This window comes from Ursus arctos, unplaced genomic scaffold, assembly GCF_023065955.2.
Source record: "Ursus arctos isolate Adak ecotype North America unplaced genomic scaffold, UrsArc2.0 scaffold_19, whole genome shotgun sequence".
NCBI classification, from domain to species: domain Eukaryota; kingdom Metazoa; phylum Chordata; class Mammalia; order Carnivora; family Ursidae; genus Ursus; species Ursus arctos.
The window spans coordinates 47,204,363-47,269,676 of NW_026622863.1; the positions used below are offsets into that span (position 1 = coordinate 47,204,363).

The following is a 65,314-nucleotide window of genomic DNA, read 5'->3' on the forward strand; positions in this document are numbered from 1 at the left end:
GCGTGATCCCGGCGTTATGGGATCGAGCCCCACATCAGGCTCCTCTGCTATGAGCCTGCTTCTTTCTCTCCCACTCCCCCTGCTTGTGTTCCCTCTCTCCTTGGCTGTCTCTATCTCTGTCGAATAAATAAATAAAATATTTTTTAAAAAATGTATGATGCAGTTTCTCTGCATCCTTGCCAGCTTTTGACATTGCCACTATTTTTTTTTTCTTTAAATGGGATGCTCTGTTTGGACAAAATTTCCTAGACGAAGAAGCAGTATTTATTACTAATGTGTAGGTGGAAGTGGCACTCTGGGATATAAGATGGCCATAAAATTGTCAGATCTATTATAGGTACAATGGAGCAAAACCTCATTAATTCAGAGAACTCTGATGCAGAATTGGGATGATCATATATAATTCTTATTGAGTTAAAAGTTCAAGTTTAGGGGCGCCTGGGTGGCACAGCGGTTAAGCGTCTGCCTTCGGCTCAGGGCGTGATGCCAGTGTTATGGGATCGAGCCCCACATCAGGCTCTTCCGCTATGAGCCTGCTTCTTTCTCTCCCACTCCCCCTGCTTGTGTTCCCTCTCTCGCTGGCTGTCTCTATCTCTGTCAAATAAATAAATAAAATCTTAAAAAAAAAAAAGTTCAAGTTTAGCAAGATAATTCAAGACTTTTTTGATTTAGGTTTGATGATCTATTATCTATAAATTACATTTGCATATTGAATAAAACTGGCAAAATAAAATAATGTATAGAACAACACTTTGAAAAGTATAAAGTGCCATAAAAATAAAGCTACTGTAATTCACCATTTTTCATTAACTTTTTTTCTGATTTAAAAAATTGAGATGTAATTGACATAACATTATTTTAGTTATAGGTGTACAACATAATGGTTCAATATATGTATATGTGTTAAAGTATCATCATAATAAGTCCAGTTAACATCCATTACTACACATAGTTACAATTTTTTCTGATGACTAGAACTTTTAAGATCTACTCTCTTAGCAACTTTCAAATATACGATACTGTATTATTATCTATGGTCACCATGCTGTACATTACATCTGCATGACTTAATATATAACTTGAGGTTTTACTTTTTGATTACTCCCACCCATTTCAACAATTCCTCATTCCCTGCCTCTGGAAACAAATCTTTTCTGTTTCTATGCATTTGGTTTTTTTGTTTTAGATTCCACATATAAGTGAGAACATATGATATTTTTCTCCTCTGACTGGATAATTTCAAACAACTTGTCTTCAAGTTCACAGATTCTTTGCTCTGCTTGATCAAATTCATTTTGACACTCTCTATTGTGTTTTTTTCCATTTCATTCATTCTTTATTCTTTAGCTCTAGAATGTGTTCAACTCTTTTTAAAAAAAAAAATTCTATTTCTCTGCTCGGCTCCTAGTTATGTTCACATATTGTTTTCCTGATCTAATTGAGTTGTCTGTGTTCTCTGGTAGCTTGCTGAGCTTTCTTTAAAAAATTATATTGAATTCTTTGTTGGGTAATTCTTAGACCTCCTTGCTATGGGATTGGTTACTGGAAAATTATTGTTTTTTTGGTGGTAGTATCATATTTCCTTGATTTTTTTGTGTTTCTTGGAGTCTTGCATTGCTGGTTTTGCATTTAATGAAGACACCATCTTCAGTCTTTACTGACTGGCTTCAGGAGAGAAATAGCTTCACCAGTCAGTTTGGCCAAGAATTTTGAGGATTTCTTAGACCCGTTCTATGGATGTGCCTGCCCATTCTATACCTTTTGTTCCCTCTTGGGGAAAGTTCTTAAAATGTATGCCTTCTCTTGATCCCTCAAAGCCAGGTCGAATGCTGAGAGCTTCCCACTTGTTTTCCCAGGGCATTCTCTGAAATGCTCAAATTCATGAGTTTTCTCCCAATCTCACAGGGTTGGGATGGCTTTCTGCAGGTGCTCACTAGCCATCTGCAAAGGCTTGCACTCACCATCCTGGGGAGCACATATCGGCAGCCAGCCACGTTCAGGGCAGTGAGGTGTGCAGAGCATTGTTGCGGGGGAGGATGTCTGTGAGCCAGTTGGAAAGGAGGTCCACAGATGGCGTGTTCCCAGCAGCTTATGGGCAGGCTTCCTGATGGGTTCTGAAAAGGGGTTCGTGGGATGAACTGCAGAGTGGTTGGTAGCATCCCTTTGATGAGTTCTTAATCCTGGTTTCTGTGCTCCCAGCCTCTCTCAATAGTCCAAATCGCCTAAATGTTGTGGGTGAGGACAGAAAGAAGTGGGCTTTTGGGGCAGCATCCCACACAGCTGGGCGAGACAGGTACTCACTCACATACTTTCACTTTTCCCCATGAGAGAAATAAAGAGGATCTCTCTTGCCACTAAGCTGTGCCACTTTGGGGGAGTAGTGTTGTGGGGTAAAGTGAAACTGTTCTTACCCTTTTCAGTGTGTCTATTTTTGCTTCAAAGGTGTGTTGGTCTCGGTGTTACACGCAACTAAGGAATCTTTGAACACTATATCAAAAACTAATGATGTATAGGGGCGCCTGGGTGGCGCAGTCGTTAAGCGTCTGCCTCCGGCTCAGGGCGTGATCCCGGCGTTCCGGGATCGAGCCCCACATCAGGCTCCTCCACTAGGAGCCTGCTTCTTCCTCTCCCACCCCCCCTGCTTGTGTTCCCTCTCTCGCTGGCTGTCTCTATCAAATAAATAAATAAATAAAATCTTTAAAAAAAAACTAATGATGTATAATATGTTGTCTAATTGAACATAATTTTAAAAATAATAATAAAAAACAACAAAGGTGTGCTGGAACTTTGTTGGACTCCTGGACTTCCAGAAAGGTACTCTTTTTCATGGATGGTTGTCAAAATCAATGCTCTATGGGGTAAAGGGATGATTGTAGAAAACTCCTATTCTACCATGTTGCTGATGTCACTCTCTTTCAGAATTTTATTTACAAAGCTAAATGTTAAAATGGCAAGATCTCCTTTTTAAGGCTGAATAATATTCCACTGTATGTATATACCATATTTTCTGTATCCACTTATCTGTCCATCTGTCAATGGACATGTGGATTGTTTCTTAACTTGGCTACTGGGAGCAGCGCTGCAATGAACATGAGAATGCAGATAAATCATCCTTTCAGTTCTTTGGGGTACATATCCATAAATGGGATTGTATGGTAGTTACATTTTTAATTTTGGGGGGAGATCTCCACTGCTGTTTTCCATATAGGCTGTACCATTTTAATTCCCACAAACAGTGTAGAAGAGTTCCAATTTCCCCACATCCTCAACACTTATTATCTCTTGGGTTGTTGTTGTTTTTAATAATAGCCATCCTACCCGTGTGAATTGATATCTTATTGTGGTTTTGATTTGCATTTCAGTGATTAGTGATGCTGAGCATCTTTTCATAAACCTGTTGGACATTTGTACGTCTTCTTTGGGAAGTGTCTATTCAAGTCCTGCACCCATTTTAAAATCAGGTTGTTGTGTTGGTTTTTGCTATTGTATTTTATACATTAACCCCTTATCAGATATATGTGTTGCATAGATTTTCTCCCATTCCATAGATTGCCTTTTCATTCTTTTGATTATTTCCTTTGCTGTGTGGAAGCTTTTTAGTTTGTTGTCATCCCCTTGTCTACTTTCACTTTTGTCAATTGTGCTTTTGGTGTCATATCCAAGAAATCACTGCCAAGACCAATGTAAAGAAGTTTCACCTGTTTTCTTCTAGGAGTTTTATGGTTTCAGGTTTTATATTTAAGTCTTCAATTCATTTATATTTATTTTTGTGAGTGGTGTAAGATAGGGGTCCAATTTCATTCTTTAGCATGTTGATGACTATATGGTAAGTGAAATAAGCCAGTCACAGGACAGAAATGGCATGATTCTATTTAAATGAAGTACCCAATTAGTCAAATTCATAGGAGCAGAGAATAGAATGGTGATTACCAGAAGCCAGGAGGAGGGGGAAGTGGGGAGCTGTTCAATTGGTACTTCAGTTATACAAGGTAAATTCGTTCTAGAGATCTGCTGTACAGCATAGTGCCTAAAATCAGTAATACCGTATTATACACTTAAAAGTTTGCTAAGAGGTAGATCTCATGTTACCACAAAAAAAAATCCTAATACAAAAACAAAGAGACAGATGAAAACTTTTCGAGGTGATAGATACATTACCTTGATTGTCGTGATGGTTTTACAGGTCTTTGCGCATGTCTAAACTCATTCAATTATAAACATTAAATATCTGCAGTTTTTGTGTATCAATTATACCTCAAGAAAGCTGAGAGAGAGCACTAAATGTCACATGCAAGGGCTTCTCCTGGCCAAACAGGAATACTGTGTGTGGCACCTACACCAAGGCTGAAGATTGATCTCTGTCCTGAGGAAAAGTGGCACCAACCCTGGACCCCAAAAGTCTCTTTCCCTGGTAAATACCAAACCATGATTACCCTGGATTTCACCTCTGACTTAACCTTTTCCCACATTCATATTATCTTATTGATAGCAGATCACCTTATTAAGATGTAACTTTATTCCCTGGGATGGCTCTGTCCACATCAGGTGTAAGAAATCTGTTCACCGAGATCTCCCACACCAGGTTTCTTATGATGTCTTCCAGTTTGCCTATAGATGTTGAGGCCAGTCTTCCAAGCCCTTTATGTCTGCAGCTATCAAGGCTGACAGTCAGCGTATATTTCTTTTATTTTCTCCTTCACCACTGTTGATTTGCCTGAAGCTCATTGTACTCTTTGACCTTAAAACTCCCATTAAAACAGCAATTACAGTTGCCACCTGATCAGTCTGAGTCCAATAAGGGGACTGAAATTACAGTGATTTAAATGGAAATTTAATATACAAATTATTAAACTTTTAAAAAGTAACCATACAATATTTTAAAACTCTATGTGGTACAATACTGAGAGTTTCTGAGGAAAGAACCTTGGAGAAAACATCAGACTCAGACTTTATGAAGAAAATACAGCTGTAGCCTACTGGGTGGCAGAAAAGTTTTCTGTTTTGCCTGAGTCAGAGGTGGTCCCTGGTTTCTGGTCAAGTGGGAAGCAACATTCTAGAGTGTGGTTGGTTTGTAGGCAAGTTGCAACGGGTGTTGGACGCATGGGCATGCAGAATGAGGAAGGGTACAGATGGCAACCATTTGGGGAACAGATGAGCCACAGCCAGTGGCCAGGTACATGGATGTGCAGAGGGAATGGGTGTGCCTATGTGAGTAAAAGGCCTAGAATGTGAAGGGTCCACAACCAGAGGTCCATGGGAATGTGATCAACAGGCTAGAGCTGCAAGATCATCAAGGAACTGTGCATTCTGGGTGTTTGGCTAGTGCAGAGTAGGACCAGATGTCCTCACTTCCACACTGCTGACCGACCATGCAGCTGCTACAGATATCAGGAGATCCCGCCCTCCTGCAATCTCCCTCGGACACCCTCGGCTGAGAAAGTGTAACATTGTGTTTACTGCAAAGGAGAAATGCTCAAAGAAATTTTTTTCATTATCATAGAGTATGTATCAAAGGGTGAATTTGGAACTGGAAGGCAATAACCTGGCACATTGCCCCTAGACTGAACTATAATGATTGCCACTTCCAAAATCCCAGCTACTGGTCTATAAATGTTGGGTTACATAGGAAGACATATAGGATAAGGGTCAGCAAGCCAAGGATTGTAAAACAGAAAAATCAGCACAGAGATGCAAAGGAAGGCCACACAGTGAGAGGACAGCTGGCTTTCCCACAGTCCATTTACAGTTATTACCCATGCAAGGAGCTACACTACGGTAGCCACCCGGTGATAGGGCAAGCCCATTGCCTTCCATCTCTGGAAGCATCTGTCTAAACCAAAACCTCACAAACCAGGACTTGCTTTCTCCAAACAACCTCCCCTCTCCACCATGAGCTCTACTCACAACGCTTTTCAGAAAAACATCATATTAAGGATTGGTGAATGTCTAGTGACAAAACTGTTATCAAAAGCATCTGAACACAGAGAAAGGAAGATAATTTGGGGAAAGCGTTTCCTACATTTTGCATAACCCCACTTGGATTAAACAGTCCAAACAACCCTCGAAACAACGCTGAAAAGTGCAGTGTAGAGTGATGGAGGGGACCATTCCCAGTGCCATTTTGCGCTCTAAAACTTGGGTATTAGTCAGGGGTCATCCTGTAATGATCTTTCACAACGTGATTTTTTCCTCCAAACTATATGTGGAAATTTTTACATCATGTTTAATGGTGATATTTTGTTTCATTATACGGAAGTACCAAAATTAATTCAATCTCTTACGTATCTTCAGGTTGTTTACAATTTTTATTATTGTAAATATTCTTGGAATATGTTCCCTTCTGAAACCATCTTTCCCATTTGTGCAATTACACTGTAAAGATAAATTCTGAGAAGTGGAATTACTAGTTCAAAGATAATGCACATTATACCCTTTGATACATATTGACAAATTCCTCTCCAGAAATGTTGCACCTGTATTTTTCCCCACCAACCACTGGTTTTTCCATTCCCCCTTTTTTTTTTTTAAAGATTTTATTTATTTATTTGACAGAGATAGAGACAGCCAGCGAGAGAGGGGACACAAACAGGGGGAGTGGGAGAGGAAGAAGCAGGCTCACAGCGGAGGAGCCTGATGTGGGGCTCGATCCCGGAACGCCGGGATCACGCCCTGAGCCGAAGGCAGACACTTAACCGCTGTGCCACCCAGGCGCCCCGGTTTTTCCATTCCCTTACTGACACTGAGTTTTATTAATGTTTCACTGTTGCTCACCTGGATCAGTAAGAAAGCAACATTTTAGGGATGGTTTTGATTTTGAATGGCTGTTCCATATATAAACCATAAGTCATAGGAAATTATAATGTAAGAAAAACTAAGAAGAAAACATGATCCAAATGAAGAAACCTATAGATCAACTAAGATACCAACAAAAGACATTAGTTTTGAAGATGAAAAAAGATACCGTGAGTGTATCTCCTCCTCCCAAATCCACCTATAATCCCAAAATAAATCGCAATTGTTGAAGGAACTTGACAAAACAAGCACCTTCTAAAACCCCATTTTTATTAAACAAGACGGTTGAGAAGCGGTGGTGCCAGCTTCCGACAACGGACGCTCTTGGCCTTCCGTAAGTTGTTAGTCACCGCAGTAAATATTAATTTTACTTGATTTACTTTATTAAGGCTATTTGCAGGACACCTAGTCTGGTTAACTTCCTATCGACAAGCTTTTCCCATTAGTGCACCTTACAGAGTTTCTCTACTGTGTGGGATTTCTTATGTCTGCAGATTGCACTTTTGCTAAAGTTTCATCACAAGCACATTACCTGGAGCATTTCTTTTTTATGCACACACCAATGAATGAAGATTCTCACCGAAGAAGTCGTAGCCACACCATTTAAGATAGCTGCACTGCCACATATAGCCTTAACGACTTAAAAGTTTTGAACTCAATTATAAAGTTGCTTTCTTATGTGAACTCCAGTGACCATGAAATACATTGCTGCTAAAGAGCCTGGGCAATACTAGCAACAAATAAACTGCCAAAATGTCATAGTATAACACAATAAATGTTTATTTCTTACTCAAGGAAAACAAGGTACAACACAGGTCAGACAGCCACCTTCTGCCAGTCCAGCCTCCAAGGTCACTATGACAGGAAAGATGGCTGGAGGACATCACAAGATGTTTCTAAGGGCCAGGCCTGGAAGTAACTTATATTACTTTTGCTCGTAGTCTGCTGCTTGGAACTCTATCACATGGACCAGCTCTTAACTGCAAGGGCTTCTGGGAAATGGAGTCTCTACGTGACCAAGAAATGGAACCAGCAAGATGAACACACAGCCATGCCCATAAAATATCACTTCATAGAGCTTCTCCCTGTGTAGAAAATCTAATGGATTTGAAAGCCTGAGAATCGACTAATATTCTTACCACACTAAGAACATAAGCACTCTTTTAAATATCTTTCTAGTGGGTACTCTCTTTAAAAAAAAATCTACAGATTTTGGCTGGCCTGAAGTCCTCACTGTACCCATCTCAATTATAATTTCCTTCCTGGGCATATCCATTCACAGAAATTTGATCTCCAATTATCGTCATTGCCACAAACTGTCCATCTGTCGATTATCACTACTTTGCCCCTGTAGCATGTGACAGTTGGTGGGAGTTTTGCAGAAGTTCTTGAGATCCACAGCAGTTCCCTGGAATGCTCTTATGAACCCTTGCTTCAGAGCTGCAGAATGACATCATGGGTGGCAGCGTCCTTGTCCTCTGCTGCCCCAGCCCTCCCAGTGACTGAGTAAGCCTCCATCACCTGGAATACATGGACTTGCTTGCTTTCCTGATTGGCCCCTTGGACAATTACACTGAGAACGTTTCTGTCCTCTCACACAGTCTTTGATGAGTGAGAAGGTCTGAGCTATAACTAAAGCCACTGCCATGCTCACGACATGTATGTGGCACTGCAGCTGCATGTGCTCTCTGGTGAGCGAGAAGGTATGAGTTACGACTGAAGCCCTTCCCACATTCTTTGCACTTATAGGGCCTCTCTCCTGTGTGGACTCTGAGATGCACATGAAGATCTGAATTCCGACTGAAGCCCTTACCACACTCGTCACATTTATACGGCTTCTCTCTGGTGTGGTCTCTTTGATGTAAGTGAAAATATGAGCTATAACTGAAGCCTTTACCGCACACCTCACATTTGTAAGGCTTTTCTCCCGTATGAACCCTCTGGTGAGTGTGAAGAACTGAACTGTATGCAAAAGCCTTTCCGCACACGTTGCATTTGTAGGGCTTCTCCCCGGTGTGAACTCTCTGGTGAATGTGGAGGTGTGTGCTTTGGCTGAAGCCCTTGCCACACTCGCCGCACCTATAAGGCTTCTCCCCTGTGTGCAGCCTCCGGTGGACTTGAAGAACAGAGCTTGAACTGAAGCATTTGCCACACTCACTGCATTTGTAGGGCTTCTCTCCAGTGTGGACTCTCTGGTGGACAAGAAGATTGGAGCTCTGATCGAAGCCCTTCCCACACTCCTCACATTTATAGGGCTTTTTCCCTGTGTGTACTCCCTGATGAATACAAAGCAGCGACCTAAATCCGAACCCCTTCCCACACACGTCACATCTGTAGGGCATCTCCCCCGTGTGGACCCGGTGATGGTTGTGAAGAGAGGAGTTGCGCCTGAAGACCTTGCCACATTCAAGACATTTATAGGGTTTGTCTTCTGAGGGGCCTTTTTGATATCTGGGAAGGTCTGGGCTCTGGCTGCAGCCCTCTGCCCACTCTTGACATTCGTAAGCTTTGTCATCTGAATGAGTTTTACAGTGAACAACGATATCTGAGCTCTGACTAAAGTCCTTTCCACACTGGTCACATCTACAAGACTTTTCTCCTATGTGAGCGCTGTGATGAACAGGGGGGTCTGCACCATCTCTGAAGCCCACCCCATAGTTCTTACATTTGACAGGCTGTGGAACCACAGGGACCCCGTTATGTTGTTTGACTGCTGATTTCATAGCCAAGTGTTTCCCACAGTCAGTGTATCTATGAGGTTCCTCTTCTTTACATTCTTGGGAATCACCATGATCACGTGATGTCTGACTGGTGCTGTCATCACACTGAGCACATCCACACACTTTCTCTTCCACATGGATTCTCCCACACTGTCCTCGAGAATTCTGAGGCTCCGTCACCATGTTGGCTCCCTTCCAAGATTCCGGGTTAAGGACTTGTGTCAGGCCTTTCCCTGCTGTGCCACCTTGCTTTTCTAAATTAATGGCACTTATTACACAGTTTTCTTCTTCAGAAATCTGAAGAGACGCTCCCGCCCACTCTTCACAGAGGGAAACATCCCCCCCTAAATACTGGGGACAATCTCCCTGAAGATTCATGACATACTCCTGACTCACAGTTAATTCACTGATCCTTTGTTTCCAAATCTGCCAGCAGTAGAGCACTTCTTGGGAGAGATAACTCAACCCTTTGCCCTGAAGATGTGAAATGTTGTTTTTAATCCTGTCTCCTATGAGGAGAAAGAGAATTTGGCTAAGAGAACAAGTAAGTTATCCCTGCAGAGGTTTTGAGAAATGAAGTAGGATGGAGTGGGAAGCTGTCACTGGCTCCTATTGATCTAGGAAACAATCAGAATCACAGGACTTCTAATCCATGGGCTGCCAATTAAAAGTCACATGTTGCAGGGAAATGAAAAGAAATCTTGGGAACAATTTATAAAGAAAGAAATTCACCTCCCTCCTACACGAGCAGCTGATAAAACACCTTTAATCACTTTGCTACAAAAGGAATGGGGAAGGGGTGCCTGGATGGCTCATTCGGTTAAGCATCGGACTCTTGATTTCGGCTCAGGTCACGATCTCAGGGTTGTGAGATTGAGCCTCACACTGGGCTCCATGCTGAGCATGAACCCTGCTTGGGATTCTCCCTCTCCTTCTCTCTCTGCCCCTCCTCCCACTCGCACACTCTCGAAGCAAATAAAAAGGGGGGGAGGGGGAAGACTCCCATACGATTTATGGTGCGTGTGTGTGTGTGTGTGTGTGTACAATACAATAATGGGAGTGCTAGACATGGCGACAGACACAAAGGATCACAAAGACCTTCCAAGACACCATATAAAGTTGCAGAAACAAGCAACAAGTCTTGTCTCCTGCTAATCTCCCTGCCTTCACATTACTGTCACATGAGGTGGGATTATCATGTACGTTTCTGCACAACCTGCCCAACTGTATGTGGTCAGCCTAAAACAGCAATGGGGACTGATATAGGGATAACATTGTCAAATATCGTCCTGGGGTTGATGGGGGAGGCACATGTACACCTTTGAGGCAGGCTTAAAGAGACATCCTTTTCTCTGAGGTTCTCTGGATTCCATGAAGAGATAAAGTCTGCCAAGATCCCGTAATCCATCCAGTGATTTCTTTCTTTCTTTCTTTTTTTAATAAGTAATCTCTACTCCCAATGTGGGGCTTGAGCTCATGATCTTGAGATCAAGAGTCACATGCTCTAAGATCCAGTAATCCATTTCTTTAACATCTCCTCTTTAGATAATCGCAGAATCTCAAATACCCATGACTATGAGAATGGGCAATGTGGAACTGTTAGTAGCCTGGCCCCACGGAAGCAAGATTGTAGCACAGGGCCATAAAACATAGGGAGATGACGCAGAAGAGGGTAGTCACACCCTTGGCACCCCAAAACAGGCTTCAGAATGGCATGAACACTATGGTCAAGACCATCTGGACACTGCTCCTGGTTCAAGGTGGTGGTTTCTGAGTCATCTTATTGAGAGTGACGTTAGTGTGTAAGGTGGTGTCAGAGAAAGGGGTCTTTGAGCTACCCACAAGAGGCCTAAAGGAGCTGTTTTCTAGTTATTTTGACCATATCCATAGTAAGAAAAGCATTTGCACTGTGACCCGGTATGCACAAATAGACACAGACTGTTAACTAAAACAGTTTCACCAGCTGATACTTACCTTACTAGGTGCAACGTACTCTGACAAATTCTTTTGTGTTCTGGTCCATTAACCAATCTTGCTTTTTAAAAACTGATGATTATGATAGAGTAGCTTGATTTCAGACTCACTGACAGTGTTGAATCCTGCAGACTAGCCACACGTCTATAATCTATAGACATAATGGTACTTACTTTCACATGGTTATTTAAAAAGCGCAGGGTCTAGGGTGCCTGGGTGGCTCAGTTGGTTAAGTGTCTGACTCTTGATTTCGGTTCGGGTCATGATCTCAGGGTTGTGAGATTGAGCCCTGCAATGGGCTCCATGCTGAGCCATGGAGCCTGCTTAAGGTTCTCTCCCTCTCTCTCTGCTACCCCCATCTCCACTCACATATGCATGCACACTTTCTCTCTCTCTCTAAAACCAAAACAAAACACCCAGATAAGGAGGGTTTACATCCTACTTCTTACAAGCTATGTAACCATGGGCAAGTTATTTAACTACTCTGTGCCTCAGCTGTTTCCTCTGTAAAAGAAGGAATATCTCATAAACTAAACCAAGGTAATACATATTTGTGTATGAGCCTCTGAGAAATTAAAATTGGATATTTATCAACGAGAAAGCAAATAAGCTGACACTTATACCACATTCACTATACACCAGATCCTGGTTTAGTTCCTTTAACACTAGCTAACCCAAAACACTGGTTTTTCTCCAGAAGCAACCAAGGCCCATGCCAGTGTGTGAATGTTATCAACCTCGCTTTGGGAAACATGAGAGCAGATGACAGCCTAAAACGAGAGGAGGCCAGGGTGGCCTCCTAACTGTATTGGAGGCCCATGGGCCGGGGGGGTAAGATGTGAGTTCCCTCATCAACACCTCACCGGGGGCCAGTCACGCACATTAATCTGTTAAAACTCACTAACTTCAGGGGTCTCCTTGGTATGTGTGTCTCTCGGGTATTCTCACCAGTGGCCAAAGTTTCTCTTTGTGCTCCCCCTGGAATACTGTATGTGGTTTGAAGCTGATTATTTGAGGGAACAGGACCAGTGGTTTGCTGCTTAGTTACAGAGGGCTGTTGTCCTCACCCACTGAGACAAGGTTCCTGAAGTTCTCCAGCATCACGTCCTGGTACAGATTTATCTGGGCCTTGTCCAGTAGCACCAGCTCTTCCTCCGTGAAGACCACAGCCACATCCTTGAAGGTCACGGTTTCCTGAAACATCAAGCACACGCCACATGGGTCATCCACAGATGACCACTGGCAGAAGGGCACAGCTGGAAGCTTCGCGGGTCATTAGGTTGTTGTCTTTCTGCTCCAAACTCTCCAGTTTAAACTATACTTGTAATGCGGGAGCCACGACTCTGCAAATCACACTTTGAATCTGAGAACGGCTCTGCGTGAGGTTCTGCCACTAGGGGGCGCAGGAGGGACTCTGCAAGGTTGGGGGAGAAAGAAGGGACTTGTTCCTGCCGGTTTGCCTCCTGTTCTGGGGTATCACCTCTGTAATGCTAAGTTCCGCTGGTGGCAGCAGTCCCTTTCCCTAGCGATATCTGAAGTCTGGGTCCCTGACCCCTAGGCTTCTTCGCTGAGCTCTAAGACACCAGCCAGCCAGCAACCCCTCTTCACAGTTCTGCATTTCAGCTCCACAAGGCCCCTTCTCTCAGTTTCCAAGTTCCCGTGATTTAATCTCTCCCCTTGGTTCCCTCAGCCAGGTTGGTAGTTACTTCCCACAGTTGGTACTTCCATGATATTGTAGAGTTCTCTCTTTACCCCTCAGTTACCTGGCTCACAACTCCATACCTCGTCAACAATTCCATTAAATTCTTCCTGTTCAAATAGCCAGTGTCCTTTTTTGTGTCCTGAACGGACCCTTACTAGTGCAAAAGAAATGAGAAACATAGAAGAAATTCAAAGTTTTGGGTAGGCCAAGTTTCTCTTCTTTTCTCCACATTGCCTGCGTCCCCGTTAACCATCCACAGTCATACAAAGAATGTTCCAATAAACATCCATGAACATCTGTCTTTGAGTACTTATAAAAGCATTTCTATAAAATAAATTCCTAGACCAAAGACTACTTATTACTTGAGTATGCATATTTTACATTTTGACTGATATTATCCAAATTGTCCACCAAAAAGTTTGTACTGATACCCTAGCCTAGCGGTGGCCAGGTGTTCATTCCCTATCATACATCAAGACTTGATATTTTATTTTCTCTGTCATGGCAGATTAATCTATTTCTATTGGACTAAGCAGACAAGGCAACTAAAAGCACTGGCTGCCATATTAAAAAAAAAAAGTAAAAAGGAAATTATTGGGACAATTGGGAGCACTTTGGGTATCAGTAACTAAGTATTAAAAAACAGTAGAATCAGTAGTGGAATTATTAGCTCACACAGTAGTTCTGTTTTTAATTTTCTGAGGAACCTCCATACTGTTTTCCATAGTGGCTGCACTAATTTTCATTCCCACCAACAGTGCACAAGGGTTCCCTTTTCTCCACATCCTGGTCAACACTTATTTCTTGTGTTGTTGATTTTAGCCATTCTGACAGGTGTAAGGTGGTATCTCATTGTGGTTTTTTTAAAAAGATTTTATTTATTTACTTGAGAGAGAGAGCACGATCAGGAGAAGGGGCAAAGGGGCAGAGGGAGGGGGAGAAGCAGATTTTCCGCTGCGCAGGGAGCCCAACGTGGGCCTCGATCCCAAGACCCTGGGATCATGACCTGAGCTGAAGGCAGATGCTTAACCCACTGAGCCACGCAGGCGCCCATCATTGTGGTTTTGATTTGCATTTTGCTGATGATGAGTGATGTTGAGCATCTTTTCATGTGTTTGTTGGCCATCTGCACGTCTTCTTTGGAAAAATGTCTATTCGTGTACGCTGCTGATTTTTTCATTGCATTATTTGGGATTTTTTTAGTGTTGAGTTGTGTAAGTTTTTTTTTTTTTAAGTTTTTATTTATTTATTTGACAGAGAGAGAGAGACAGCCAGCGAGAGAGGGAACACAAGCAGGGGGAGTGGGAGAGGAAGAAGCAGGCTCCCAGCGGAGGAGCCTGATGCGGGGCTCGATCCCAGGACCCTGGGATCACCCCCTGAGCCAAAGGCAGATGCTTAACGACTGAGCCACCCAGGCGCTCTGTGTAAGTTCTTTATATGTTTTGGATATTAACCCCTTATCGGAGATGGCATCTGCAAATATTTTCTCCCATCCAGTAGGCTGTCTTTTGGTTTTGTTGCTGATTTCCTTCTCTGGGCAAAAGCTTTTTATTTTGGTGTAATCCCGATAGTTTAATTTTGCTTTCGTTTTCCTTCCCAGAGGAGGAGACATACCCAGAAAAATGCTTCTATGGCTAATGTCTAAGAAACAACTGCCTATGTTTTCTTCTAGGAACTTAATGGTTTCAGGCCTCACATTTAGGTATTTAATCCATTTTGAGATTACTTTTATGCATAGCATTTACGCAAAGGAAATGAAAACACTAATTCAGAAAGATATACGTACCCCTATGTTCACTGCAACATTATTTACAATAGTCAAGATACGGAAGCAACCCAAGTGCCCATCGATATAGATGAATGGATAAAGAAGATGTGGTGTACAAAGACAATAGAATATTACTTGGCCATAAAAAGGAATGAAATCTTGCTATGTGCCACCACATGGATGGACCTAGAGGGTATAATGTTAACTGAACTAAGTCACTCAGAGAAAGACAAATACCATATAGTTTCACTCACATGTGGAATTTAAGAAAAAAAAAACCCAAATGATTAAAGGGGAAAAAAGAGACAAACAAAAAAACAAATTAAAAAAAATATTTTTATTTATTTATTTGACAGAGAGAGCACAAGCAGGGGGAGGGGCAGAGGGAGAGGGACAAGCAGGCTCCCTGCTGAGCAAGGAGCCCAATGCGGGACTTGACCCCAGGACCCTGAGATCATGACCTGAGCTGAAGGCAGATGCTTAACCGACTGAGCCATGCAGGTGCCCCAAAAAACACAGATTCTTAAATACAGAGAACAAACTGGGTGGTTGCCAGAGGGGAGGTGGGTACGGATGTGGGGGAAACAGATAAAGAGTAAGAGTACACTTATCACGAGCACTGAGAAATGTATAGAATTGTTGAATCGTTACATTGTACGCCTGAAACTATTATAACACCGTATGTTAATTTTACTTGAATAAAAAAATAAATTTCTTGAGTGTGATGACAGTAATGCGGAAATGTAGGAAAAAGCCCTTATTCGTAGTAGATACAGACTGAAGTATTTAGGGTGAATAATGATGCCTGCAATTTATTCTCAACTGGGTCAGCAAAATGAAATATAGACATTATGTGTGTGTGTATACATATAACTTTTATGTAATTGTTAACAACTTGTGAACCTAGGTGAAGATTACACATTATACTGTTCTTTCCATTTTTCCATAAATTAAAAAATTTCAAAATAAAAAATCGAGGGGAAAAATAATCTCATATTAACAGCCATCCTCTGACCCCCCAAAAATTTTTTTAAAATAAAATACTATCACTGCACTTATTACACCGCCCAGTTACATGGTCACAGATATGTCCTCTCAATAGACTCTGTACCTTGCAAATGCTTCCAACCAAAGTTGTGAGTAGCTACAACGTATTTCACAAAGAATTTATATTAGCTATTGTTCGACCACCAAAACCTGACAATTATTAAAAACAAAAACTGGGGGGGCGCCTGGGTGGCACAGTGGTTGAGCGTCTGCCTTCGGCTCAGGGCGTGATCCCGGCGTTCTGGGATCGAGCCCCACATCAGGCTCCTCCGCTATGAGCCTGCTTCTTCCTCTCCCACTTCCCCTGCTTGTGTTCCCTCTCTCGCTGGCTGTTTCTATCTCTGTCGAATAAATAAATAAAATCTTTAAAAAAACAAAAACAAAAACTGGGGGAGGTGTGATGGACTGCATGTTTGTGTCCCCCCAAAATTCATATGTTGAAATGTTAACCCTCAAGGTGATAGTATTAAAAGGTGGGGGCTTGAGGAGGTGATTAGGTCATGAGAGTGGAGCCTCACGAATGGCATTAGTGCCCTCATAGAAGACGTGCCAGAGAGCTCACCCCTTCTGCCATGTGAGGACACAGCAAGAAGAGGACCACCTATTAATAAGAAAGCAGGACCTCACCAAACACCAAATCTGCCAGCTCCTTGACCTTGGACTTCCTAGTCTCCAGAGCTGTGAAAATAAGTTTCAGTTGTTCCTAAACCACCCGGGATATCCTAGCAGCAATGCTTTCCTCCGTGGGAGGTGACAACATGGAGCGAGTGGGCCAGGAAGTACAGATACCCGACAGCCGATGTGGGACAGACATAGGGAGAAGGGCTTAGGAATGCCAGGCTCACCCAGCCTAACCCCCTTCTCCCTTCTTGGCCTCAACGGTCTGGGAAAACAAAACACCCATCTCCCACCACCCTTGCTGTGATCCTATGCAGAGACTGTCATATGTGCAGGTACAAAGACAGTCCAAAAATATTAATAAACCAAATTTATAAACTAATACAGGTATAATCAAAGATTTTAAAATCTTTTTCTTGGCACACAGCACCACCTATGAAGTCCTCTTGTAAAATCTGGAACCTAAATTTATTCAAGCACAGAGTGCTCCCACTTACAGGAAACATCGTAGCTAGAGGAAACCCACTGAATGACACCGAAAAGAGGCATTTTTAGATAATCAGGGAAAACTGATCATTGCCGAGGCATTAGATGATACCAAAGAATTACGGATAATCTCAGCCATTTTTTGTATTTTCAGTAGAAATACATACTGAAATACGCAGAGGTGTATGGTAAATTAGATTGCTATTCAGCAAAATTCCCTCACGCTCCCCAACTCCACTCAAGGACCGGCGGGTATTTCCTTGCCCCTTGACTTTGGATTTGGCGAAGTGCCTTGATCCAGTTCTGAGCCCGGGCCTCAGGAGGTCTTGCATGTTTCCACTTGCTTCTTGCTCCTCTGCCGGCGCCCAGCACGCCCGTGCTACCAATACAAAAACCGCTACCGTAAGCAGAGCGCTACCAAATAAATCTCCCGCACTGACTTTGGGACCAAGCGGCAACACTTGGGGAAACTGTTAGCAGAGGCTGGAAAAGACGGTAGCCTGGGTGGTACAGTGTGAAACATTTGGTGAAACAGTCGCCGGCAGTAACGTCGAAGATGGAAAATGAACCTAATGGGACTCAGTGTGGACTCGGGCAGGATGGTTTCCAGGCAGAGGAAACGAGTGGGAGCTCATTTCTTTTACCTTGCACACCAGCTACTCTGAGAAAGTAATGAGCTCAGAACAAAACCGATATAAAATGAAATGACATGCTGTCCAGGATCTTCTTTTAAAATGCTTTGGCATGTCCAACTCCTGGCTTCAGCTCAGGTCGTGATCTCGGGGTCACGAGATCAAGCCCCATATCGAACTCCGTGCTCAGGGTGGAGTCTGCTTAAGCCTCTGTCTCTGTCACTCTCTCTCATATAAATAGATAAATCTTAAAATTAAATTAATTCAATAAAATAAACTTCTTTGGGAAAGAAAAAAGGAAAGTGAAAAAGGGGCAGATGAAGCAGGTGTGGCGAAATGTTGGACCTGAACCATGGATACTACACACAGAGATTCACAGTACTATTTTCTCTTTTTGTGTGTTTTCAGAATTAAAACATTTTTCACGGGGCGCCTGGGTGGCACAGCAGTTAAGCGTCTGCCTTCGGCTCAGCGCGTGATCCCAGCGTTATGGGATCGAGCCCCACATCAGGCTCCTCCTCTATGAGCCTGCTTCTTCCTCTCCCACTCCCCCTGCTTGTGTTCCCTCTCTCGCTGGCTGTCTCTATCTGTCGAATAAATAAATAAAATCTTAAAAAAAAAAAAAACATTTTTCGTGACTTAAAAAATCCTTGTTCTACCCTCTGATGGCCTTTTTGATGCATCAACTTGGCTAGACTATGGTCCCATTACAGAAGCAAACGCTAATCTAGGTGTTGCAGTGAAGATATTTTGTAGATGTGATTAAAGTCCGTAATCAGATGACTTGGAGGGAGACTATTTTTAATAATCTGGGTGGGCCTGAGCCAATCAGTTGAAGGGCCTCAAGACCAGAACTGAGGCTTCCCTAAGAGAAGAAATTCTACCTGTAGATAGTAGCATCAGTCCAACCTGCCCTGAGATTTCCGATTTGCCCAGCCCCCAAAGGCACATAAAATAAACCTCTTACAAATCTCAATATATATCTCATGCTGTTCCTGCTTCACTGGTTGAATCCTGAGGGATACATCCACACTCAAATCTTGCTTCTTATGTAGTGGACTGGACCCAGCGCTAACTCCAAGTGGGGTCATGTGCATAGCGACCACGCGCTCGGGCGCCGTGGCAATACCACACTGCTGCAAGAGTTTCTGAATGCAGGGCGCCTGGGTGGCTCAGTGGGTTAGGCGATCACCTCTTGGTTTTGGCTCAGGTCATGATCGCAGGGTCGTGGGATCCAGCCCCATGTCAGGCTCCATGCTGACTCCACTCAGTGGGGAGTCTGGTTCTCCCTCTCCCTCTCCTTTTGCCCCTCCCCCCACCCACACACTCTCTCACTCTCTAGAATAAATAAATAAATCTTTAAAGAAAAAAGAGCTTCTGAACTCTTACTCTTGATTGCCATACTGATCTGTCAGTGATAAGCAGCTCATGGACTGGCACTTGTGTGCAGACCTCACCTGGAGTAGCACCGAATTAGACATCTAGACGTCTCTGAGCCTGCTTCCTGATTTCTGCAAAGGGAGTAATACCACCTGGCTCACACAGCTGTTCCGAGCCAGGCAAAGTGCCTCGCACGGAGCCGTCACTCAAACGTGGGCAACTTCCTTTCGGAGAATAGAGGGGTCTAGCTCCTCAGAAGTGACATGGCCTTTAAGAGAGAAAAAGGAAACCTTAACTCACCTGGAGTTTAATCATACTGTCTTCCTCTTGGAAGGAGCGGGATCCCGAGAAAGCAGAGCTGCAAAGAAAGAATCCATGAGAGCAGGGGTTTGACAGACTGTAAATGAGTCCTGCTTTCTCCTTATCTGTACAATTTTCTTACACATTCTTCTCTCCCGAGATATCTTTACCTCTCTTCTCATTCCCAACAGACTCTGTCCCATCTTCTCAGGCCTTGTCCCCTGCCCCCACTCCACCCAGATTCTCATGTAACTCCTATCTCACTCCCCAACCATTTGGGTCCAAACTGCCACACTTTTTCTTTTTCTCAGACTTGCGAATATATTGGCATCACCTATATCCTAAGTACTCTGGAAAAGAGGCTCCAGAATTTCTGACTTGGACAGGGATCTCAGGATGGACGGGGGACCTCCTTCTGAGTCTACTTTCGCATGCGAGACTTGCTCTAAAGAACTTTCAGTTAGCTCTGATCTTAACTCTTGCCTTCCAGAATGATCTCTCTCCAGCCCCTGTTGGATCTTCTGGGGCCCTGTGACTTTTGCAAATATTTGACGATATACCTATGGCATGAAAGGCATGCTCTCTGCTCTGGAAAAGCTCACAGGCTCCTGAACTAGGAAGTCTCTAGGACCGCAGCTGGACCGCAGCAGGTAGACGGAAGCCATGGGAACTTGTGACTCTGCGTGCACCCAACTCTCTTCTCTGTGCTGCCTGTTATCAGGGAATCCCCTTGCCCTCCAGCTTCTGGTTGAGTTCAGCCAATAGGGAAAGTCAGCAGGAGATCCAGGGAAGGGACAGAAGTGAAATCAGAGTATTTATTCCCCCAGCTCTTCCCTGGGGGTTGCTTTGGACTGGCTGTTTCATGTCCCTTGACCAAAGGTCATAGCACCTGTCAGTGGCCCTCGTCTCAAATCTGTCCCCAGGTCTGGTAACTGTTCCGTCTCTTAGCCCTTCTATCCTAGGGATAGTAAGTTACCCTGCTATGGCGAGGTTTGGGAAATTGCAATATCCTTTCTTGATGACCACACCCTGCCTGCACTTTGGGAAACTGTCCCTTTATTTTAAGCTCTTCTCAAGTTATATTTTTGACCGTGGTGTTTATTTCCTGTCTGATAAACTCTGTAACCATGGTGGCGTTTCAGGAGAAACTTAGTGCATACAATGTCTGCCTTAGGCACTGTGGGACCCTCAAAGATTAAAACACAAAAACCAAAAACCGGGTCTCTGTCCTCTCAGATAATGTTTTCTTAAAACTACCTGTGCTGAAGGATCAGTTTCATATTCTTTTCACGGTTATTTTCAAATCCGTCACCGACTAATATTTTGGTAAAACACGGTTCAAAAGAAATTTCTAGAAAAAGGAAATACAGAGGCATACAAATTACAGGCCTATTTAAAACACTATTAGAGTAATCAATTACCACACGATTACCGAAACTGCTATACCGATATTTAAATGATTCCACTCAATTTCTGAAATTATCTGGTCCTAGAGCAGTAACATTTAGCTCTCCAACTGGCACCAGTCTGCTGGCCACCCCTTGAGTTGCATGTTCTAGCAGCTTACAGAGTGACAGAATCAGGCTAACAGAATATGAAATGACTTTTAGCAAATCTCACTCTTCCCCTCCCCCTTCCCTGTCTTTAGTAGAAAGCCTTAATCACCCTTATTCTGGGCTCCAACAAAGATTTGCTAAACCTCTTAGTATGGGGCCAATCACACAGTTTTTTAATAGTTAAAACCTACCAAGTAACATTTTTCCCTAACCCTGTCCAAAAAAACCTACAAATCCTGAAGACACAACCAAGCCTTTGTCCTTTATCTGCCGCACCAGGTAAAGATCCTGCCGCTTATCAAGCCCTCGGTGTTTCTTGAGATTGACAAACACAGAAATGGAATCAGCTCTGACACTCTAAATGCACGTGCAGCACGTGCAAAGACACAAGCACACCAGGCTCTCCGCTTCCAGAATCTGTTCTCTCCTAAGAGCCAGCAATGGGTCAGCTTGATTATGTGCACACACGTATACCCACGCACCCACACACATGTGGGAGGGAGTTTGGTTTCCCAGATTTCTGGTTTCAAGCCCTCCCTGCCTTTATAACGTCGGGGCCTCGGCAGGAACCAGACGGCACATTGAAATTGGAGGCGAGCAGTTAATAAACAGACTACTCACAGTGGTGTAGGCTGGGCGTAAGGAAGCCATGGGGAGAGGGCACTATGCTGGGGAGTGACAGGCCGTTGCCATTACTACATCTGGGCCTGAAGGGGTATTAGGAGGGTGATTCCGGGGCCTGGAACAGAGTGTGCAAAAGGTCCCTGATGGGAACTGTAACTTTTTGTTGAGAAGTGCAGCCAGCGTAGAGAGAGAGAACTGGGGAGGCCAGATACTCCAACTCATTCTTCCCTCTCTCTCTCCACTCTCCTCTTGTGACTTCCCACTGGCCGAAGACAACCAGGCCAGAGGGCAGTGGCGGGCTCTCGGGGCAGATGGCAGGGTGGACAGGTGAAGTGGATCTGGGGGTGAGGAACCGAGTGGATCTGGGGGTGCGGAACCCCAATTTGCCTTAGGGACATGATGCCCCAAGACCCTTGTTTTTCCCCCACCTGCCCAAGCACACACAGCTCTCTCCCACAGATGCTCACTCGATCCGATCATCACTCTGATCTGAGTCACTGCAGCAGGACAGAGACCAGGTGCCCACAGCAACCTCTTGAGGGGAAGAAGACCCAAGGGGAAAGCAGCAGTTGAATTTGGAACTGCAACTGCCCAGAAACACAATGGGAAATATAAGCCCCACGTTCTCCCCCAAATCCCGCTTCCAGATTCCTGGCTCTTTTTCTCGGAATTTCTAGAGGATTCAGGACTGAGGAGAGACACTAACCTGAACTCTTCCGGATGTACCTAGCAATCGTGTGCAATCATCTGGGGAACAGGATAAAGACCACTTCTTCCGTGTGTGTGTGAGAGAGAGTAAACGTCATGGGATGATGACAAGGGTGTGTATCTGTGATCCGTGAGTATCTGAGCCAAAGGACTCTATGAGATCTAACTTCAGCCCTAAGGGCCTGCGGCAGGACTGCAGGCAGGGCTGTCTCTAGCCCATGCCAATTTGCCTTTGGACTTCCTAGAAAAATGCAGCCCTTCTTCAAGATGCTTTTCTCCCACTCGTTGGAAAATTATTGTAATATACTGCTTTTGTTAGAACAAAGAAAGCACTTTTACCGCTACTTGCTGAAAAACTGTGTGTGTATCCTATGTGAACGGCACAGCTGCAGTGTGGTCTCCTCGTGCAGAACCCAACCTGCACACATGTGCACGGGAGTCAGAACCTAGCTGTTAAAAGGGGGGGCAGGTGGCTCAGTAAGTTGAGCATCTGCCTTTGGCTCAGGTCCTGGGATGGAGCCCCACGTCAGGCTCCCTGCTCAGTGAGGAGCCTGCTTCTCCCTCTGCCCCTGCTCATGCTTTCTCTCTCTCTCTCTCTCACTCTTGCTCTTTATCTCAACTAAATAAACAAAATCTTAAAAAAAAAAAAAAAGCAGACTCTGAACCCAGACTGCCTGGGTCTGAGGCCTGGCTTCATCATCCATTGGCTTGTGTGCCCTGGGGCAAACTATCTCCTGGTGCGTCAGTTCCTTCCCGTGTACAAGACAAGATGTTGAGAGAACCTATTTGTCAGTGTCGTGTGGGAACTCGGTAAGTCATTACATGGGAAGTGCTCAGAGCAGGGCCTAGCGTACAATGACCAGTCGAGACGTGCTGGCTCTCGTGTACAGGGCTGCCTGCTCAGTGCCCCAGGTGTCAAAGTAAAATCCAGTCTCTGATCCAAAGGTAGGCAGACTAGGGGGCAGAGAGGTGAGCAAATAAATTCACCGGAATGTGAGAAGGACTGCAATAGACCTTCCACAAAATCGAACAATGACCCAGGGAACAGGAACCCAGCACAGCCCGGGAGGGGCCCAGGCTCTCAGGGAAGGCTTTCAAGAGATGCTAACTGAGGCCTGAAGAAACAACAGGCGCCTGCCAAACTGACAAGGAAGGAAAAGACTAATGAGCAAGAGTGGCCGTGTGGGTGAAAAGACATGCATGTGGAATGCTGGGGTCCCATCAGAGGCCAGGACGCAGACTAACAGGTCAGGGTGGGTGAGATAATGCTGGGAACATCACCAGGGGCCAAATCCCGGAGAATCTCAGAGTCTGGATGCTGTGTTGCTATTATTATCATTCTTCAAGTCCCAGTTTGGGTGTTACTTCCTCAGGAAGCCCTCCTTGATAACCCCCACTACATTGGGTACCGTCTGCATCCGTTCAAGCTGCTCTAACAGACTACCACAGATGGGGTGGCTTACAAACAACAGAATTTGGGGGCACCTGGGTGGCTCAGTCGGTTAAGCATCTGTCTTCAGCTCAGGTCAGGATCCCAGGGTCCTGGGATCGAGGCCCACGTCGGGCTCCCTGCTTGGTGGGGAGGCTGCTTCTCCCTCTCCCTCTCCCTTTCCCTCTGCTCTCTCTCTCTCTTTCTCTCACTCACTCTTTCTCTCAAGTAAATAAAAAAAAATCTAAAAAAAAAATAAAATAAACAACAAATTTCCTTCTCACAGTTCTGGAGGCTGAAAGTCCAAGGGCGCCAGCACCATGAGGGGAGGGCCATCTTCTGTATCACAGACTTCTTGTTGTATCCTCACATGGCAGAACAGGGAGCGGAGCTCTCTAGATCCTGTTTTATAAGGGCATTGATCTCATTCATGAGGGCTCTGCCCTCATGCCATGATCACGTTCTAAAGCCCTACCTCTTAAGACCATCCCGCTGGGCCTTAGCATTTTGGCATATGAATTTCAGGGGATACAAACATTCAGACCATGGCAGATAACCTACTGTGGCTGGCATTTCTCCTATCATAGCACTATAATACTGTGGTTGCTTAATTATCTTCCACCTTTGGCTATAAGCTCAGGGAGATCAAGGATGGCATTTCCTCGTTCAACACGTATTTATTAAGTGCCTACTGTCTGCCAGGCAGTGATATGGACACTGAAGATATAGCAGTAATAAGGGCTATGAAGAAAAAAATGGGGCAGGGGGATAGGGAGTGAAATGGGAGGTCAGGAGAAGACTCACTGGGGTGATCTGTAGGCAAAGACCTCACGAAGTAAGGGAGTGGACAATACAAACATCTGGACAAAGAGCATCCTAGGCAGAGGGAACAGCAAAAGCATCAGCACCCAGAGGAGGCAGCATGCATGGCATGTGGCTGAAGAGTGAGTGAGGAAACCAGCGATCAGATGAAATCAAAGTAAATGTGGGCCAGATGGTACGCGGTCTTCTCGGCCATTTTAAGGACTGTGGCTGTGACTCTCATTAGATGCAACAACAGGAGAATTCTGAACAGAGGGGTGACATGATCTCACTTAGGTATCAACACAATTCCTCCGGCTGCTGTTAAGAATGGACTAACGGTGGCAAGAGGTGGGGAGCAGGAAGACCAGGTAGGAGGTTATCACGATAATCCCAGCAAGGGATGCTGGGGCCTTGGGTCAGGAAAGTAGAGGTGGAGGCAGTGAGAAGTTGCTGGGGTCTGCATTGATACTGAAGATACAGTCAGTGGGATCTGCTGATCACTTGAATCTGGGGTGGAAAGCAGGGAGTGGAGGCTTTGGCCTCACTGACTGGAAGGATAGAGATGCCATTTACAGAAATGAGCAAGGTTTTATAGGGGCCAGTTCTGTGGAGGATCAAGAGCTCAGTTTTGGAAATATTAGGTTTGAGGTATTGAAAAAACACACCTACATTTGCAGAGATAGAAGATAAAATTATCCCATTCGCAGGAGACAAAAGACATAAAATACCTATGAATCAATTTCATTACAAAAGGAAGAAAACCTCGTAATTTTATTAAATGCCTGAAGCTCTGACCACACCCCTGAGCTCACAGTGACTCCCAGGGCCCAGGGGTCTAGTCTGAGGGGGATTTCACAACATCTGGCCCCCACATACAATATGCAACTAGGAGTAAATTCAACATTCTATGCTTCCTCGGGACACTTCCTAGCTAGTTAACGGGGAAACTGTTTCAAAAATATTTTATCATAAAAACTTCAAAGCCATGCAGAGGTAGAGAGAAGAGTCTAATGAACGCCCAGGTACCAATCATGCAGCTTAAGCAATTATCACCACATGGTCACCCTTGTTTCAGCTATACCTCTACCCCGTCCCCACGTCCTCACATATTATCTGGAAGCATATTCCTGACACCATATTCATCATATTGTTTCATCCAGAAAGACTGCCTTATGTCATGCTAAAAGATATGAAATAGTTTTAAAAGTGCTAATATTACACCTAAAATAACTAACATCAATTCTCTAATTTTATCAAATGTAGGGTCAGTGCTCAAATTTCTAATTTGTTGCCTGCAATTGAACAATTTGCCATTTGTTCTTTGTCTTATAAGCCTCAAAGTTTACATTCCCTGCCTCACGGCATGCAAGGTGAGGATGGGGTAATAATTGGGGGCAGCTCTCTTTAAACTGCATTCAGATTTCTTACTAGAGAGGAGAAAAGTCAAGATGTAAGCAGAAAGAGTTAGGGGTCCTCCAAGAAAGACGAGACATAGCCTCTTGACATACGAAAAGTCATTCTACTCATTCTGGGTCCCAGCCATCTTGAGATCTAAGCCTGACTGGCACTACTTGCCCAAAGCACCTTCCTTGAAGAACTTCCTGGGATGCACTGAAATTGCAGAATACATCTCAGTAGTTAATAATTTTAAGGGAACAAAAGAATGTAAGAATAAAGAGCCACTATCAGGCCAGGAGATAGCCTGATCCTATCAGGGACAATCAATCAATGGTAAAACTCGCAGTGCTGATTCAAAAGTGGAGTGACCGGAAGCACATTCTTGAGCTGTCTTTTTCGGATCTAAACCCCTTTGAGCACCCAGATACCAGACCAACAGGAGCCAGAGAATTGATGAAGCTGACCCTTGCCAGCCCTTATGACTTCGATCAGACCTGGACTCTGTCACCCTAAGATGATATTTGCTCCCAATTCCAGGCTGAATTCCCCATTGCACAAGCCCCTTCATGAATCTGAATGCACCGTTACCTTAAAACTTCCCCAGTTTTGTTATTCCAGAAGACACTGCTTTGGAGAATATCCCCACGTGTTCCCCTTTATTTGTTGTAAGTAAAATCCTTCCTTTTCCTATTTTTTTGGCTTAGTTGTGTCTTTTGGCTCAACACCCACCAAGAAGTGAACCCAGTTTGGGGGAACAAAGATGCCCCCCCCCCCCGCCCCGGAGTTGGAACTGCCAAATCCCAAACACGGCGTTCAGAATCCAAGACTCCAAGAACCTAGGGCTGCTGAGCCCGAATCGCCCCCCTGGAATGAACAGCCTAAGCGGGCCCCCATACTTAGAGATGAACTGCTTGGGCCAATTCCTCTCCGCAGTCAGGCACGCTTGGCCCAAACCATTATCCCCCAAACCTGAGCCAACGCCCTCCTGTCCTCGCCCCGGGCCAGAGATAAGCACATTCCAAGACTGACACCGACCCCGACGCGGGGATGCACAGCCCCTAACCCGAAACCTGCAGCAGCGCTACCGGAGTCAGTCCCCCCAAACCGAGCTCAAGCTCTCCCACCGCTTCCCAGGAATGCCGGGCGAGCCCCTCAACACTCCGCCCCGCCGAGGAGGCTCTTCCATTGGCCACCAGTCCCCACTTCCAACTCCTCCCACCCGTCGATAGGGCCGGGTCGCAGCTACACACACCCACCACCCCCATCGCCCCTGACGCCTCCGAAGGGGGCGCGGTCCGGACCGGACTCACCTCAGCGCCCCAAACAAAGTCGCCCGCAGCGAGCGCCTGGACCCAAAGCGCATGTGCAAGAAGCCTGTGGACTACAACCCCCAGAAGCCCCTGCGCCGCAGAGGCGGCCGTACCCGCGAGAAGCGGACTGGGGATCCGTGTCCCTGCGGGGGCCACCTGCACTCTTGCCATTTATCTGAAACAATAATAGTAACAATCGCAATGGTGATAAAATAACAGTGAAATGTTAACAATAATTAAGACAAAGCACTGTCCACCCGTGATATAAAGGAGGTGCAAGGTTCAACGTCCCACCACGTGGACATGAGCACTTGCAACCATTTTCGTGAAAACCCTTACAGGTTCTTATTCTGCGGACGTACCTTTAATTTTTATAAACACGCAGTTTTTCAATTAAAACTCATTTAAATAACTTTTCCACGGTTTGTTTCTATTGAAGGAGACTCTGAAAAATCTTCCACACTTGTTGACAGGACTGCTCTTTGGAGAAGCAGAATTAACCACCAATGCCTTCTGTTTTGAATCAAGAAATAGCGGGGGGCGGGGGTGTCTTATAAGAGACATATTTCCACAAATCACAAAGACACGGAAAGTTTTCAGATTCTCTTTGAGAAGTCTCCCGCTGGCACTTACCTTTTACATTTTAAGATCACTGTTAAAGAAAGTATCTTTCTTTCGGTGCCGTCATGCGGTAAGAAAACCGTATAAGGATTTCACCGCAGGCCCACAGCTCTGGCCTGGAGGAAAGCACCCAAAAACGGGTGAGAACATACTGCGTCTTTACCAGCTCTAGTCCTAGACCAGATAGATAACTGAAGACCCCCACTTCCAAGCAGTGGGCGGGAGCTGGGAAAATAATACCCAGCTATATAGCTTGGCGTTGCAATTCACGGCACATACAGGGGACAGCGAAATTCTTTTGGCCTAGCTCTGTGTTTTGATATCTTCACATCAGTTTCATCGTGATTTAAAAAAAAAAAAATCTAGTAAGGTCTGCCACAGAGAGGGGAGTGACCCTTAAAAAGATTTACTGGATGGAGAAAGAGGTTTCCTTTAACGAGCCTGATATCTGCGGTAAATATGTCCAAACTCCACCTCTGAGTTCATGTATTCCCTTTTAGCCTCTCCTTTTTGACCTCCTCTTCTACTATTTTCTCACTTGGCCATTCTGGTCCAACCACTATAACGGTTGTATCCCCAGTGCTTAGACACATTGTGCCTACTGATCAGCCAAATGTCAGTCAGAAGGAACAAGTCAGGAGGTTGAATATGATATGCATGTACTCCTGACTGCCTGGGGTCCAAGGCAATGACAGGCTTAGGTGTTTCCAGTGCTTGGAGAGACGCATCTGGATGCAGATCTCCCAAGTGCAAATAAACCAAACGTAATTTCTGACCTACCATCATACCACCTCATTCTAGTGGGCTGGTAGACTGTCTCACCGAGTTGGCATGCTTCATTCTCCATCTCATGATGAAGTAACACTAGGCTGGGTTTTATATACCCGAGATATTTATATTCTGGCTAAGGACTATTCTGAGGAACAGTTACAATTTGTCTGGACCCACAAAAGCTACTTGGAAGTAGATCTCTTGGGGCACCTGGGTGGCTTAGTCGATTAAGTGTCTGCCTTCAGCTCTGGTCATAATCCCAGAGTCCTGGGATCAAGCCCTGCGTCGGGCTCCCTGCTCAGTGGGGAGCCTGCTTCTCCCTCTCCTCCCCTCTCGTGCTCTCTCTTGCTATCTCTGTCTTTCTGGTTCTCTCTCTCTCAAACAAATATTTCTAAAAATTAAAAAAGGAAACATATCTTAAGTCTCTGACTCTGCCTTCTAAAATGATCACATGTCACCTTGTTGGTAGAATACGACCTTACTGTTACGATCAACTTTATATTCTCTACTACTGCCCCACTACAGCTACAGTCAACTTGTTCACCATCATTCTTTACAGACTACCATTCCGTTTCTGACTCTGCCCTGAGGATGGTGCTTTTACTACTCTCCAGACGCCCTGAAACTTGTATTAACCTTCCTACCATGTAACATTCAAAGACTGACAACAGAGAGTGACATCTTACTTCACGTGTTCCTGATTTTGCGGAGAAAGCACTGCACTTTTACCCCCGACACCAACAGATCCCATAGCAGTTACAGCACTCCCCTGGACGCTCTTGTATCCCTTGAGCTACTGAAATAGCAGCAGCCCATTGGCACCTGGGTAAACTTTAGGCAACCCAGCGGGATCTCGAGGACAGCCTCCAGCAGACAGAATGATTAGTACCTATCTACGAAGGTCAATTGTTGGCTCGACCATTCCAACCGAATCATTCTCCCATGATGTTAGTAGGTGTAGTCCTGTAGAGAAGCCAATGTGGTGAGGAACTCAAGCCTTTTCCGACATCCACTGAGGAACCAAGGCCTCCTGTTCAAAGCTCTATGATGCCCAAAGCCATCTTGGAAGCAGATCCTTTAAGCCCTGGTCAAGCACTCAGATGACTAGCTGCAGCCACCATGTGCCAGCTACTTCCAGAACACTGGGGAGATCCTGCCCAGGCCAATTTAAGAACATGTGGTCCTCCCTGTTTTTATCTTATTTTATTTTTCCTTCCTTTCCCCTACATTCATCTGTTTTATTCTTAAATTCCCCATATGAGTGAAATCATATGGTATTTGTCTTTCTCTGGCTTATTTTGCTTGGCGTAATACCCTCTAGTCCCATCCACGTCGTTGCAAATGGCCAGATTTCATAAAAACAGAAAGGGAGGCAAATCCTAGGAGATTCTTCACTCTAGGAAACAAACTGAGGGCTGCTGGAGGGGAGGTGGGTGGGGGGATGGGGTAACTGGGGGACGGACATTAAGGAGGGCATGTGATGTCATGAGCACTGGGTGTTATATGCCACTGATGAATCATTAAATTCTATCCCTGAGGGGCGCCTGGGTGGCACAGCGGTTAAGCGTCTGCCTTCGGCTCAGGGCGTGATCCCGGGGTCCTGGGATCGAGCCCCACATCAGGCTCCTCCGCTATGAGCCTGCTTCTTCCTCTCCCACTCCCCCTGCTTGTGTTCCCTCTCTCGCTGACTGTCTCTGTCTCTGTCGAATAAATAAATAAAAAATCTTTAAAAAGTAAATAAATAAATAAATAAATAAATTCTATCCCTGAAACTAAAAAATAAATAAGTAAATAAATAAATAAATAAAATTAAAATTTTGGAGCTTTTTAAAAAAATAAATAAAACTACAGAAAAAAAAAAAAAAAAAGAATCTGCGGTCCTCCTTTGGAAATCCCTTTACTGAGCTGAACTTTTCAACCACAAACCTTGAGGGTCTGAGGGGCAGGGACGGTGTCTACATTTGTTCTTTGGCTATAAAACCCACCTCATGACTGGAATGATGCAGCTGTTATTAGACAAAAACACTTGAGATTTTTCCAAGCCTCTTCAGAGAGCTAACCATTTCAGCTCCGGATGCTTTGCTTCTGACCCCCAGACATGTTCTGTGAACTATTCATTTAGAGAGAAAGTGACCTTCCCCACCTCCCTGACATGCCTACAACTGCGAGTCTTCATGGAGCGGCCCCAGGCAGCAGAGAAGAGCTCGGTCCAGACAGCGCCCCAGGTGAGGAAGCCAGACTAGAGGGGACATATCCTGGTGCGCTGCCTTCTCGGAAGCCAGGCTTGGGGGCGCACTGGTCCCAGAGGGCCAGAATGCAGAGTGGAGCACCGAAGGTCCTCCCCATCACCCAGACCACCCTCGTTTCCGACCACGCCAACAAAAATTACGCAGCATCTAATTAGGAAAGCAACTAAGTCACCAATTTCTCCGTTCATTTGTATACCTTATATTTGGTACTAGGTGCTAAGTAAACAGTAGAAAAAGCAACAACTACAAAATGATGGAGGTTGTGACATGGATCTTTGACCATAAGGCACTGTTCCACCAGACGAATTTCTTTTAAAAATAGCTTTACTATTGTTATAAAATTGATATATACTCTTTGTTAAAAAGTAAAATACATAAAAGTACACGAATGTATTACACACCCCACATCTCACTTACTAGAGATTAGCAGTTATCATACTAACCTTTCACACATTTTTTTTTGTCTTTCTCTATATATAAACACGATACGCAAAAATGTATTAACAAAATGGGGCCATACTAAAGTGGTTCTCCAATTTTCCTGGTTCACAGAATGGTTTGTGGGCAACCTTCAATGTCAACGTAGGTGTACCTGTATATTTTTAGTGGTTTCCACGCATTTACACGTGCCTTAATTTAGGACATGGAGCGTATTAACCTTTTTTTCTGCCATGGTAAGGAAATGCGAAGAAACTCAGCCATACGCACACATCTTTTTCCACATGTGCAACTATCTCCCAAGTATCAATTACTACACATTTATGGCCACTTCAAAGGTTATACAAATTGAACTTATACACTGACAAATTCTTTCCAAAAAAGACTACTTTTTTTCACCCCCACCAATAAATGCACAGGTGCATGTTTCCATTGATTCCCAGCGATGGTGGTTTGGGTGACTCTATTTTACCAGGGCTATTCCGACAAGTTAAAATGGTATTTCTGATTTTTTAAAATGCTCTAATAGTTGTCTTATCTGTTTCAAAAGACTATGAAATGAAACAGGGCATAAGTATCATATTCATGATAGCAATAAAACAAATGAACCAATAAATTCAATGCAGTGCCAATTGGCTTCTGTTTTTAAAACCTGATAAAATGAGGGGCGCCTGGGTGGCTCAGTCCATGGCGCGGCCGACTCTTGATCTCGGCTTAGGTCTTGATCTCGGCTTAGGTCTTGATCTCGGGGTCATAAGTTCAAGCCCCATGTTGGACTCTGCACTGGACGTAGAGCCTACTTCAAAACAAAACAAAACAAAACAAAACAAAACAACCCTGATGAAATGGCCCCGCAGTTCAGTACAACCTCTCTAGGAGAGTTTAACTCTAGGAGATAAAACACATTCATCAGAACGCGACATAAAAAACGTGATGGAGACACATTATCCAGACCTGCCAAGAGGGGGACCCTCCCTCTCACTGTTCCTGCTCTTCTAAAAGTGACTGGCTTCAACCGATGGTAATGTCATCTTTTGATTCTCGTAAAATCGATCATCTAAAAGGTACACACAAAACTGGTTTTGGTAAAGTGACCATTCTTTCCTACATTTGTCCCATCTGTAGGTATTCCCATCCCACCCCCCACAAGGAATCCATGTCCACGACCCGCTCGTATCATCTATAAAAGCTCCCTCCTGGGCCGACTCTGAGGAGCGTGACGATCTTTACTGAGGCCCCGTCCTACTTCTTTGAGGACAGTCGGCCGTGCGACAGAGTCTTGGAGACGGAAGCGTGCAACTCAAGCGCTCTTCCCGTTTCACAAACTTCCAGGTCTTCCCTTCCTCTGCACCGAGGGCCGCCGTGACCAGGTCGGCCTCCAGGGCAGCCCCCCCTCCACCCCACGCTCCCAAAGGCTTCCTCGTGCGCTGGCGCTCAGGGGAGTGTGAGGCTGGGGGCGCCACCGCCACGCACGCCTACTTGTCTGGTGTCTCGCCCGCGTGCGCTCGCTGATGATTGCGCAGGCCCGAGCTGTAGCTGAAGCCCTTGCCGCACTCCCCGCACTTGTAGGGCTTCTCGCCCGTGTGCACCCTCTGGTGGACGTGCAGGCACGAGCTGCGGCCAAAGCCCTTGCCGCACTCCTCGCACTTGTAGGGCTTCTCGCCCGTGTGCACCCTCTGATGGCCCTGCAGGTGTGAGCTCTGACTGTAGCCCTTCCCGCACACGTCGCATCTGTACGGCTTCTCCCCGGTGTGCACCCTCTTGTGACTGAGCAGCCCCGAGCCGTACCGGAAGCCCTTGCCGCACTCCTCACACGTGTAGGGCTTCTCCCCCGTGTGCAGCCGCTGGTGGGTGCGCAGATTGGAGCCGTAACTGAAGCCCTTGCCACACTCCTCACACGTGTAGGGCTTCTTGCCCGTGTGGATGCGCTGATGCTTGTAGAGGCTCGAGGTGCACCGAAAGCCCTTGCCGCACGCTTCGCACTTGTACGGCTTCTCGCCGGTGTGGACCCTCTGGTGGATGAGGAGCCCCGAGCTGTAGCTGAAGCCCTTGCCGCACTCGGCGCACTTGTAGGGCTTCTCGCCCGTGTGCGTCCTCTGATGGATGAGCAGGTCGGAGCTGTAAATGAAGCCCTTCCCGCACGCGTCGCACACGAAGGGTCGCTCGCCCGTGTGCACCCGCTGGTGGCTGTGCAGGTCTGAATTGCGCCGGAAGCCCTTGCCGCACTCGCCGCACTTGTACGGCTTCTCGCCCGTGTGCACCCTCTGGTGGACGTGCAGGTCCGAGCTGCGGCCGAAGCCCTTGCCGCACTCGCACTTGTACGGCTTCTCGCCCGTGTGCAGCCGCTGGTGCCTGAGGAGCCCCGAGCTGTAACTGAAGCTCTTGCCGCACACGTCGCACTCGAAGAGGCGCTGGCCCGTGTGCACGCGCTGGTGCGCCTGAAGGTACGAGTTGTAGCTGAAGCCTTTGTCGCACTTGTCACACTGGAAGGGCTTCTGGCCGGCGTGCGCCTTCTGGTGGCTGCTCAGGTGGGAGCTGCACGTGAAGCCCTTCCCGCACTGGCCGCAGCTGTAGGGCTTCTCCCCGGGGTGCACGTGCTGGTGCTTGTGCAGCGCCGACTTGGCGTAGAAGCCCTTGCCACACTCGCCGCACGTGTAGGGCTTCTCCCCCGTGTGCAGCCGCTGGTGCACCTGCAGCACCGAGCTGTAGCTGAAGCCCTTGCCGCACTCGCCACACTTGTAGGGCTTCTCGCCCGTGTGCACCCTCTGGTGGACCAGCAGGTTCGAGCTGCGGCCGAACGCCTTGCCGCACTCGTCGCACGCATACGGCTTCCGGCCCGTGTGCACGCCCTGGTGAATGAGGAGAATGGACTGGTAGCGGAAGCCCTTCCCACACACGTCGCATCTGTAGGGCATCTCCCCGGCCGGGGCCCGGGGCCGGCTGGGCCCGCGACTGTTCTGCCTCAGGCCCCGGCCGCGCTCCTTACTTGGAGAGGATTTCTCACCCCCGGGGGTCCTCTGCGGTCTCTCACGGTGGGCGGTGGGCCTTGAGCCCAGCCCGAACTCGTATTTATGGGGTTTCTCTCTCGAGGGCCCTCTTGGAGGAGTGGGAAGGGGTGACTCTTCACTGAAGCCGTTTCCACATTCCTTTCTTTTCCGGTCATACTCTTGGGGGTGAGGGCGAAGAAGTAGGGTCTTTTTAACGCCGTCCTTTCCACACTGATCCCAATTACAGGGTGTCTCTCTCTCTGGTAATCTGTGGGCATCGTGACACCGTGATATCCAGCTGAAGCCGTAACTGTCCCCTTCATGTTTATATACTATATCTTGCCTGTCAAGTTTTTTACACCCTTCTCGAATGTTCCACGGCTCATTCACAAAGGCTTTCATCCAAGAATCTTGAGCGGATACCGGTCTTACAGCTTTCCACGGTAGAAACCCTTGATTTTCCAAGCCGATGGGTCCCTGAAGACTGCCCACCAGACTGTCAATGTGTGAACCCCGAGCAGGTGCTCCTTCCCACCCCTGGCACAGAGAAGCGTCTTCTGAGAACTGGAAACTTTTCCCTTGAAGATTTACTCTATGATCCTGATTCTCAGTTAATTCACCAGCCACGTGTTCCCAGATTTTCCAGTAGGACAGCTCTCTGTAGGAAAGGCACTTTAATTCTCTTCCTTGAATATACTCCATTTCCTTTTCATTCTTGTCTCCTGTGGGGTGAAAGACCATTCAGAGATGAGAACAAATACAAGATTGGCTCAGGGATCTCAAGGCAAGTCAGCCTTTCAGACTCGGACCAGTAATAAGCCCAGAGCAAAATTCACCTGTGTGTATCATAACCACCAGGGCACTTCTTTCATGTCTAAAAAAAGGAAGAGGTTCCTGTTAACAAACTTTAAAGCTAAACATGATATGATCCTACTAGTAACAAACTACGTCTCATCATCTACTTGCCGAGCGAGAAATTCCGAACGGACTTCTGCAGAGAAAATTCACTTCTCCACTTACTGCTGTTGTTGCTGATAATAACAGTAATATCCAACATTGCTGCAACACTCGTGCTGACGATACACACCCGTTAACTCCTTTCACCCTCGGAATAACATTGAGGTGGGGACCCTTACATTTTCGCTTTACGGATGAGGGACCCAAGGCACAGAGAGAATGAGCAACCTGGTGCAGTCACCCTGCCACACTGTGCGGAAGGGGTAGGCGGGGCGTCAAACACAGAAGTCCCGTTTTAGAGCTGCACTTAGCGGGGTCTCCCAGAGTGACTCTAATTCTGGGCACGTGTGAGCTGAACCCGGGGGAGGAACGAAGCACCAAATCCTCCAAAGTGCACCAGCTGTGTCCCGGTCTTCTGGGAGCATGTCAGTTAGGAATCCACACGACACAAGGCACTGGAGGCATATAAATATTCAACATATCCTTGTCACTGCCTGCAAGCTGTCAAACTGTCATGTTGACCGTGTAGTTCCAGAGAAGTTTTTAAAAAAAAAAAAACGGTCCGTGCTTTTTGATATTCTTTATTGGCAATTTTTTTAAAAGATTTTCTTTATTCATTTGACAGAGAGAGAGACAGCCAGCGAGAGAAGGAACACAAGCAGGGGGAGTGGGAGAGGAAGAAGCAGGCTCCCAGCAGAGGAGCCTGATGTGGGGCTCGATCCCAGAACGCTGGGATCACGCCCTGAGCCGACGGCAGACGCTTAACGAATGAGCCACCCAGGTGCCCCATATTGGTGATTTTTACCTTCACGGCCGAAATAACACAAATCTGTTTATTACTGAGGACTCCTAGGGTATAGGAGTTAAACGGGTTCAGTGGGTATAAAGAGGACATAGGAGTTAACTGGCTTATCTTACACTGCCCGGCTGTTTCTATCAGAGGGAGGCAAGTCCAGGGATCCCCTCCGTCACTCTGGGCACGTCATTCTCTGAAAAGCATGACGGAATCATGAGAAGGTGGGAACTGAGTAGCGGAAATGAGGTCACAGGACAATTGCCTACAATAGTACGCAGTGTCCACAGGCAAGATCGAGGGTTGGAAGGGGCCTTATGTGACGAGCTCACCCCCTCCATGCCTGCTCAGGACTCCAGGCTCCACGGTTCTTGCCTGGGTGTGCTCCTCTTGGATTTTCTCTCTCTGTTACCCAAGTCTTTCTGCCTTTTTTCCAAAGGGTACAGTATCTTACCAGGTTTGAAAGGTTGTTGTCCTGAAAATACAAGGCTTAGGGGCATTTTTGAGGGACAAAAAATAATCAGAAAATGTAGCCCCAATTCCATGACTTTGAAGTCTTTGAAGCACAGAGAAAAGATTCGAGATTGGCCAAATGAAACTACTTTATAACAGTTCTATAAAAAAATGGGATTTAACTTGTATATAAAGACCAAAAATACCCTTTCCCCAGGGAACAGGAACACGCCAATCAAGGTAAGTGTCCATTACCCAGACATTCCCCTCACCCACAGAGAGCAGGTTCCTGAAGTTCTCCAGCATCACGTCCCGGTACAGCTTCCTCTGGGCGGGGTCCAGCAGCCCCAGCTCCTCCTCCGTGAAGACCACCGCCACGTCCCTGAAGGTCAATGGCTCCTAAAACGTGAAACACCATTAACACAAACACCCGCCAGATGAAAGGTAAACCTGGAGTCACTAAGAAGAGTAGGCAAGCAAGCAGGAAGCTGCTCCGTCCGGCAGGTCAAATCAAGTTTTATTCATGTCTGATGCCAATATGTCGATTGTAACCAACGGACCTTCCATGTTTATCCAAAGAGCAAAGCAAGGAACCCTAACTACTCTGCTCGATGTAAGCACTTCTGAGGGCAATTCCATAGAGCTGTATTGCTTCAATCATACGGTCGTTCATCTTACAGTTTGACTCCAACTGTAGAACGCCAGCTTGTCCTCCACAACAACGGTTCCAACAGTATATGCTGTTAGAGTGCGCGTGTCTGCACACACCCCAAAACCACCTTCTCTCCCAGAATGACTATTCTTCACCAACCAGCCCCTCGCCCCTCCATCAGCAGCTGGGCAAATCCTGTTCTTTGCTGCTCTAGCCCCCCATCCCCTCCACACACGCCTTTTACGGGCTTCCAAGTCCACGCTGAACAGAAGCAACCAATGGCTGTTTTTGCAACCGTGTCCACAACCAAATGAGGCCCCTTCAAATCATGCCGTGTCATCCTCAATTGTGGACCGTGGCCCAAGGTTTTCTGTGAAGGAGAACTGGAGTATGAACGCTTTACTAATGCGATACTGTGAGCACTGCAGAAATCAAAATGATTAAAAAACCCCTGTCCTTGGGGCACTTGGTTGGCTCCGTCGGAAGAGCATGCTACTCTTGACCTCAGGGTCATGAGTTCAAGTCCCGGTGGGTGCAGAGATAGCCAAAAAAATAATTAATAATAAACTTAAAAAAAAAAAAAAATCCAGTCCTCAAGGATTCTGTAAGTCAAGACACAGGTTAGCAACGGTCTTCTAATCAGAGTTTGTGATCTTTTCTGTTCCATGGCCTCCTTTCGCAGTCTGGTGATACTTACGGACTCTTACTCAGAATACTGTCACAAATGCATAAAATAAAACACAAAGGACCGTTTTAAAGGTTAAGTATATGGGAATACAATGTTCAAAAATAATAAAACACAAAGGATGTGCTTCTTTGTCCACAATAAGTATCAAGAATGAACCACCTACTGTAATTTCAAATTAGTAATGAGCGTAAGTAATATTTTGCAACATCTACGCCAGCGAAGACTTAGTGTGGTTAAAAAACCAAAGCGAATCCGCAAAGGGAAAAGCCCTGTGGGTTGAAGTCTGGAGGAAGCCAGGTGCCAACAGGTGTTTGCTGCTGTAACAAATCGTATAGCCATGAATACAACTACGCGCTGAGCCCCTTGGGTCCGGCACAGCTCTGAATGTGCGGGTGGTCTCAGGGACCCCGAACCAGGAGGTGAAGTCATGTGGCCATGGTCACATAGCTGGTTCGAGACAGAGGTCTAGTTCAAGCTGAGCACACAGAGTCTAGTTCCTGAGCCGCTAACCCTTAACAGTTGTCCTATAAAGGCCAAGATGTGAGTCACCAGGGGACCAGAAATGAGTCTATAAAGCAGGTGATATTAATACCTTCTATTTACAGAGAAATTACTGTGAGGCAGGCTCTAGCCTAAGTATTGTTTTTAAAAGATTTATTTATTTTATTTATTTGTCACAGAGAGAGAGAGAGCATGCGAACAGGGGGAGCCACACGCAGAGGGAGAAGCAGGCTCCCCTCTGAGCAGGGAGCCCAATGCAGGACTACATCCCAGGACCCCGGGATCACGACCTGAGCCAAAGGCAGATGTTTAACCGACTGAGCCACCCAGGCGTCCCTCTAGCCTAAGTATTTTTATATGACTGATCTCATTTAATCCTCACAGAACTCATGGAAAGTGAGAACTTTCTGGTGTCAGGAATGTTCTCTCATCTGCTCTAGTATCCATAACTACTCACAAGGTAGTGACTAGTGTTATCCTGCTTCACCGATGAGAAACCTGGGGTCCCACCTAATAAGCGGTGAGTCAGGACTGAACTCAGGCAGCCTGGCTTCTCCATGTGGAAACCATTCTGCTATCCTGCCGCCCCACTGAGATCAGAGGGGCCAGACCAGAGGAACCCACATCCCCATTTTGGAAAAGGAGTGCCGCCGAGAGAGCCCATTTCCAAGCAGAATCCTAGCTCAATCCCGAGACGAGAGGCAGCGTAAAGATGGAGAGATAGCTTGGGCCAGAGGCAGTCAGTCTGACAATTAAACCAATGTGGACCCGCCAATAACTCCCAAATCTTTATATCCAGCCCTGCCATCTACACTGAGCCCTGCCGACTCCAACTACCACCTGGGTGTCTAAAAGGTATCGTGAAGCAGAAACAGCCCAATCAGAAGTGAGTCTTTCCTCCCAGTTTTCTTCTAACCTCCCTGATGTAAACACAAGTACCATCGATCTTCAAGGTGTCCTTGATTCTTTCCTTTTCTTTATTTCTTACATCTAATTCATTAAAAAAAAAAATCTGCCAATTATTATTCCAAAGGAGACTTCAAATCTCTCCGTTTCGCCTCTCTAATCTGACTCACCATTGTCTTTGCTTAGATGACTGCAGAACCTTCTCTCAATTCACCCTGCCTAGGCCCCTCGAGACACTTGAGAGCGATGAACTTGTTTTTAACCTATCTGCTACCTGTCTCCCCTTCTAGAATGCCAGCCCCATGAAAGCAGGGGCGTTTATCGGTTTTGCTTTCTGATATATCACCAGGGCTTAGAATAATGTTTGGCCCATAGTAGGTGTCCAACACATGTTTGCTGAATGAATAGGGACAGGAAGAATAATAGCTTCTGAACTTCGAAAGTACATGTTCAATATAAATAGTAAAACAATACAGAGACATACAAGGAACTCAGCGGACCAGAGCACAGAAGGCAGAAACAGTCCCCGCAGAGGAAAGCGAAGTTGACTGTTCTTTCTCCTCCTCCGTACATATAACATACATACCTACTAAATATATGTACATATACATGTATAAATATATTCAAAAATACATAAATGAGAAAGGTAGCATTTCAGTTGACTTGCAAATGAGTAGTAAATATAACAAACAGCACTGTCATGACTGGCTATCCCTCTTGAAGAAAATGAAATTAAATGTCAACCCCACGCCACTTACAAAAACAAGTTACAGCCACATTAGAGATTAAAACGTTTTTAATCTAAATAAAAACCCATTTAGGTGCCTTTCTGACTAAGCTTGGAACCGATCAGGCCAGATAATCAAAGGGGAACCGACAAATCATTTAATTAGGTGAAAATGTTACACTTCTTCATGGTCAACTCGCCATTCGGAAAGGCAAGACTGAGAGAAAGTAACTGTTAACACTTCCGATGGGCGAGTTAACAACCCTACTCTTGAAAGAGCTCCTTTTATTCATTAATGCAGATGGGCGAAAGCGTCTCATAAGCAATTCACAGATGGGAAAACACAACCGCAAACATGGAACACGGTCATCGTGCACCGACTGTGACGAACTGTGAAATACGTGGGCGGGCTTAGCCACACACCCTCCTCCCTCGGATCAGCAAAACATGTTCAGTACCGATAAGGCCTTGGGGGAAATCTTGCCCCCCCCCAAAAAAATATAATCAGAATTCTCAGAAGTGTAAAAAAAAAAAAAAATCACTGCTATGATTACAGGAAAATAAAACCTCAAGAGATGAGCCAACCGGCAGAACGAACGTCACCGAAGCACAAGCCAGAGAAAGGAGCACAGAGCAGCCTCCTGGAATATGATGGAAAGTTCCAAAGAAGAGAACAAAAGTTAAAGGATACGGAAGATAGATCCAGAAGTTTTACCCTTAATAACGGGAGTTCCAATAGGTCCAAGTGAGTACGATAATAGTAACAGCAGACATCCGGGCAGAAAAAGAATTCATGCCAGAAGATCGCAGAGCAAGGGCAGTAAAGGGGTGACCTTTGAAAATAACACTCAGCCAAGATGCTGTCAAGTATACCACAACAGACCTTTCTGGGGCGGGGGGGAAATGCTAAAGTAACTAATAAGCCAGAATAAACTCTGTTCACCAGAAGACGAATGGAGAAGCCATGAGGAAAAGGCCAGCCCAGACTGAACGCCCGTTCTCAAGGTGTGAATGAAGAATTTTCAGGTTAGACAATCTGCCATTTGGGCATCAAGGCAACAGACATTTTTCAGCACGGGGAATGCTCAGTGGGTACAAGCCCCGCGAGTCGTCTCTGGGGAAAGCAAACTGTGCAGTGACGTTAAGCCAACCAACAGATAAAATGAAGCCAGGAATGAAGAAACTGGTAAAAAGGGCAGGTGGCGGACAAGGACCTCTAGACACAGGACTGAGCCAGGTCTACTGTGCGAAGCAGTAGTGACAAATCAGAAGGTAATGATAATGGTAACAGTATCATATCGGGAGACGGTGGGAAGTAAAGAAGTGCTCGTTTCTTCAGCCCTCAGAGCAGCAAGTTCATCGATAATATTGAAAATTAAAGCATATTGTAAAAATGACTCAAAGTTTCCAAATTTTTCCGTGTCTTTCCATAGAAAGAGAAAGCTTTATAAAATAAGCTCGCGTGTGCTAACAAAAATACGTACTTAAGATTTTACAACTGCTTTGATTTCTTTTTCTTTCGACTTAAAGGAAAAAATACACATATGCATGTATCTACCGTGTGTGTGTGTGTGTGTGTGTGTGTGTGTGTGTGTGTCAGAATGGGGGGGGGGAACGCATCTTTCTACATCCTGATAGTTTCATCCACTTTACCTCACTGGACAGCAGCACAAAATCGAGACAAGAGAACAAGTGAAACCATAATAATCCATCAATCCAACGTCAATCCAATGGATGGACGTGGAGTCCATGAGTTATTTTTTTTTTTCTTTCTTTGCGGTTATGAACAACGCGGCAATGACCATTCTGCGGACACCTGCTCTGATTCCGAATGAACTTGCAGAGTGGGGAATACCGGAGCATGCGTAACTTCCAGAAAGACTAAAAATGCCCCTTGCAATTGTGTGCGTGGACCCGTTTCTCCGTCGGGCTCACAGCGAATACTGACCTTTCAAATCTTTGGTCATCTGCTAAAAAAAAAAAAAAAAAAAAAAAGAATCCTACCTTGTTTCAGCCTGTACTGCTTTGACTAACAGAGGTTGATTGTCTTTTCATATCATTACTGGCCATTTGTGTTTCTTCTTTTCTTCCTTCCTGAACAAGAATGCCTGGGCATTTGAACCCCTCTTTCAAAAATAAAGATAGTAGAATTTATCATTTTGTGATCGATGAAATGTCTTCCGCCCTAATATGCTCTCTTTTAACCTGGTTCCTGGGGTACTTTTTCGCAGGGTGTATAATCGGGAGACTATAAGATCCGTAAATGAATCAGAGAAACGTCGCACGGGGGAGTAAACCTCGGGCAGAGAAGAAGGATTCATCATCTGGAGAGTCACCTCTCTGTATAATTTAGGCTCGGGCCCTTAGATGAAACAACGATCGACTGGCAGGAGCACGTGGAGCGGAACGGCAGATTACAGCCACACCGACCCGGGTTCAAACCCACAATTCCCTGCTCGTTTCTTCCTTCCTAAACCCGGCTCCTATCCCCTGTCTCACATGGCTACTCTGTGGATAAATGCAATGAGCAATGTCATTATCGCCCAATACACGGTTATCTCTTTTTCCCTTTTAACAAGGGAGGGGGATATTTTTACGCTCTGACGCCTGGAGTGTTCTTTCTGGAGAGAAAAGAGATCTCAACCCACCTGAAACTCGGTCTTGTCCTTCCCATCCTGAGAAAGGGCTGAGGCTTGAGAGCCGACAGCTGCAGGAGGAGAAGGAAGCCGTGAGAAGAGGGGGCTCCCGCCTGGGCTCACGGACCATCTACTGGGACCCCAGCAATGTCTGCTGTTCGCACACTGGATTCTTTTCCTCCACCTCACTTGTCCTCACTCCACACCCGGCTCCGCTCCTCCCCCACCACATACCCTTCCTGAACTCTCACCTCTCTCCCCAGGCCTTGAGGTCCAAGTCTCCATGGCCGCCTCTCCTAGGTTTTCCCGATTTTATTTCTCCTCTGATCTTCCTAAGCCAGAGAGGCAGGAGATCCGGGCCTTCTTCATTCTTGAGGTTCTCCACGCTCTGAGGAGTGTCGGATGGCTGTCCGGCTCAGAAGGAGGGCCCTGCCTCCACCTTCACACTCCACGGCCTGGTTGCTTCCCATGCTCCAGGGACCTGTGGGCTCAAGAGGGGAACTCGACTTCATCCAGTCCTTTCTTCTGGGCCCCAAAGTTCTGGGTCTCCAGTACGGTGCACACACTCTGGATACCAGGTGGAGGCTTACCGAGTCGCTGTCTGCATAGTCCCTGCTCCGGAGAGATTCACGGTCCACAGAGCCAAGAAGGCTGCAGATGGCTGCAGATGGTCTGAGAAGTTTCTGCGGGGAGGGCCTAGCAGCAGAAGTGTCGTAGTGAGACAAAGGGCTTGACGGAAGGGTGCAGACGTCACAGACATGAGACCTGTGTTCTGTGAAGGAGAATCCGGAGTGTGAACGCTTTACTAATGAGATACCGTGAGCACTGCAGAAATAAAAACAATTAAAAATCCCTGTCCTCAGGGCGCCTGACTGGCTCAGTCGGAAGAGCATACTACTCTGGATCTCGAGGTCGTGAGTTCGAGCCCCACGTTGGTGTAGAGACTACTAAAATAATAATAATAATAATAATAATAATAATAATAATAATAATAATAATAATAATAAACTAAAAAAAAAACAGTCCTCAAGGATTCTATAAATCAAGACACTGGTTAGCAACGGTCTTCTAAATCAGAGTTCGTGATCTTTTCTGTTCCACGGCCTGATTTGGCAGTCTGTTGATATTTACGGACTCTTACTCAGAATAACGTTGAAAATGCATAAAATAAAACACACAGGATTATTTTAAAGCCTAATTATACTAGAATACAATGTTCAAAAACAATAAAACACCAGAGATGTGCTTCCTTTTATGCATTAAATGTCAAGAGTTAATTAGCTACTGTATTTTCAAAACAGTAATGAGCGTAAGCAATATTTTGAAACATCTGCACCAACTATAATATAAAAATATCTATGATTTACACGGAAAACAGATTCACGGATTCTGATGATACTATTGTGGTTTGTCGCCTACATTCATAATTAAAGGAAATGCAATTTTTCAGCTCAACTAGTGTATATTTTTTTTCCCACTCAAGTTCATGAACCCCCTGCATTATGCCCATGGACTGGAGTTCAAGAGCTCCTTTTCCAAGTGAGACCTTCTCCTGCCGCCACCAGATTAAATTAGTCACTCGGGGACCCAGAATCACGCTGTTGAAGTTGCTGGCTTGCCACCTTTAACACAGATGCCCTGTTAAGATCTCTAAATCATCAGGGCACCTGGGGGGGCTCAGCTGGTTAAGCAGCTGACTCTTGATTTTGGCTCAGGTCACAATCTCCGAGTCCCAGGATTGAGCCCCACATCGGGCTCCGAACTCAGCAGGGGAGTCTGCTTCAGGATTCTGTCTCCCTCTGCCCCACCCCTTGCTAGCACATGTACTCTCTCTCTCTCTCTCTCTCTCCCTCTGAAACAAACAAATCTTTAAAAAAGAGAGAGAGAGAGAGATCTCTAAATCATCAAGGGAACAGGGCCTTCTTCCTTGATTTGTGTTCTCCATTTTGCACGGGTCCGGCCCATTGGACACATTTAACAAATTCCATCAATGGTATGTGAAGCACAGAGTCGACCAGAACTCTCGGAACCAGCTCGGAACCAGTCAGTAGGCAGTGCAAACACACAGACCGTGAGTTCCTTCCCTTCCACTCTTTGCCTGATCTGCTTTCTCCTAAGACCCAAGCCACAGGGCAGGTTCAGACAGACACGCACCCTGGGGGGCCCACTCCAAGATCCCCCCTACCCTGGATGGCTTCAGGAGCTCACGTCTCCACTTTGCCCCTCACTGTCGGTCTAAGACCTCTGCATAGCCCGTTCTGGCAAGCGCCTCCCTGTCTCCCACGGTTTGTGCTCTGCCCTGCACGAGGGCCTGCCCTCTGAAGCAAGTGTGCAAGGCTGGGCCACCTGCTAACCTCCTACAGGGATGACAAAGATCTCTAACAGTGTCCTCCCGGCCAATGCCATTTAAATCCAACTCCTCAGGACCTCCAGGACTGTGCTCCAGAAACCTTAGCCTGCTCAAAAATCACCATGAGAGACTGTTGAAACAGACTGCGGGAGCCCACCCCCAAAGATCCTAATTCAGTAGCTCCGCAGCGGAGCACAAGAGTCTGTGTTTCTAACAAGTTCCCAGGCGATGCTGATACGGCTTCTCGGGGCCCATGCTTTACGGGAGCAGGCGCTAACACTCTGACAGCTGGCTTTCAGGGCTTCCGGGGGTTTCTAGTTTACACAGAATTTCCTCGTGGTTCCTCCTCATATCCCCGACCTCCAAAAGTCAGGACTGCCTCAAGCTTTGGTGCGCGAAGTTCTTCTCTACCTCTAGTCATTCACTGCCTCAGTGAACACACCCAGCTTCGGGACGTCAAATAGCGTCCACGCGCCGATGACTCCAAACCAACTTGAAATGTCCCCGTGGCTGTCTAAAAGATGTCTCCAACTTAACACACCCAAAACCAAACACCAGATTTGTCTTTCCAAATAAGCGCGACACATGTTTGGAAATGATCTTTGATTTTTTTTTCTCTTTTTCATACGCCACATCCAACATCAGCAAAAACCTTCAAATGATAGCCAGCATCCGATCGATTCTCTCACTACTACGGTCCAAACCACCATCATCTCTTGCCTAAACTACAGCAGTTGACCTCTAACTGGTCTCTCTGCTTCTATTCCTGTCCCCCTACCATCTACTTCCTACACAGCAGCCAGGATGATTTTTCTTTAAGATTTATTTTTTTATTTGAGAGAGAGAGCACGAGTGCATGCATGCAGGGGGAGGGGCAGGGGGAGAGAGAGAACCTCAAGCAGACTCCACACTGAGTGAGGAACCCAATGCGGGGCCCAGTCTCACGATCCTGAGATCACGACCTGAGCTGAAATCGAGAGTTAGACACTTAACCAACTTGAGCCACCCAGGCGCCCCAGCCAGAATGATCTTTTAAAAATACAAGTACGGGCATGTCACTTCACTGGCCAAGAACTTCACCTCACTCAAAACCTTCCCTAAAGTCCTTTCAATGTCCAAAAGACATTACATGATCTGACCTCCCCATACCCAATCTCCCATTTATCCCTCCCCTTTCTCATTCTGCTCAGCCTCTCTGGCCTCCTTACTGTTCTTCACATTGACCAGCCAGGCCCCTACTTCGGGGCCTTCACAGCTCTACCCTTTCCCCAGTGTCACAGGCCTCTCACTTCCTTTGGGTCCCTACTCACCACCTTTCCAGTGAAATCGCCTTTTCACTGAAATCATCCCTGATTATCCTACTTACGATTGAGAGTCTCTCTGCCAGCCCTCCCAAAGCGTCTTCCCTGCTTCATTTTTCCCGTGAAACTTATCACCTAACCGACCATCTGTGTGTCTCATTTACTATCTTTCTGTGCCCATGAGAATAGGAGTCTGTGAGGGCTGGGATTTTAGTCTGCTGTGGGCACAACATAGGCACCCAATACATATATAAATGGGAAACTGGGACTGAAGTGAACTCAGCCTGCTGATCCTGGGATCCTGGGTTCTTTGATACCAGCTGCAGAGCAGAATGGTTTTGTCCGGCCGTGTGTTCCCTTAGTCAATTACACACTAAGGACCGCACTGGGCCTGCTGGGACATAGTGGTGGTCAAGGCAGGCAGGCAAGGACTGTGCTCACGCAGCTGACACTCTAGCTGAGAAGACAGCACCCATTCACTGCAATTCTACTGTGTGTCGGGTGCTTAGGTTTAAAGAAAGATATACTCCTTTACCATACGGAGCGCACACTGGGGAGAGAAAGAAGATGACCATGATATCACGGGTGACACAGCAGTGGGATAAAGGGCTGATGGGAGTGAGAGACGTTGGCAAGGTAGAAATAACAGGACTAGATGAATGATTACACGTGCGGATGAAAAGGAGAAATCAAGTAGGAGGCTGGAGTTGAGGCGGAAGGAACACAGGTAAATTACGGGGGTTCAATCCAGATAGCAAGACGGGAGGCTGGGTGGGAAGCTGCAGGTCTTGACTCAATACTGGAGTTGGCAAAAGGCCTGGGGGTACATTCTGCTCAGCCACTTTGTAGCTGTGTGAACACCAGAAGAGGGACGAATCTCTGAAGGAGTCTTTTCTTTCTGCGGTGAAGACAGGACTTCTTACTCACAGAGTTGGAAGAATTCAGTCTTTCTCTCTCACACACAGACACATGGATACTTATATGGGTAAAGCCCACAGCCTAGGACGTGGCACATAGAAAATCCTCAGCCAGCCGCTATCATTGCTGTTATTCATTCATCCTAGCACTCACCTAGGGATACAGGCACCCATTTGTTTAACAAAGACACATCCGGTGTCTCACTGTATCTCGGACGCCCTGAGACACTGAAGCAAGTAAGATGGACAAGGTACTTGTCCTCGCAGGGCTTGCATTCTGGTGCGTAAACAAATCTACTAAAGAGGTGATCTCTGAGTACAAAAAGGGCGATGAAGAAAATAAGACCAACTGTTTACGAACCAGAACAGAAGTTCTCTAGGACAGAACACAGGTGGCAGGTGTGGCAGGGGCAGCACGAATCAGGTTGTCGAGGAAGGTCTCCAAGGCCTGCGTGAAAATAAATCAGCCGTGCAAAGGTCTGGGATGGAAAGAGTACGGAGGGAGGGGCCGGTGCAAAGGCCCTGACTTCTGGTTATAATACCTCAGCCTTCTCATCTGTAACACAGGACTAAAAATATCTAACTTAAAAGTTGCTGAGCAAATTAAATATCAATATTTATTGACAGGCTACCCTATACGTCAGGTACTGTCCCAGGTACTAGGGATACAGCAACGAAAGCCCTCAGCATAACTGGTATATAATAAGCACTTAATTAATGCATACCATTACACTTACTGTAATTATTTCTTTCCCACACCTAGCACAGCCCTGACATAGTGTAAACCTGAGTGATTCACTGACTAAATGAACAAATACTAGAAGCCAGGGAGAGAATACACTAAATCAAGACACCAGGAAATTCCCCCAACTTTAGGGAAAAAAAACATTTCTGGGGGGAAGGCAGCCATGGCTGAGGGGCCTGAATGGGCATTTGTCAAGACCACGGTATGAAGAGTAAGGTCAGAAGAGTGGGCCCTATTTGGGAAGAGAGCTGGCATTGCCATAAAATAACAAGAAATCGAAATTCTACTCACTTGCAGCTCTAATGTCAAGAGACCGGGGGTTATTCCTTTCTCTTCCATGCAGTTCTCTCTGAGAAAGGAACAGTCCCAAGAAGGCAAGGCCATGAAATAAAAATAAGCCAGGAGATAACATGATTTTATCACCCTTCCCAAGACACAACAGGCAGCAACCTCTGAGCATGGAATCTAGCCTTCCTGTAATCTACTCCTACTACCAGAAGGGAACATCCCTCCCTAGAGGGCTCAGACAGAGGGTCCACGCCATTCCTGCCGTGGGCCTTGTCTACAAGCCTGCATTCGCTGTAGCTTCCAGGAGACAATCAGATGGCCACCAGACACCTGAAAAGGTGCTCAACATCACTCATCATCAGGGAAATGCAAATCAAAACCACAATGAGATATCATCTTACACCTGTCAGAGTGGCTAGAATCAAAAAGATAAGAAGTAACAAGTGTCAGTGAAGATGTGGAGAAAAAGGAATCCTGGTAATACAGACTGGTGCAGCCACTGTGGAAAGAAAGCAGTATGGAGGTTCCTCAAAGAAATAAAAATAGAACTACCATATGATCCAGTAATTCCACAACTGGGTTTTTACCTGAAGAAAACAAAAACACTAATTTGAACAGATATATGCACCCCTGTGCTTACTGCACCATTATTTACAACAGCCATAAATTATGGAAGCACCCCAACTGTCCATCCATAGATGGCTAAAGAAGATGTGGTATTTGTATATACAATGGAACATTACTCAGCCATACAAAAGGGTGAAATCCTGCCATTTGCAACAACACGGGTGGACCTAGAGGGTATAATGCTAAGTGAAATGAATCAGTCAGAGAAAGACAAATACCATATTATTTCCTTTATATGTGGAATTTAAGAAAAAACACAAAAGAACAAAGAAAAGAAAAAGAGAGAGACACAAAGCCAGACTCTTAAACACAGAGAACAAGCTGGTGGTTGCCAGGGAGGAGGTGGGTGGAATGAGAGGACACCTATCTTGATGAGCACTGAACAATCTACAGAACTGTTGAATCATTATACGCCTGAAACTAATAAAGCAGTGGATATTTAAAACTATTTTTAAACACCTAAATATATACCTAAAGATATACCATGTTCATGCAGTTAAAAGACTCAAAGTTGTTATCTGCTCTCTCCAAAGCAATCTCAATCAAAATCTCAACAAAATCTCAATCTTTTTGCAAAATTTGACCCACTGATACTAAAATATATATTGAAACTAAAAAAAAGAAAGAAAAGAAAAAGAAAAAGAAAACAAATAGAATAGCCAAAACAATCCTACTCAAAGAAGGAAAACTTTGGACAAAATCTGGACTCATTCCTTCTGACTTTAAGATTTATTCTAAAGCTACAGTAATCAAGAAATAGTGGTATTTTTTAAAAAGATTTTATTTATTTATTTATTTATTTATTTATTTATTTATTTATCAGAGAGAGAGAGAGATCACAAGCAGGGGGAGCAGCAGGCAGAGGGAGAAGCAGGCTCCCCACTGAGCAGGGGCTCGATCCCAGGACCCTGAGATCATGACCTGCGCTGAAGGCAGAGGCTTAACTGACTGCGCCACCCAGGCGTCCCAAGAAATAGTGGTATTGACAACAATGGTAGATCAATAAGAAGAGTCTTTTCAACGTCTGGAGTTGTAACAATTGGAAAATTCTTATGTACCCCTCTTTAAATCATACACAAAAATTCATGCAATATGGATTAAAGATCTACTATTTAAAAAAAAAATCTGGGGGCGCCTGGGTAGCGCAGTCGTTAAGGCGTCTGCCTTCGGCTCAGGGCGTGATCCCGGCGTTCCGGGATCGAGTCCCACATCGGGCTCCTCTGCTGGGAGCCTGCTTCTTCCTCTCCCACTCCCCGTGCTGTGTTCCCTCTCTCGCTGGCTGTCTCTCTGTCACATAAATAAATAAAATCTTTAAAAAAAAAAATCTGAATTGAGAGCTGTGACTCTCCTATGCTGTGTGACAGAGTGGAATTCAACCCGTGAGCCTCGGACGCTGCAAAAAACAGACCACTACATCAGCAGAATAATCGCTTAAAACTTGTACGGCGCTTAGTAATTCTCGAGGGAACACATGCAGAACACGAAAATCAATTTCTGCAGCTCCTTATGGAAATGACTTCACAGGAAAGTCCGAAATTCATACAGAAGTGGGTGTGCGGCTACCGTGAAAGAATTCCAGATAGCATCCATCTGAGACTGCCTGGATTGCAGTCTCCCAAACCGAGCGATGCCCGTCTCAAAGCCACAGCTGCGGACTAGGAACTGCTGCTTCCCAAGCCTCGGGGTGCCCAGCGCTGCCGGCCCGAGCCCCGCCCCCCATCCCAACCCGGGATGCCCCGTGCATCCGCCTCCTCAAACCTCTTCTTCGCCAGGCGGAGCTGTCGAAATCCCCCGGCTCTGACCTCCGCCACACGCCCCCTCCTCCCCAGATCCTAAAGACCCGGCCCCTGTCCCTGCTGCCGGAACGAAGACCTCCAAGAAGCCCCACGTCCCATTACCCACTCACCATCGCAGAAGAAATTATGGCAGTGCTGTGGTGGCCGGAAGCGGAAGTGGGAGACTCTTGGGGGCCAGGACTACACTTCCCAGAACCCTCTGCGGCTCTCGGTCTTATTTACAGTCCAGACGGTGACGTAAAAAAGCACACACCTGGAGCCCCCGCCCAAGGCCAGGTGGAAGGCGGAGTGCCCAGCAGGTGTACCCTGGTCTGTGGGAGGACGCATGATGTTCTGGCTCTCAGCTTTGGAGCACCACTACACCTTTCTTCTCTTTCCTTAAAAAAAAGTTATTACTGGCTGCTAACATGTTCACGTTGTAGAAAATCTGACACTACTCTCCAACAGACAAATCCACAATGCCATCACCAGGGAATAAAAAACATTGATGTTTTGGTGTAAATTTTATATGTATGTAATATATATTTTAATTATATATTTTAATTCCAAAAGCACTGCATGATCAATGGTAAAAAAAAAAAAACAGTAAAAGGAAAAAAGAAAGGAATGTTTTAAAAAAAAAAGTAAGGAGGAAAAGTAAGAAAAAGAATTAAAGTCCTCTGTAATCCTAGCATCCATAAACAAGGATCATTAATATCTTGGCCTATGTATTTCCAGAGTTACTCTTTGAGTAAATATATATTTAAAAATTTTTGTCCCCATGAAATTGGCATCATAATATTTTAGGACAGTTTTTGCTTCTCACGTCATGTATCATGGGAAGCTCTCTATGTCACTAAATAATAAATTCATTTTAAGTGCTTGCTTAGAATTCTTTAGTTTTAGATCCGTTACCATCTTGTTCACCAATGAAGTTAGACTTCCAATCTCAGTGTGTCAAAACTAGGAATAATTGTTTTCTTTAATTTCTTCCAATTTGAGAGCCCAAACGTACTGATTGCACTTCTTTGCTCATGGAGATGTTGAATAAATGTCAATATGTCAGTGGTGGGTAAATTGCTTTTTTTTTTTAAAGATTTTATTTATTTATTCGACAGAGATAGAGACAGCCAGCGAGAGAGGGAACACAAGCAGGGGGAGTGGGAGAGGAAGAAGCAGGTTCATAGCGGAAGAGCCTGATGTGGGGCTCGATCCCACAACGCCGGGATCACGCCCTGAGCCGAAGGCAGGCGCTTAACCGCTGTGCCACCCAGGCGCCCCGTAAATTGCCTTTCTCTATCCTTTGCCCCTTATCTTTTGTTTATTTATTTGTAAGTTCTCCTTGCATACAGATGGTAATGACTGTCCTGTATGATGATTTTTTTCTACAGTTTGGACTTTTATAAAGATGTCTTTAAAAACCACCAAGCCTTTATTTGATCAAATTGATCAGTCCTTTCATTTTGGATTCTGTATTTTTCTATATGATTATAGACTTCCTTCCCTGATATCCAATAAGTACACGTCTATATTCACTTATTTTCTAAAAATGTACCTGAGATTTGTTTTAATCAGGCATGGTAAGACACACAGATAAGAAACAGTAGTCATGAAGAAAGAAGTTTATACTCACAGATCCCTAGAAACAGAAGGAATGGCACACCACTCAGGGCCTCACGGAGAAGGACCAGGGTTGATCAGGAGACAGAAGAGGAGGACAGAACATTGTCCAGAGCCTTTATTGGGTTTTCAAGGGAAGGAATGGGTGAATCAGGGTAAATATGATGAATAAGTTTAGGACTGGATAATTTAAATAATTTTGGCGGGCTCTGGGCCATAGGCGTGGTCCCTGGGTGTCCAGTGCTTGGTCCTGGTTTGATTTAGGGCAGGGGAATATTGCCTTGGTGTGTGAGTTTAATAAAGGACATGGTTGGGGGTGTGGGCTCTGGATTGGTTTGTTTGTATATCAAAGGCACTCTCAGAAATTAGATTGCAATCTATGAATTAGCTAGCCCTGGGAGGGGGCAGTCTCTCTGGGATCAAGACCTCAAATGCCAGAGCATTGAAATACGGAAAACAAGAAGATATAGTCAACTCAACTTTTAGAGGTTTTATTTTTCTATTTTATTCTTGTGTGATTTATTTCAGTATGAGGTGTGAAAGAGAGATCTACTTTTCTTTTTCACCAAATGGTTGTCGAGTTTTCTCAACAAAATTTACTGAAAAACTCATCATTTCTCTACTGATTTAAAATGTCATCTTACGGGGCGCCTGGGTGGCACAGCGGTTAAGCGTCTGCCTTCGGCTCAGGGTGTGATCCCGGCGTTCCGGGATCGAGCCCCACATCAGGCTCCTCTGCTATGAGCCTCCTTCTTCCTCTCCCACCCCACTGCTTGTGTTCCCTCTCTCGCTGGCTGTCTCTATCTCTGTCGAATAAATAAATAAAATCTTTAAAAAATAAAATAAAAAATAAAATGTCATCTTACTCATTTACTACATTATTGTATACTTACAGATTTTCTGGGATACAATTTTTCCAATGATAGAGATGTCTTTCTGTGCCAGGATAAAAGGTTTCAATTAGAGCTATTACTATTGTATAACATATTTCTTTACCTCTCCTTCCTTATTCTGTTTTTTAAAAAATTTAATCCTAGAAATTCTAGCACTCTCTTTTCCAGATGAACTATTGAATTGTTTTGACAAATTCTCAAGACTTGTCAAGGGCCCTTGTTGCTTAGAAAAATAACCCAATCACAGCATTACATGCCTCCAGGCATGTGGTTGCAAACCCACCCTTCTTTACTTGAGTGTGAACAGTTTCAGTTCCCAGCCCAAGTTCTGCCATTTTTACAACTCTCTGTCTTTGCTGCTGTTGACCACTCTGAAAAGTCCATCCCCTGCAACCCTTTTGAAACCTTACCCAATTTTTATTATTTTTTAAAAGATTTTATTTATTGATTTGACAGAGATAGAGACAGCCAGCGAGAGAGGGAACACAAGCAGGGGGAGTGGGAGAGGAAGAAGCAGGCTTCCAGAGGAGGAGCCTGATGTGGGGCTCGATCCCAGAACGCTGGGATCATGCCCTGAGCCGAAGGCAGATGCTTAATGACTGAGCCACCCAGGCGCCCCATTACCCAATTTTTAAGACTCAACTGAATATCCACTTCCTCCACAGAAACTGTGTGAGTTCTATGACAAATGAACAGATCAGCCTTTCATTTGAGTACAGTTAATGAGATCTCATTTTTGGAACTTTCTTATTTCCCTGGGAAAGCAATAAATTGGAGTGTGTTTACCTGCAGAACTAAGGAAAAGCCCCTAAAAGAGGAGGGCAGATGAATCTGTCCCAAGGCTCTAGAAGAAGTGTCAGCCTTCACGTCAAGTTTACCTGTTGTGAGGATCTCATATTAAATATGAAGTGGTTTAGTATCACCTGAAAATAGAAAGTGATAAGCAGAAATCAATTAAGTAGAAAACAGAAAACCAATGAAACCAAAAGACAGTTTTCTGAAAGCATCAATACAATTGATAAACCAAGAATAAAAGAGAAGACACGATCAAAATCAGAAATGAAAGAGGATATCACTACTGCCAATCATACAAAATTTAAAAGGGTTAAAAAGGACATTATGAATAATTTTATGCCATTAAATTAGACAACTTAGGCGAAATGAACAAAATCCTAGAAGGGCATCAATTATCAAAAACGACTCAAGAAGAAATGGAAAATCTGATTAGCCCTATAGCAAGTAAAGAAGTTGAATTAGTAATTAAAATCTGTCCACAAAGAAAAGCCCAAGCCCAAGCAGCTTTACTGGTAAATTCTATCAAATATTTAAGGAAGTAAAAATACTAAACATACACAAAACTTCCCAACTCAATCAATGAGGCCAGTATTACCATGCTTTCAAAGTCAGACAAAGATACCATGATGAACAAACTATAGATTATTATTCCTCATGAACAAAGACATAAAAATCCTCAACAAAATATTAGCAAACTGAACTACCCCATGACCAGCTGGGATTTATACCAGGAATGCAAAGTTGGTTTAACATCTGAAAACCAAGTCATGTAACACATCGTATCAATATAATAAAATCAATATAATAAAAGACAAAAAAAATCATCTCAATAAAATGAAAAGCACTTGACATGGGGCTCCTGGGTGGCTCAGGGGTGCCTGGGTGGCTCAGTCCTTAATCATCTGCCTTCAGCTCAGGGCGTAACCCCCCTGTGCTGGGATCGAGCCCCACATGAGGCTCCTCCACTGGGAGCCTGCTTCTTCCTCTCCCACTCCCCCTGCTTGTGTTCCCTCTCTCGCTGGCTGTCTCTCTCTGTCAAACACATAAATAAAATCTTTAAGAAGAAGGAAGGAAAAGCACTTGATGAATGTTCATGACAAAAGCTTTCAACAAAATAGGGATACGAGGGAACTTCCTTGACTTGATAACAAAATCTACATCTAACATATCAATTGAGAGATTAGAACTAAACCCTTTTGCTTATTATTGATTTTTCAACAAAGATACTAAGGTTTGCTTAGGGTAGCAATAAATCCAAACACTGTGAATACTCAGTGTCTCTAGATAGTGTTAGGTTGGGCAAGGAGTTCCATGTAATAGAACTAAAAAAGGACTCTTAGAGAAAGGGGATCCCTTCTACATTGTTGGTGGGAATGAAAGTTGGTACAGCCACTCTGGAAAACAGTGTGGAGGTCCCTTAAAAAGTTAAAAATGGAGCTACCTTATGACCCAGCCATTGCTCTACTGGGTATTTACCCCAAAGATACAGACGTAGTGAAGAGAAGGGCCATATGCACCCCAATGTTCATAGCAGCATTGTCCACAATAGCTAAATTGTGGAAGGAGCCGAGATGCCCTTCAACAGATGACTGGATTAAGAAGTTGTGGTCCATATATACAATGGAATATTACTCAGCTATCAAAAAGAACAATTTCTCGGGGTGCCTGGGTGGCACAGCGGTTAAGCGTCTGCCTTCAGCTCAGGGCGTGATCCCGGCATTCTGGGATCGAGCCCCACATCGGGCTCCTCCGCTATGAGCCTGCTTCTTCCTCTCCCACTCCCCCTGCTTGTGTTCCCTCTCTCGCTGGCTGTCTATCTCTGTCGAATAAATAAATAAAATCTTTAAAAAAAAAACGATTTCTCAACATTTGCTGCAACATGGACAGCACTGGAGGAGATAATGCTAAGTGAAATAAGTCAAGCAGAGAAAGACAATTATCATACGGTTCCCCTCATCTATGGAACATAAGAACTAGGAAGATCGGTAGGGGAAGAAAGGGATAAAGAAAGGGGGGGTAATCAGAAGGGGGAGTGAAGCAAGAGAGACTATGGACTCTGAGAAACAAACTGAGGGCTTCGGGGCGGGGGAATGGGATAGGCTGGTGATGGGTAGTAAGGAGGGCACGTATTGCATGGTGCACTGGGTGTTAGACGCAACTAATGAATCATCGAACTTTACATCAAAAACCAGGGATGTACTGTATGGTGACTAACATAATATAATAAAAAATTTTTAAAAAAAATAAAAACAGACTCTTAAAACTTTTCTGTATCTTAAACACAACTTCCATTGTCTTTGACAGTCTCCTGCCAGGCCTCTCTCACTCGTCCACACTAGAGAAGACAGTGGAATTACTGTCTGTATTTGTTCACCTAGATGCCCAATTTTCACTCTCCCTGAATTTTGTGGTTTTAGGTTCCAGTGAATTAGTAACCATTCTCATCATCAGCTGAGATTATCCTGAGCGCAAGAGGGTCTGAATCTCTCTAATATGTTCCAGAGATTATGTCTGTCCCTTTGTGTAAAGGTGTGTTTCTATAAATGAACTCCCTGACAAGGCAGATTCTATGTCCTATATCTTAAGACCCAAAGACTGTACCATTGTCATAAACTCCGGTGGTTTGGGGAGGTCATGAGCAAGGTTAACAACCCATCTCCTCATCATTTCCTAGAGAACTCAATAGTAAAGAATTCCTTTTCCAGGTGTGATGAGGATTGGTGTTCTCAGCAGCATAACCTTGAGCTGATCTGCTGTGAGAATGGGAGCAGTGTCTGTTTCCTGTGACTTCCACACCTCTACAATACAATACAATAGTGCCTCAGCTGGGTCCCAGTCTGGCATATAGGGCAATAGGCCCTACTGGTTGATCATTCAAATGTATTAAAGCCTGCGACAATACTTTGGTCCATCTGGCCCAAGTGGTTTTAGCTGTTAATAGTTTAATCTGTCACTTTAATATTCCATTTTTTCTATTAACCCTGCTTCTTGTGTGTTATAGGAGAGAGAAAATGTCCACTTAATGGTATGTTTTTTGCCTAGTATGGCATACTATGACCTTTGAAATGTAACACCCAATTACTATCTATTCAATGAGGGTATCCATACGCAGTACTCAGTTTCCCTACCCCCCTAATGGTGGCAGCCTGGTTTATATGGTGGCAGGAGAAAGCTTGGGTTAGGCCAGATGCAGTGTCCCTATAAACCCGTCATATTTGGAAGCCTCACTCGTGGAGGGAGGGGGGATAAAATGAATTTGCCAATCCCCCAGCAGTTGGGAACTCCAGTAGACGGTCCCAGAGACTTCCGGCAGTTGCCCTGGGTGTTGTTGAGAACATACAGGACAGGCTCTTGCTGCATTAACCAAGGGCAATCTAGCATCCCTGGCAATATGCCATGCCACCTGAGCCTTGCAGTGGCCACTCTTTCTACGTGCTCAACATGCTGTATCTACTGAAGGGTCAGCAGCTAACGCTACCTGAGCTAGGGCATCCGCCTCCTGATTGTAAGGGCGCATCAGCACCTTGTGAGCCAGGACATGGAAAACAGTGAGGGCTGTCTTAGGCTCTTGTAGATGGACCCAAGGTCTTTCCACGGATCTTGACCCTACAAGAGATTATTCATAATCATCCACCCCTCAGCTTCCCATTGTCCGAGCCATAGGGTTAATCCCTTTAGAACAGCCCAGCTGTTAGTGTAGGAGGGTTAACGGCCAGGGCTCATGAGTAATCAATCAACCACCAGCCAGACTGCTCTGAGATCAGGCCACTGGCTGCTGTGGTTTGCTTCTGTTTCCATCCAGATGGTGTCGGTGTTTGGCTGGAGGACTGCAGGCTGTGTGGGTGGTTCCCTTGACTAGACCCATCAGTATACAAGGCATCAGCAGGAATCTCCCCTGCCCCTTCCTTACAGGCTGTGGGGCTGCCATAGGAATAGGGGTGGGGGCATCTGGAAGATAAATATACTCCATAGAGCCTAGCAGCACCCCATTTCTAGAGACAGTGGGCCTGTGGACAGGGCACTGCTCTGCTGCAAACAGCCATGCCACTTAGTCAAGTGGGGGTTTGAGCCATGGTGAAGGTGGGTCGATGACACATATATTTAACCCGGCCCTTGATAGGGAAGTTCTCATCACAATGGGTTGCTCCCCAGTGAGAGGCTGCACCTGGAGGAGTACTGTGTGCTCTGCTGGGGGCTGGCGCTCTATCAGGGTCTATTAGCTTTCTGCCCATTTCCAGAGCTTAGACCAAAATCTTGGGGGTATTGTCTGCATGTCTCATTTCTGCCACAGTGCCCAATCCATACCTTCTGGAGTCATGAATGCATTTAACGCAAATGGGAGCCCAGAGCTTTAGTCTGCTTCCCTAGTGTTTCCGCCTTCTCGAAGGCAGCCTGCTGCTCTGATCCCCAGTCCCACATGGGATATAAGAGATGGAGGTACTGCGCCAGGTGGGGAATAGAGGTCCTCTGTAAACCCCAATGTCCTTACAATGGGGCGCACCTCTTTCATGATCTTAGGGGCTGGGTAGGCTTGCATCTTATCAGTCACAGCTCCAGGGTCAACAGCGGTCTGACCCAACAAGACAACTCCCGGAAACTTTACAGTGGTGCCCGGGCCTTGAATTTTCTGTGGGCTCATTGCCTTACCTCTCCCTCGCAGATGCTCCAGCAGAGCCTGCAAGGTGTCCTGAGACAGAGGCAAATCTTCATATGTTAACATCACAACATCAATGGTAAATGCTGTGCTATGTATATTTTACCGCAATGTTTTAAAAATGGAAACATAAAGTCCCCAGTAATAACATGACAAGAAGACTATTGATGTGTGTAAAGATACATACACACACACACACACACACACACACACACACACACACACCATATATTCTCACCATCTCGTTGACGTGGGGAAAGAGAACAGGGACAGGTCTGGGGCTACCGTCCCATAACATACAGTGGGGCTATGCAGTTAACCTTGGGGGAGCACTTGAAAAGTCCACTGTTGCCCCTTCCATGTGAAGACGTTGATCTTGTGACTTGTGAGAAAGGCATTTGCTAAGTCCAGTAGAGCACGATACATTCCTAGGACTGTGGCTAAGGTGTCCAAGATGGCGGCAATGTTGGGCACAGCCACATGGATGCAGAACGCTACCTTATTTAGTGTCCAGTAGCCCACTGTCATCTGCCATGAGCCATCTGGCTTTTTTACTGGTCATCCTGGGCTGTTGAAACTACTATGGGCAGGGTGTCAAATACCCACCCAGTGTAGTTCTCAGATGGTTTCCCAAAGCACCCAAGCAGTTTATATCATTTGATATTTACCATTCTGTGTGGGGATGGCAGGCTTATTGGTTCCCAACTGGCACTTCCCCTCAGCATGGGTTTGATTACTCGAACCTGGAAGTATCAGAGATTTTCCGAGCTTGATCTTATAGGATATCAATGCCCAAGATGTTCTCTGGTATTGGAAATATAAAAACCTCATAATCTCAGGGTGGGTGGGGAATGCCCAGGAGGACCCTTCTGACTATAACTGTCTGTCCTGCATAACTATCGATGGCACTGAGGGGGCAGGGAACCTCTGAGGGTTACCATATATTAAAGTACATTTAGCTTCAGTATTCACCAGAGCTGCAGGATTTTATGTATTTCTGGAGGACCAATGAATACTGAGCTCAACAAGGGACCTCTGATCACCTCCAATGGCCCTCACCTGGAGGCAGTCTTGGCCTGCATCCTATGCCCAGGATGAGGGAGACACCCATCCCAAATAGGTCTGTATCCTGAGGCCTCTACTGGAGCAGGTGGGGCATCAGGGATGATAGGAGCAGATGAGACAGGTCTAAACCATTGCTCAGGTTTTAAGGCTTTCTATAGGCCAACCCAACCTGTCTGCTTAGGTAGGGTTCCCGCAGCAACGAGATCATACCATATTTGCTTCCAGGTTATTCTACTGGACCCTGTATAGGGAGTTGGGATAACCTTTTGGATTTCTGGGCTTCCTCTCTATCTCTAGGCTTCCCAGTCACCCATGTCCATTTCCGGGACCTGTCGGTTTTCCCCAGTTCAGCAATGGATTGCCCAACATGGTAAATATCTTACTTCATAACTGGGCTCAGCATGGATACCAGTGTTGGGGAGCAAAATGGAGAATCTTGGCTTTTATTCCTGCAGCGAACGTGTTCTGATCAGGACCTTCAAAAACAGGAGCATAGATCACCTGTCTCATTCCCAGATCCCTGAGAATTTGTTTTACCTCCTTTATAGATTTTCAGGGTCCCACATGCCCAGGGAGATGATCCTTCATTGGGTCAAGCCTCCCTGCAGGATAAAATAATCCAACCTATAAGGAAGTGAGTACCCAGAATCCCCTGGGCACCACACAGGTGCTGAGAGAGCAGGGGGTGTGGTGATGATGCTCATTTTCTCTACCTCCTGCTGGGTCAGAGAAACAGCACCACCCCTGGTATCCGATAGCCACAACCAGCCATGCCAGGATGTTTTCCCTGGCCTTTTGCTGAAACTTGGCAGCTATGTATCAGTAAGCTCAGTGGAAGTGTATTCTCTCAACATAAGTGTTTCCTGAACTGAGGGCTATTCTGGTGCTTGGGGTTGCTGTTGCTGTGCTTCTGTTTTCCGTTGTATTAAGAGTTGGATGGCATGGGGCATTCCACCCACTTCACTGTCAATCCCACAACCCCCTATTCATGCTCATTGTCATCCCAGGGATTCTGCGTCAGAGCAGCCCCATCAGGCTTAGTCACCAGCACCCGGGCCTTAGTCTAAGGCAGCTTGCACCCTCCTAGCTTTGCAAAAGGGCATGGGAAGGTCTCTCACTTATTACCCTGTGCTCCCATCATGTCTGTCAGCCCAAAGCCACCAGACTAGCGGACATTCTCATGTGCTTTTCTCATCTCAGCTTGTCTTCTAACTTTCTGACATGAGCTGCAGCCTCCAGTTGGGCATCAGTGGCCAGCTGAACTGCACGCTAACAGAGGCCAGCCCACTGTGACCACCATATGCTTCCCTTCCTTGTCACAGAGCACAGCGCACAATTACTCCAACAAGCACACCGGCTGGCATTTTCAGGGTGTGCCTGTACTCATGCGATGGTCCACAAGTATCTAACATACGGGCTACTCCTCCCCACAAAGAGGTCAATGGCCAACGCAGGATTTCCCCCATGGATGCTTCTTTCCCAAGGCCCATTTCTTCTGCCTCCTCGCTGTCTTGCCAATTGTTGGTTCGCCACCCTTCTGAGAGCTTGCCTGGTGTAATCTAAAATCAGCCCCAGTACTCAGAGGGCAGGGAAAGACCAAAGAGATAGGCCACACCAGTTTGGTAGGTGGCAATTTTAATAAGTAAAGGGAACTTACAAACAAGGCTTGTCTTGGGTGGCTGAAAGACGAATGGATCCCCACACTCATCCTCCAAATCTTCAAAGTTTATAAAGAGGACCTACAAGTGTTCAGTCATTTATACCACGCAGATGTTTTCAACACCACGTCATCATTTCAAGGCTATGTCCTTGGAGCGGCCTCTGGGAGCAGGAAAGGCAAGGAGAACCCACATCCCAAGGACAGGGGAGGGGGTAAGGAGCCTCCAAGTGCCTGTGTCCAGGCTGTGGACATGCTGGTCAATCAACAGTCATGTCTTTTTGATGACGTTCCCCCAAAAGCACATAGCGAACGAAGTGCTAGTATATAGAATATGTAAGAAACTCATTAGCACAAAACTAAACAATATAATTAGAAATTAGAAAATGGACAAGAGGGGCGCCTGGGTGGCACAGCGGTTAAGCATCTGCCTTCGGCTCAGGGCGTGATCCCGGCGTTCTGGGATCGAGCCCCACATCAGGCTCCTCCGCTGGGAGCCTGCTTCTTCCTCTCCCACTCCCTCTGCTTGTGTTCCCTCTCTCGCTGGCTGTCTCTATCTCCGTCACATAAATAAATAAAAAATCTTAAAAAAAAAAAAGAAAATGGACAAGAAATGAACAGACATTTCTCCAACGAGTATACACAGATGCCAGGTAAGCACATTCAACTTCATGAATCACTATGGGAGTGCACGATGAGATATCCCTCCAAATCTATTAGAATCGATAAAGTAAAAAGTAGTGACACCACCCAATGCTGACAGGATGCAGAGAAACGGGATCACTCGCGTTGATCACTCACATCACTCATGATGGTACAACTACTTTGGAACGACTTGGAAGTCACTTTTTTTTTTTTTAAGATTTTATTTATTTATTTGACGGAGAGAGAGAGACAGCCAGCGAGCGAGGGAACACAAGCAGGGGGAGTGGGAGAGGAAGAAGCAGGCTCCCAGCAGGGCAGGGAGCCCAATGTGGGGCTCGATCCCAGGATCCTGGGATCACGCCCTGGGCTGAAGGCAGACGCTTAACGACGGAGCCACCCGGGTGCCCCTGGAAGTTACTTTAAAACTAAATATGAAATTAGGGCGACCAGGTGGCTCAGTTGGTTGAGCCTCCAACTCTTGGTTTTGGTTCAGGTCGTGATCTTATGGGTTGTGAGACTGACACCCACCGCAGGCTCCATTCTCTCTCTCTCTCTCTCTCTCTCTCCCTCTGCCCCTCCCCCCAGCTTGTGCGTGCTCTCTCGCTCGCGCTCTCTCTCTCTAAAATAAATAAAACTTAAAAAAAAAAACCCTAAATATGAAATCGCCTTACACAAGTGCACTCTTGGGACTTACCCCAGAACAATGGAAATTTATATTCACACAAACACCCGTACACAAGCGTTCACAGCAGTTTTGTTTTGAAACAGCCCAAATCTGAAAACAATCCAGATGTCCTTCAATGGGTGAACAGTTCAACAAACTGGCACGTCCAAACCATAGGCTACCACTCTGCGATAAAAATTAATGAACGACTGATAAACAAGACAAGTTGGACGAATCTCCAGAGAATTACTCTGAGAGAAAAAAAGCCAATCCCAAAAGGTTACCTGCCTTTTGCATTATTCCATTTATAAACATTCTCGAAATGACAAAATTACAGAAATGGAGAATAGTTCAGTGGTTGCCAAGGTGCTAAGTGGGGGGCAGGGTGTGGCTGTAAAGAACATTCTCGTGGTGATGGCGCTGTTCTGTATCTTGAATGTGGTGGTGGATACGTGAGCCTACGCGGGTGATAAAATTGCACAGAACTGAACACTCAGAGCCAAGCACAAATGAGCACAAGGGGAAACTGGGGATTCCGCACATGATCCCTGGATCCTATCAATGTCTCTACCCTGCTTGTGATTCTGTGGTATGGTTCAGCAACACGTTTAGTGAGAAAATCAGGGTAAAAGGTACAGGAGATTTCTCTATTATTTCTTACAGCACATGTGAAGCCACAGGTATCTCAAGACAAAGTTTTGTTCTCTTTTTTAAAAAGGCATTAACCAAGACTTAACAAGAAATATTTTGGACCAAATCCTTCCAAACATCAGCTGGACAAAAACTTTATGCACTAAGAATAGTCACATGACAGGTACACCCTAACTATTCACTAAAATGGTTATGAAAAACATAGTCTGTTTTATTGGATGGATTAAAGAAGCAGCCTAATTGGTGGAGGAAACTGTTTTCAGTCTTTATCTTAGGAAATGCACTATAAAAAAGAAATACAGATAAAAAGCTGAAGCATGGTGATGGCTGCACAATGTGAATGTACTTAGTGCCGCTGACCTGCGCACTTTAAAAAAATGTTAAAATGGTAAATTTTATGATATGTATATTTCACAATGTTTACAAAATGGAAACATAAAATCTGTAATAGCATGATGTAAAGACACACATATATATTGTATGTTCCAAAGCATACGACATATAGACATGCTCAAAGGAAAAGGTGTGATCGTACGCTGAACGGTAACTGTAACCTGCTTTATCTCCTAACACAGGCCAGACTGGCCCCTGCCCATCAGCAAAGCCGCGCTCCCAATGTCACCATCTCCGCGCATCCCTCCACCTTCCTGCTACAGTTGCATCTCCCAGGGACGGTTGCTATTATCCGTATTCACAAAACCGCCACAGAAACACCTTCCCGCGCTCCTGGTTTCATCCCCGTGACAATACACACGAAAGGCATCGCGGGTGGAATCTCCCTCTAAGAGAACCGGGTCGGGGAAAGAAACTGGGAGCAGCCATGAAACGTGTCACCCCAGGCTGGGGGGAGAGTGGAAACCCTGGCCCAAAGGTCGAACCACAGCCGCCACAGGGGGAGGCCCCGGGTGATGAAGCCCTGGTTAGGGAGGCCCGTTCACCTGCCTCGCTTCCAGAACACCTAGGTGCGCGGCGAGCCTCCCACCCACTGCCGCGCACGCGCGATGGTAAAAACGAAGCCACACCCCCACACCCAGGTGGCGCTGTTTTCTGCCTCTGGAAGAACTGTGCTACTTGAGGCTCCCGCCCAGAGTCGGCCCAATACATGCGCATGCGCCCAGCCCAGTTGTGCCACAACGCTGCCCCCCTCCCACGCTCCCATCTGCAGCTTTAACTGGTCCTTTACACGGCCTTGGGCCTCTGGGCACCTGCCCCTATCCCGCCTCCCAAGGAAACATCCAGGTCTGAACTCAGAGCACACTTCCCACCCACCTTTTGGATTTAGTGTTTGGTGATAAAAGTAAGAAGACACAGTATAGTGTCGGTAGGTATGGTGACTCCGAAGAAACCCCAGAAGACACGGCAGACCCCAGTGGCTTTGGTGATTGTCTGGCATGGTTTGGAGAGGCCAATGTGAAGTTGTGAGATGTTGGTAATGATGGAGGTGAATCTGGGGAACTTCTGGGGGAGGACGGTACGTAGACCAGCGACCCTGGTGAGCCGTTTCCCATTATGGACGTGTTGCTGGGAGACGGGAATGAGAAGCTGCCTGAGGTTGGCTGTAGTCTGCAGGGTCTGGGCTGGGGGACCCTTCAGAGGGGCCAGCTACACTCTCCTCAGACGCAATCATGACGGCAGCTCCCACCCTGCTCCTTCTCTGACCCCAGTAATGGAGAGTAGCGGGTGTGTGTGTGTGTGTGTGTGTGTGTGTTGTGGAGGGTGGGGCGCCCTCTAAACAAATGCAAAATAAACGAAGGAAACACAGACAGACTTAACGTACCAAGTGTTCGGTCCTGTCTTCTGAATTCGACTCCACGCAGGTAGAGCTCTGGAAGAAACGAGCGCAGGGAGCTCGAGCTAACCCCTCGGACCACCGCTCCCCTGGGGAGGGTCTGAGCAGAGGAAGACCCGCAGTGGGCGGGGCCTGGGTGGGGTTTTACACCTGCGCCACGCACATCGCTTCCGCCGCCAGGCTCCGCCCAGCAGAAACTGGATGTCCTGTTTAAAGTTTGGGACAAACTTTGATTTGATTTGATTTCGTGT

General features: G+C 45.8%; 2 protein-coding genes across 5 annotated transcripts; both read right to left on the reverse strand.

The window, feature by feature from the left end:
* Positions 1–7,551: 7,551 nt before the first annotated feature.
* Positions 7,552–50,802, reverse strand: ZNF229 (zinc finger protein 229). 3 transcript variants are annotated; one of them, XM_057314442.1, is made up of 7 exons: positions 47,557–48,219; positions 43,218–43,399; positions 42,879–43,108; positions 42,640–42,698; positions 36,790–36,916; positions 32,823–35,036; positions 7,552–9,223 (listed from the first exon to the last, which is right to left on the reverse strand). In XM_057314442.1, the coding sequence occupies exons 3-7, from the start codon at positions 42,910–42,912 to the stop codon at positions 8,361–8,363; spliced, it is 3,297 nt and encodes a 1,098-aa protein (XP_057170425.1). In that variant the 5' UTR covers positions 42,913–43,108; positions 43,218–43,399; positions 47,557–48,219; the 3' UTR covers positions 7,552–8,360. The 3 variants fall into 3 exon arrangements, with proteins under 3 accessions (XP_057170425.1, XP_057170424.1, XP_057170423.1); XM_057314441.1 differs by lacking the exons at positions 7,552–9,223; positions 47,557–48,219 and adding exons at positions 48,232–48,289; positions 50,762–50,779 and having other exon boundaries at positions 31,196–35,036; XM_057314440.1 differs by lacking the exons at positions 7,552–9,223; positions 47,557–48,219 and adding an exon at positions 50,762–50,802 and having other exon boundaries at positions 31,196–35,036.
* LOC113243466 (zinc finger protein 806) lies at positions 10,928–27,333 on the reverse strand. Of its 2 annotated transcripts, none has more exons than XM_048224057.2 (4): positions 27,249–27,333; positions 20,677–20,770; positions 19,420–19,477; positions 10,928–12,680 (listed from the first exon to the last, which is right to left on the reverse strand). In XM_048224057.2, the coding sequence occupies exons 2-4, from the start codon at positions 20,697–20,699 to the stop codon at positions 12,531–12,533; spliced, it is 231 nt and encodes a 76-aa protein (XP_048080014.2). In that variant the 5' UTR covers positions 20,700–20,770; positions 27,249–27,333; the 3' UTR covers positions 10,928–12,530. The 2 variants fall into 2 exon arrangements, with proteins under 2 accessions (XP_048080014.2, XP_057170448.1); XM_057314465.1 differs by lacking the exon at positions 20,677–20,770 and adding an exon at positions 24,021–24,138 and having other exon boundaries at positions 12,335–12,680; positions 27,249–27,299.
* Positions 50,803–65,314: the final 14,512 nt, after the last annotated feature.

Bases quoted from the DNA above. Each gene is read 5' to 3' on its own strand.
- ZNF229 (XM_057314442.1), bottom strand. From the start codon at position 42,912: ATGGAGACTTGGACCTCAAGGCCTGGGGAGAGAG. The intron at 42,699-42,878 runs GTGAGAGTTCAG...CTCCTCCTGCAG, and splicing joins CTCAAGGCCTGGGGAGAGAG to CTGTCGGCTCTCAAGCCTCA. The intron at 9,224-32,822 runs GCGAGACACCAG...AAGGCCCCTCAG, and splicing joins TCATCAGCGAGCGCACGCGG to AAGACAAACCCTATAAATGT.
- LOC113243466 (XM_057314465.1), bottom strand. From the start codon at position 24,058: ATGGTGCTGGCGCCCTTGGACTTTCAGCCTCCAGAACT. The intron at 19,478-24,020 runs GTGAGAAGGAAA...CTTTCTTTGCAG, and splicing joins GACTTTCAGCCTCCAGAACT to CTCTGCTTTCTCGGGATCCC. The intron at 12,681-19,419 runs GTGAGTTAAGGT...TTGATGTTTCAG, and splicing joins ACAGTATGATTAAACTCCAG to GAAACCGTGACCTTCAAGGA.